This window comes from Trichosurus vulpecula, chromosome 2 (genome assembly GCF_011100635.1).
Source record: "Trichosurus vulpecula isolate mTriVul1 chromosome 2, mTriVul1.pri, whole genome shotgun sequence".
In the NCBI taxonomy this organism is placed as follows: Eukaryota; Metazoa; Chordata; class Mammalia; order Diprotodontia; family Phalangeridae; genus Trichosurus; species Trichosurus vulpecula.
In genome coordinates, this window is record NC_050574.1 from 101,186,431 (window position 1) to 101,258,519 (window position 72,089).

A 72,089-nucleotide genomic window follows, 5' to 3' on the forward strand; every position below is an offset into this window, starting at 1 on the left:
CATCAAAAAAGAATATTGAACATATATTCCCATATGTATGTATATATTTATGTATGTACTTATTTCTAAATTATGTATGTGTAATATGATGTTAATAATTATGTGTATTATAAAGTTTACACAAACATAGAAATTAAAAAATAATTATAAAATAATATTTGATTCTAGAGTCACTACCGGAGTTTACTGAATTGGAGAGCGACACGGTTTATGCCTGTGAGTTTCCTAAAAAGCACTTTTGCAACAATTTGTGAAGAACTTTATAGAAATTGCTTCATTTAATCCCTCTTAAGCCCTGTTAGGGGATTTTACAGAGGAGGAAACTGTAATTGAGATAAATTAAGTGACAGGGCCACCATCCCACTGGTAGAAGAGGCAGAATTCAAATTCGGGTCTTTCCATGCTGTCTTTCTTTGAAGAGAAATAAGAAATCTTAAAGGCAGAGATAAGAGAATATAGTCCAGGCATGGAGAATAGACATCCAAATACATTGGGTGGAGATGGATCTCTTAGTTGAGGAATAGCAAGTGGTCCAGTTTGGCTGAAATGAGATGTGGAGTGCATGAAGGAGCAACATGTGAGATAAGGCTAGAAAGATAGACCGGAGTGAGACAGTGGAGGGACTTGGATGCCAAACTCAGGACTTTGTATTCTATTCTAATGGCAATAGGGAGCCACAAAAATGACTCGGTCAGATATATGACTTAGTATGATTATTTAAGATCATGTGATCATAGACTTGGAGCTAGAAAGGACCTTTTATACTATATAATCTAATCCCCCCAATTTCAGATGGAAAAAAATTGAGGTTTAAAGGTTGTGATTTGACTAAGTTAACAAAAGGTAAATCCGGCAGTCTCAGGATATGAAGCCTGGTCTTCTGATTTCAGAGGACTTTCCAATGTACCACAATTTTTGCCTTATGACAGTTATGTCAAGAATGGATTGGAGAAAAGAAATTGTGGAGGCAGGGAGACCAATTAGGAGGCCATTATAAATAACCCTGGGCAGTTAGATGGCATGGTAGATAGAGTGCCTGCCTTGGAGTCAGGATAATCTGAGTTCAAATCCAGCCTCAGACACTTACTAGCTATGTGACCCTGGGCAAGTCACTTAATCATTTTTGGTTCAGTTTCCTCATTTGTAAAATGAGTTGGAGAAGGAAATAGTAAACCACTCCAGTATCTTTGCAAAGAAAACCCTAAATGGAGTCACAAAAGGTTGGATAGAACAAAACAACAACAACCAATAAATAGCCCAGGCTAGAGATGATGTTGACCTAAATTTAAGTGATTGCAATACCATGCAGAGGAGATGGGTGCCAAAAATTTAGGTTGGATTGAATGTACTTGATAACTGAATGAGTTGGGGGTGGGGAGACAGGTGTCTCACCCTGGTTAGCTTTTTTATGAGCTAGTGGCACATTTCATTTCTGTGACTCATCTTACAGTTTAAGTTGCTTCTGTTGTGTGAATTCCCTGTGCCCCCTACTCCCTACCCCTTCAAATGTGAAGTCCGGGAGGGCAGGAGCTATTTCAGTTTTTCTTTTCCCAGCATTTAGCTCAGTGCCTGAGGCATAGCAGGCCCTTAATAAATGTCACTTTGATTGAGTGACTGCTGCCTGTATGACAAAACCACAAATGCAATCTCTTATTTTAGGAGATTCCTTTCCTAATTAGAATAAACATTTGTATTAAGGATAGCATAGTCTAATCCTTTTTCCTTGTCTATTAAGAATTAGTGGTTTTCTTTGAAGCCTAGGCAGCTACATACAACCTCATAGTTTGTATACTTAAAGCCCAGCAGTGATTTCTCCCTTTTGTAATTTTTTTACAAGAAGCCTAATTGATCCAGTTTTGCCAACCCCCCCGCACCCCTCCCCCTAACTCAAGATAATGTGGTTTCTTCAAGGTCATGGGCAAAATAATTATTTGTATCTGAATTGGACAGGCCACTCATCCTGAGATGACAGCAGGTAGGTAGTAGGTTAGATCATCTACAGAAGTTTATAATCTAGTAAAGAAGATATTACACAAACAGAATATCATGGGTGTCTAAGAGAGGTACCAATAGTGTCTTATTAGCTCTATTTAGCACTTTTATAGTAGTGATTTCACATATATTATTTCATGTGAGCTTTACAATAGCACCTAAGAGGGCAGATATTTATCCCCCTTTTACAGATGAGAAAACTGAGGCTGAGAGTGATTAAGTGATTTGTCCAAATGTATATGGCTACTTAGTGGCAGAGCCTGGTCTTCTATACCAAGTCAAGTTCTAGTCCACTACCACATTCTTTTCTTTTTTTTTAAAGTTTTATTTGTTTTATTTTTTATTCATGAAATAAAACAAGCATTTCCATAACATAACAGAATAATAAAAAGATGATTACCAATGAAACTGCAATTCTATTATGTATAATTTGCTATTACTTTTAAATATGTAATAATCTTGTAAATTTCTTTTTTTCTTTCCTCTCCCCAAGAGATGGCCACCATTAGACACAAATATATATACATATGTAAAACCATTCTATACATACTTCAATTTGTCAGTTTTTTCTCTGGATACAGATAGTGTCTTCCTCCATATGTCATTTGTAGTTAATTTAGGTATTATGTAATAGTCAAAATGACAGTTGCTGAAAGTTGTTCTTAAAACAATATTGTTGTTACCGTATACAACACTCTTCAATTGACTCATCAACAAATGGCATGATTGAAGAGCATTACAAGATCAAGCTACATTTCTTGAAAATGTGATGTGTCTTTGCAGGTAGAACTGAAGGTAGAATTACTCTTTACTCCTTCCTTCCTTCCTTCCTTCCTTCCTTCCTTCCTTCCTTCCTTCCTTCCTTCCTTCCTTCCTTCCCTCTTTCCTTCCTTCCTTCCGTCCCTGCTTCGTTCCGTCCTTCCTTCCTTCCTTCATTCCTTCCTTCCTTCCTTCCTTCCTTCCTTCCTTCCTTCCTTCTGTACATATAAATAAATATACACACAGCGTTCAATTGGTAAAATGAAGAGGAAAAAGACTAGAAGTGGGTAGTTATAAGTTAGTTATAAGGCTTTTCCCTTTAGAAGTTTCAGTTAGTAAAGGGGAGAAAACTTTTATTCTGTAAATGGTCTTAGGCATGTCAGTCTCCACACCTACTAAGCCTCCTATTGGACATGAGAACTGTAGGTTAATGAGCTAAGTGAAAGCTTTGGATTGTGTCTCAGTAACTTCTGTATGTAGACATGGAATTCTTTACCCTATGGTTTCAAATGTAAGACAGCCGAGCAAGTTCATGTTCTCAGCTTAGAAATGTATTAGCTTCATTGGAATAGAACGTTTGCCATGCATGAACAATGAAGCAAAGATTAGGACTCAGTGTATAGACCCATGGGCTTGCTCAGTGAAATGCATTCCTTAATCAGACTTGTTTTGCAATGTTTGCCCATCTTCTGCTCATCGCAGATTTATTTCTAATGTGTGTATCTGTTAAAGGGCAACATTTCTAGAATAAATGTGGTATGATCCTATCTAAGGAAAGAGTAAAATAAAAAAAAAGATAGTAACCTCTTTTAAAGTAAATAAGCAAATAAAGCAAAAGTTAATGGATTCTTCCCTGTCAAAGATGATGGAAGTTGGGCTCAGTTCTTTTTTTCAAACACTTGCCCATCAAACATTTTGCTAGGGCCTGGGAAAACCCTTGAGAAGAGTAACTGCATTTACAGATTCATTTTTCTCATCATTTACTTTCCACCCTCCCCCACCCAATTTTGAGGAAGAAATAAATTATTTTTTTCCCCTGAGTAATTTCCCCATTTTTACTCTAATGCAACTGAGACTATCCCTAGAGCAATTTCACAGCTGAAGCTGTTGATTCCATGGCAGGAGAGCAAACTACTTTTCTGTCTTCTCCCTCTGGTCTTGCTCTGCTATTTCCGCTTCCCCCAACCTTACTGATTCTCCTTCAAGGCAATGAATGACATTATCTTCTCTACCTCCACCTCTCTCCACCTTAAAGTTTTAAATTATTTAAAAAAATGGACTAAGCCATGCAAGTAAATAGTGATATCTCAGACTGCACCTTTAACAGAAATTGCATAATTCTGATTTCAAGCAGGGTTGTGATTCACGGAATCTGTTTTGAATTTAATGCTTTATAAGTTCATAGGTCCACTCTTGATGGAGACCAAATGGAGGGAGAGAATAAAAGGTAGAAATTGAAGACTTTTATAAAATGGCCTCTTTAGATTATTGTAAATCTATCAAACATATATGTCTTCTTATAATGTAGAGTGCATGCTTGCAGGGAATTTACCATTACATATGCTAACTGGTGCCATGGAAAGACTAATTAGACTTATGATTCTTATCACATGCCATCAAACTGTGTTAATCAGTAGTGCAATTAATACAAGCAATTAGCCCTTCTAAAAACAAAGTGGGGAGGGGCGGTAAGGGAGGAAATATTTACTGTTTGCTATGTGCCAGGCATTGTGCCAAGCACTTTACAAATGTCTCATTTGATTCTCACAACAACCCTGGGAGATAAGTGAGGTTATTATCTCCATTTTTATATTTGAGGAAACTGAGACAGGAACGAGATTAAGTGACTTGTGCAAGGTCACACAGCCAGCAAGTGTCTGAAGCTGGATATGAAATCAGGTTTTCCTTACTCTAAGTCTGGCACTCTATCTACAGCACCATCTAGCTACCACACACCTCCATACTGCCTTCTAGAGGTCCTGGTAAGCACAGGTGCTGGTGACAAGCTTCTCTCTCTATTCAGTTATAGGCCATATATCTTCCTTCTCACTAATCATCTGACAATTTTCAGTGAAGTGGCACTTACCCCAAGTGAACAACAGAGACTGTATGAGTCCCAAGTGTAGGGAACACAGGAACCTGTCCTAGACTAAATCTGGGAACAGGCCACTAGCTAGGGCCTCTGGTGGATTTCTTATAGTTCTAGCTATGGGTATCCTTAATTTATTTGTTTGGCAGTTGATTACATTAGCTGATGATAAAATTATTTATAGTATTTTTTTATTCTAGTCTATTCCAGGGGTGGGGAACCTGCAGCCTCAAGGTCAAATGTGGCCTTCTAGGTCCTCAGGTGGGGCCCTTTGAATCCAAACTTCATAGAACAAATCCCTTTAAGAAAAGGGTTTTTTATGTAAAACTTGGACTCAGTCAAAAGGCCTTACCCAAGGACTTCGGAGGATATGTGGCCTTGAGGCTGCAGGTTCCCCACCCCTGGATTCTATCAGAGCATTCACATATACTTTTTTAATTGTTTATGAAAACATGCATGTTTTTACTAGATCACACCATACAAATCCTTATCTTAGTTTTGAAAGCAAACTTAAGCAAAACAACTCAACAACAAAATGGAGGCCTAAAGCAAAATGGAGTCAGTTGTGCTAAATTGGCCTATTCACTTCTGCATTTGATCTTCTTCTACTGTGAAAAATATATCAAGTGGCAAGAGTAACACAGGAAAATTCTTAGGGCTAATTTAGTCCAATGATCATTTATTAAACAGGTACTCAGGAAACAATTTATTCTAATGGCCATGAAGTGGCTGAAGCAGGTGCTATGGAGTGCTTAGAGCTTGGTCAGATATTGAAGATGCCAAGGTCATCCACTGCACCCTGGGCCATCACCAGTCTTCTTGACCTTTGTCCTTCTGCTGGACTTTGATGACTCTGGAAGAGAAAGTGAGCTGATGACTTTGTGTAACTCTACCTCACTTAAATCCAATTTATGCTCAAGTCAAGACATTACCTGGTGATGTCACTGGTCTTCTTCAAAAATAAAGGACAAGCAACCATAACCGCCAGGACAATCATAACAACAACTAAGTGCAAGGCCCTCGAGATATAAAGATAAGACAAAAATAGATTCTCCCCTCAAGGAGTTTATATTTTGTTGCAGGGATATACCATCTAAATAGCTAAGTATGATCATGATAATTAGAAGAAAGACAAAGCATTTAAAAACTAGGGGAACAGGAAAGCCATCTTGTAGGAGATGGCATATGACCTGACCCTTGAGGAAATCTTGTGTTCTAAGAGGCAGACTTAAAGGGGAAATATATTCCAAACATGGTAATATCTGTGAAAGGCACATGAACGGGAGATAGGATGTAATGGAGAACTGCAATTGGGCCAATATAAATGGAATATACAATGCATACAAGGGAACGATTTGCAATAAGCCTAGAAAGAAAGGTTGTACCTCCTCTTTCAACCCCCTTTTTTAGCTCTCCTTTTATAGTTTGTCTTCCTCCATTGGAATATATACTCCTCTCTCTATAATATAATATAGCATAATAAATATAATATAACATAATAAATATAATATAACATAACACAACATAACACAACATAACACAATATAATATAATATAATCAATATAATATATACATATGTGTGTGTATATAAACAACTATTGCCTAGCATAGCATGGTCAAATGAATGAAATAGAAAGTTTTGGGGATTATGGAGGTAAAGGTGTCCCCAGGAAGGTGTCTGATGATATTTCCCTCTCCCCTCACCCCATTACTTCACTAATGGAGCCTCTCTCCATTGTGGAGGAGGATGGGCTACTTCTCAATATGACTCTATTTCTGGGGGCTTCTCTGGGAAGTCAGGTGTATTTCCCTGAAGGTCTGTCTACATTAAGGAGACTGGTTTATCAATGAGTCTCACCTCCCTCAGCACCCCTAGGCTGGCCCAGAGTTTGGGTCCTACCAGCTGTGCCAACTAAGCAAGGCCTTTGCCCAGGGAACTCAGGAGACAATTCAGCTCCCTTAGATGTAGCCTAATCCTATTATACTCTCATCATGTGGTCTCAAGCTTCCTCCACCATAGCTCTATTCCTGTTCCACTAAAAGACCCTGTCCCCACCTTCTATTCCTTAGAAGAATATAAAGGCTTGTCAATGGTCCTTTAAATTTCCCTTCTTAAGGAAAACTTTTTGTCCTTCGGTAATTGCTCCACTCTAGTGCAAAACCTTTTTCCCTGACTTAGTTATATTTCTAGCAGCAGTGGTGGGGTAATTGGAGATCATCGCGAGGACAAAGAAAAAGTTAAGAGAGCTGAGGTACCAAAAGAGATAGATAAGTACAACCGAGTGACCTTTTCCTTTTTTTAAAAAATATGAACTTATATATAAAATATTACTGAACCAGTGCTCATAGAATTAATTAGATATAAAACAAGTTTGAAAGAGAGAAGGCTCTATACCAAGAAATGTTTATAGATTGAGTTCCATAATGAAAAATGCTTTTTTTTCAAAAGAGGGGGTTCTATATTCCCATTTCAATTAATGTAATCGCAGAAGCCCCACATACCTCAACTGAATCAATAAATCAACAATATAAATTAGATATTAAGGAATTTTTGTACAATCTACCAAATGCATGATTAAGTAATTAATCAATTTGAGAGGATTTAGGGTTTTGGTTATTGGATGAAGACAGATGATACCACATAGGAAGTAAAATGTAATTGCCTGAAAGAATCAGACACACCTCTAGGTCTATATATTTAAAAAAAAACAGCTAGTCCAGCGGTGGAGAACACCAAGTTCAGGAGAGGAGTTTTCCATTACCAAAGTCACAGCCCAGGCTCTACAGGAAATTGCTTTGGAAACCTTCCTCTGTCACAGACCCTGTCATCAGAGAAATTGGACCACTAACAAATAGTTTATTCAGCTGAGATAGTGAAATTAGACTAGCACAGGGGTGGGGAACCTGTGGCCTTGAGACTACATGTGGCCCTCTAGGTCCTTAAGTTCTCAACTGTGGCCCTTTGGCTGAATCCAAACTTCATAGAACAAATCCAAAGGATTTGTTTGGATTCAGTCAAAGGGCCACACTTGAGGACCTAGAGCATGGATGGGGAACCTGTTGCCTTGAGGTCACTCTTGGCCTTCTAGATTCTTGGGTGTTGCCTTTTGACTGAGTTCAAATTTTATGGAGGCCACATGTGGCCTCCAGGCCACAAGTTCCCCACCCCTGGAGCAGGAGAATACACGCAGAGGAGCTGAGTAACACACTGAAGACAAATAGATGTGGGTAGATAGTCCCCTGGGGAGAAAAGATGTTTCAAGGAGTCTGAACTCTTGTAACAGATTAGAATGCAGGGCATGGACTCCAGAAAGGACTTCCAGGCCACAAAGCACCAGGAATTGTCAGTTATCTTTTCACCATATGCATATGCTACATATATGCCCTACTAGCATTGAGTTCTGAATTTTAGCTCAGTCTGCCCATGGACTTGCATGTTTTTGTGGGAAGAGTATGCCTCAGGATTTTGGAGTGAATGTTTTATACCATTTTTTTCTTACTATACCACTTCAGTAAATAAGTTTTCTAAGAAATAATTGAGTCAACTAGCTAATCGTTAATGGGGAATATACTGGTAGGGCTCATAAATGACATAGAAACCCAGTCTTTTGGGGTTACCTCTAGGACCCTGAGAGTAAGTAGTATTCTCCTTTCTTGATACACAGTTTATGAGTTTAAGTGTGACTATTAGTGCATGTTGGGGGAATGGCCTCAGGGTGGGTTGCTATACTGTGTTTACATGAATGTCTACAAAACTGAGATCTTGAAGCTCCTTCTGGTGACATGCTCTTTTCTCTCATCAACATTTTGTTGCAGTTCACAGGGGTACAGACAGAATTTTTGTATGTATGGGGTCTTTCCAAATAGGACTGAAGCTCCTACAAATACACGGAAAGAAGTCTATCCTCTCTCCTCTCCACTAATGTTATTGGAAAGCTGAGCCGTCAGTCAACATCAGATCAGCCAGCAACGGTTTTAATAGGTTGCTTATTGATAGTGCAATCTGCCAGTAACAAGGGATACAGGAAAGAGTGTTAGACCCATACTTCTCTTCTGTCTCCACTTCCTCACTGCTAATTCAAAACTTACAAGAATAAAGTCTCAGGCACAAAATAATGTGCTCCTCTGGAAATTCTGATATCTTTTCTCTCTAGGCACATCATCATCAAATTTTAAGTAACTGGAGGTGGGAGGATGGGATTCTAGTTAGGATCCCTGTCTTTCTAAGTGCCCTAAGGTAGTTACAGTTTACATACATATATATACATATACATATATATATACACACACACACCTATCTGGGCTAAGCCTTGGAATACATTATAACAAATTTGATTTCTATTAGGGAAAATGAATCCATCCTTATCTTACAGAAATAGCAGTATGTAAGCTCCTCGAGGGCAGGTACAATTTCAGGTTTGCATTTGTTTCCTTAGTGCCTAGAATGGTTCCAAGTATATGTTACTAAAAACCTGTTGATTGATTAAAGCCAAGGGTCATTTGGAATGAATCTCCTACAGTTAGGCATATAGGTGCCATAGTGGATAGAGCACTGTACCCAGAATTAGGAAGACCTGAGTTCAAATCTAACTTTAGACACTAGCTGTGTGAAACTGGGCAAGTCACTCAATTTCTGTCTGCTTCAGTTTGCTTAGCTATAAAATGGGAAGGAAAAACAGCTCCAGCTTTGCAGGGTTGTTGTGAGGGTTAAATAAGATAATATTTTTAAAGTGTTTAGCACAGTCCCTGGCATGTAGTAGGTGCTATAAAAATGCTTATCCTCTCCCTGCTCTGTTTTTCCTATCTACCACATGCTCCGATCTTTTTAATTTATTTTTCAATGGGCCTTTTGAGAGAAAAAAATTTGAGAGGTCCTGAAGCTCTACACAATGAACTTAAAGAGATCAAAGGATTCTTTTGGCATCTTCCAAATCTGTTTCTGGATTATGCAATTAAAAGAAAAAGGTAGCCCATGGATGAGGCCAAAGATCCAGCAAGAATCAAGCTACTAAATGGTAAATGAGTCATGGTACTTGGAGGCTAACATATTAAAGAGTAGATATCGGGTGGTTTCCCAGGATAGCACAGTGAAAGGTCAGTCTAAAATTCCATTAATAAACACCAATTTTATGGGTTTAATAATCTCACTTGACAAAACTTGTAGATACCAGTTAAACCACTGCCAGATTTGTGTTGACTAAATATTTGTTGTTTTACAGAATTGGAATAGGAAATGAATATGTCTTGAAGTTTGTGCCTTAAAAGTAAATCTTTGCTGGGTTGAGTAGGAAGGAACACTGAAAGGTAAGCATGACTACTTTAGGCATGGGTGTGTTGGGAAGGGCTGAATAAGCAGGATGGAGATGATAGCTATACCACCAGTTAGTTTTCCGGCAGAATAGAAGAAAAGAAGAGAGAAAAGAAAAGAGGAGACGGAATGGATGAACTAAAGGGACTTTGGGAGTAAATGAAACAATCACTAAAATGCAATTGTAGAAGTCAACATAGAATAATAATAGCTTACATATTATACTTTAAGATTTGATCCCTAAGCACTCTGAGATGTAGGTTCTAGAGATATTCTGTGGTATCTGAAATTACTTCTAGTTCTAATTTCGTGATTCTCTAAATTCTAAAGTCTATACTCTTTCGGAAGAGGTTGACCTGGTTAGAAATAGATGCTAATTGAGTTAGAACTAAATACTAATCAATTTCTGAAATATTAATTAATTGAGCATTGCAGATAATCAATATTCTAGCTCTCCTGTTACTTTGGATTAAACTGGGTCTGTAGGCAGAAGTAAATTAATGAAAATCAGAATTTGAAAAATTAAATTTAACACATATGAGCAGATTTTTTGTAACATTACCATTTTTAATACCTGCATCACTAGAGTGAGCCTGATTTATAAGTTAACTTCTTTCCATGTATACAACATACATACATGCATGCATACATACATAGTATTTGTATCTTTAAATTCTAGAATTAACATAGAACCTTAGAACACTAGAACTCCAAAGAAACTTAAAGATAACCCAGCTTCTAATTTTATGGTTGTGGAAACTGAGGCTGCATAGGTTAGTAATGATAGAACTCTGTGCCTGGAATCAGGAAGATCTGAGTTCAAATATGACCTCTGATACTTACTAGCTGTGTGCCCCTAGGCGAGTCACTTAATTTCTGACTGTAACAGTTTTTTCAACTGTAAAATGAGGATAATAAGAGCACCTACCTTATAGGGTTGTTGTAAAGATCAAATGAAGTAATATATTTGTAAAGTACTTACCACAGTTCCTGGTATATAGTAGGTGCTTAGCATAAGCTTGTTTCCCTTCCCCCAATATCAGCATCTTTGTGTCATAGATTGTCACAAGACACTTTCTGCACTCAGCTAGGAGAATCCTTGGACAAGAGATGTAGTCTATTGCTGGGACTATACTGGAGACCCTTCCACCTTGGTGGAATCTTCCAATACTCATATTCCAGATGAGATAAACTTTTAATAATCCAGGCTCACCTCCACACCACAATGAGGCATCAGAGTGCATCAAGACTTTCATAGAAGCCCTTGGTATGTTGGGTAGATCACAGGATGAGATAATGTAGACAGGTTGCAATCTTAAACTTTGGAGAAAGGACCTACATTGATGAAAAGATGGACCTATGGAGGGATTGAGGGCATCAATCCCTTTGGGGCTACCACAAGTAATAAATAAGAAGGAGATTAGAAGCTTCACTGATGCAAGATAACCATTTCTTATATCACTGTCTATCATTTTGGAGTTCTTAACCTGGGGTCAGTGAATTTACATATAAACACATATATACATGCATATATTTCAATATAATTTATTTCCTTTGTAACTTTATATGTTTATGTATGTATTTAAAAACATTATTCTGAGAAGGGGTCTTTAGGTTTCACCAGATTGCCTCCGCACCTCTGTTGGCCTTGACTATTTACTTATTTGTATATATTTTTATAACCGCCTATATGTATGCCTGTTGTTTCCTTAACACAGTTCAAATTTCATCTGTGGAAAGAATTGCTTTATCATTGTCCTTGTATCCCTACCGCCTAACATAGAACCTAGCACAAAAGAGGGGCTTACTTAATGCTTATTGGTTAATTAATTGATTATACACACCCTGGCAACAGGGCCTATGTCTTCTGTTCCCTCTATTAAATGTCCTTTCAAGTTCTGGTATAATAGTTTTTTATATGGTAGACAATGTATTTTGGTGATTTTAGCTCAAGTTATTTTGAGAAATTTTGTGATATAATCCAAATTCAAAGTGGTACAAATGCTGAGGATAGGATTTTAAGTAATGCACTATAAATCCTTATCATTTTCATTTCAGCTCTGTTGATAATTTGCCTGTTAATGGGGCAATCTTGAAAATAATCATTGCATTTCATCTGTTTAATGAGGCTCTCATAAGAGTCAATATGAGTTTGAATAAAAAGGCCCGCAAAGGGGATAATCCAGCCATGATGTTTGGAATTAGGGAGAAGGCTTTTTGTGAATCCCATGGCAGACTTTTTCAGACTTCATTTGGCATTCTGTATGATTCACACCAAAGTACTGTCAGACCCTACTGGCAATCTGGCCAAAAGTACCATCTGATCTCCTATTCTCTAAAAAGGCTTTGGTCACATTAGACCATAGAGTGGCCAACCTTCAAAGACAAATGAAAACTTCTGGAAATTCTTTTGTTGTATCTTGAAGATGATAGTGACCTCTAATGTAGGTGAGAAGACAAAGTTGATTGTTATGAAGGTGAAAGCTTGGAGCACAGCAACTCTCTCTTGCTTGGATGTCAGGTTTGTGGAAGCTAGAAACGTATCTTTCATGTACTCTTGTAGACAATGAATCTGGAGGATCGGCTTCTATAATTTGGAGGCTCAGTCACTTTTCTTTATGACTAGTGCAAGATATATATGGTGGCTAGGAATCTTCTTGCAGAATATAACACAGATGCTGCCTTGGTTTGGGGAACTTCCGGTACCTGAATCTAATCAGTCTATGAAAGCATTCTATCATACAAGCAGATCCCAGATACAGGAGTCTGACTGAAAGAAAATTCAGAGAACATCCCTGTTTAGAAGTTATGGGCTCTTAGTCAAACCCCAAGCGGTTTTTAAGTGATGTGACAACTATCTTGGGAGAACAGCAGCTGAAAGATTCCCCCACCACATATTTCTTGATCATCTGTGCTCTTATGGGAGCATAGTCAAGATAAAAAATTTAGAACATTAAAATCTATGTAAAATGAAGAATTTAGTGTTTAGAATAAATGATTTTCCTATAAAATACAAGTTTACATAGATTAATATTTTAAGGGAACCTCTACCATATCAGCTTATCAGCTGGAATTCACTTGGAACAGACTTCCTACAGGACTGAACATTAATTAAAGAGAAAGAAATTTACTAGCAGCCCCAAATATATCCATTGACACTTTTTGTCTTTGCTAGAAAGTACCTAAAAGTTTGTTAAATACTGCACTCTTTAGCTTCTGTACCAGTTTTAACTACTTTTGTAATTATTTTCATTATTTGCTAAAAGTAAATGAGTCTACAAGTCATTCTTCTATTATCTTTTTTTCCTTTTTACTGTATGCCTAGGTGCTCCCTTTGTAGAATCTCTATATCCCATTTCTCCCTTCACCTGCCTCCTTTTTGCTCTTTTTTACCCCCCTCAGTTATGGAATCAAATCAATATTGCCACTGCTACTGGAAAGGCTTTGACAATCTACTTCCCTATAATTCCATTCTCTAACTCTATAACTTTCCAGACAAAAATACCAATCTCTGACCACTACTCCTCTATGTGTTGTCTTCTCCTGTTATTAGAATGCAAGTCCCTGGTGAATAGGGAATGTCTTAATTTTATATTCATATCCTCAGGTCTTAGTTCTCTGCTTGGTAGATAATAAGTGCTTAATAAATTATTTTTCATTCATTCTCCATTAATTTTTTGTTCTTTTCCTCTCTCCCTCTTTACCACCCTCTTTCCTTCCATACTTCCTCCTTCCCTTCTTTCCTTCTTTCTCTTCCTCTCTTCTTCTCCCTTTCTTTCTTTCTTTTTCTTTCTTTCTTTCTTTCTTTCTTTTCAAGTTGTAACAAAGAATTACAACCAATGGAATGAACCATGAGAAAGAAGAAACAAAAACATAAAAGAAGAAAAAAAGAGCAAATAGTTTGCCTCAATCTTCATTTAGACTCTGTAGTTCTTTCTCTGGATGTGGATAGCTTTTTCCATCATGGGTCTTTTGGAGCTGTCTTAGAACCTTGTATTGCTGAGAAGAGCCAAGTCTATCAAAGTTAGTCATCACAGATACTGTGTTTCTGTAATCACATATGATGTTCTCCTGGTTCTGCTCCCCTTACTCAGCATCAGATCACATATGTCTTTTCAGGTTATTATGAAGTCCATCTGCTCCTCATTTCTTATAGCACAATAGTATTCCATTTCATTCATATACCACATCTCGTTTAGCCATTCCTCAATTGATGGGCATCCCCTTGATTTCCAATTATTTGTCACCACAAAAAGAAATTAATGAAAAGAAATGCTAGGGAAGGTGGCCTAGTCATGCCAGATTTTAAACTGTATTATAAAACAGCAGTCATCAAAACTACTTGGTACTGGCTAAGAAATAGAATGGTTGATCAGTGGAATAAGTTAGGTACACAAGATGCAGTAGTCAATGACTATAGCAATCTACTCTTTGGTTAAGAATTCTCTATTTCACAAAACCTGCTGGGAAAATTGGAAAATAGTATGGCAGAAACTGGGCATAGACCAATATCATACACCGTATATGAAAATAAAGTCAAAATGGGTTCACGATTCAGATATAAAGACTGATACTATAAACAATTTGGGAGAGCAAACAATAGTTTACCTGTCAGATTTATGGAGAAGGGAAGAATTTATGACCATACAAGAGATAAAGAGCATTACAAAATGCAAAATGGATAATTTTGATTACATTAAATTGAAAAGTTTTTGTACAAACAAAACCTATGTTTTTTGTTTGTTTTTGCAGGGGGGAAGGCAGGGCAATTGGGGTTAAGTGACTTGCCCAAGGTCACACAACTAGTAAATGTGTCAAGTGTCCGAGGCCAGATTTGAACTCAGGTACTCCTGACTCCAGGGCCGGTGCTCTACTCACTGTGCCACCAGCTGCCCCAAAACCTATGTTTCTTAAAGGAAAAACTCAATTTAAGAGTTACCTTTTGCAAAGCACTTTTTGTAGTCTTCTAGCTACTAATGCCTTCCCAACCAAGGTTAACCTGTGTCTGCTTTGTATGGTTCTTATACATAGCTTGATTTGTATATGTCTCCTAGTTAGAAAGGAAATACCTTGATGGCAAACACTTGTTCACTGTTGTCCTTATATCTCTCATTTGTATCACAGAGCTTAGCATATAGTAAGTACTTAAGAAAGTTCTTGTTGATTGGTGAAAACATTTTCATTTCCCACCAAACTCTTCTCCCATATTATCTAATGAGTAATGTACAGAATTGAGTTTTATTCTTTGTTTCTTTACCAATATGAGGTTTGTGGAAAAAATGGTTAGTAAGCAGAAAGCAGGCCAGGAAAAAAAAATCTTGAAGAACTCACCAAAATGGACCATCAACCCCTGAATAATTGAGAGACAAATATAGATTGGCTAAAGACAAAGTGATTTTCTTTTTTTTAAATTAAATTAAAATTTTGGGGGGTTACATTTTAAGTTCTGAACTGTCTCCTTCCCTCCCTCTTTCACTAGAGAAGGCCACCATTTAATGCAGATTTATAAATATATGTAAAACTGTACTAGGTGTGCTTCTATTTATTAGTTCTTTCTCTGGATGAAGAAAGAGTCTTCCTTCATAGGTCCTTTATATTTGATTTGAGTATTTATAATACTTGGAATAACTTGGTTGTTCAAAATTTGGGTCTTTTCTGGTGTCTTCCCAAAATGTCTTAGGTGGACAACTGCTTTACCCCAACTTTTAATTCTTTCTGCCACTCAAATTTCACTCTGAGGCTTTATTTTATATTGTTAGTGGAGGAATTTAGAAGAGCCAGGTAATTTTCTGCCTTATTCCACCATCTTCCCCAACAAAGGGATTTCTCTGAATGTCATAGATAATTGGTGGTGAGGTGTTTATTTCATAGTAATAACCTATTACAGAATGGGGAAAGACATGAATCCCCTACATAACACCTGCAAAATCAGAAACTTATACCAGACCACTTTTAAGGTCTCTTCTAGCTCTATATCTGTCTTGTGAGATAATATTTGTAAACCCCTTCACATACTACCTAGTACATAGTAAGTTCTTAATAAATGCTTATTCTCTTCTCTCTTATTATCCATGACAGGGAATATCCTCTGCTTAAAGATCTCCTGGGACAGGAAACTCAGGGCATCATAGGGTGGCCTACTTCATGTTCTAATAACTCAAGATATAAGGAAATAATTCCCTATATGGAGCCCAAATGTGCCTTCCTGAAACTGCCAAACATCGCTCCTAGTTCTCCCCATTGCAGCCACTCCACAGAAGCTCCTTATTTGGAGGCAATTATCATGTTCCAAGACTTTTTTTAGCTAAAAGTTCCAATTCTTTCAATAATTCTTCATGACAGAGTTTTACGGCCATAGCCTTCCTGTTGTTCCACTAACTTATCACTTATCCACTAAATTACCTAACATATCACTTGAATATCTTAATTTTCATGATCTATTGCACAAAAGTACTTGTCTTCCTTACAGTATATACACATAGTCCTTTTTAGTTCTGTTTTACAGTTATACAGTCAATTTGATGTAATAAATAGAGTGTTGTGCAAAGAGGCATGAGAACCTGGTTTTAAATCTCACCCATGATAATTACTAGCTCTGTGATTCTAAGCAAGTTGTCTAATCTCCATGTGCCTTAGATGACTCCATAGGACTTATCTACTAAGTTTTAAAAGAGTTTCCTATCTATATTAGTAGAAGGAAATTTTCCATAGGGAGCTAACCAACCAATGAAATCATTGATCTGGACTAACAACCCTTTCCTCCTACCTTCATTCCCCTCCCCACAAAAAATCAAAGAGTAGAGATGTTAAGGCTGTTTTTATGTGTGAGCACAAGAGCTGTTGAATTTGCTTGATTTTCCCCACAAGTACAGGCAAGATCCTTCAAAACCTACAGCCACAATCCTGGAAAGCCTTTGAAGTCTGACCTCTATTATCATTCTTTTTACTTAGTCTTTTTTGGACTATGACTCCAAAACTGAATTTTCTTCAGAAAAAGTACAAAAAACAACAAAATTTAACAAATTTTTAAAAATACACCAGTTAAGATAATCGTTATCCTAATGTTATGCCACATTGTGGCATAGACAAGCCCTTTCTGGGTCTCAGTTTCACCATTTGTCAAATGAAAGGGATGAACCAGGTGAGCACCATGGTCTCTTCACACTTTGACATTCTTTGACATTGATGATTTATAGAATTTAAGAATAATTGCATTTGAAAGGACCCCAGAGGTTATCTAGTCTAACCCTGTTATTAGACCATGAATCTCTGCCATGACCTACAATGCATCAGTTATTTGGACTTCTAATGAAGGCCATTTCATTACTTAGCAATCCATTATTCTATACATATCTTGTTTGTATAGATTTGTTGGTATGTTATCTCTTTCATTAGACTGTAAAATCCTGCAGGATGGGGACTGCTTTTGCCTTTTGATATATAACACAGAAAAATGCCTAGCACATAGTGGGTGGTTAATAAATGTTCATTGATATGAGCTATCAAGATATTCCATTCTTTTTTGAATATCTCTAATTTCTTGAAAGTTCCCCCTCACATTGAACTGAAATCTGTCTCCCTGTCATTTCCACCTAGTGGTCTTACCAAACATTATTAGTAAAGATTACAGCAATAATATTCACAGAATCATGGAATCCCAGAGATGGAAAGGATCTCAGATGTCATCTAATTAAATCCATACCTGAGTAGGAATGTCCTCTACAATATTCCTAAGAAGTGGCCATTCAGCCTCCATTTGAAGATTGCCAGTAAGAAAGAATTCAATTTCTTCTGAGAAATCCCACTCCAGGTTTTAGAGTGTTTTTTTGACTACTGTTTCCCTTTATATTGACCCCAAATTTGCTTCTCTGCAATATTTACCTATTTTTCATAGTTTAGTTTGTAGTGCCAAACAGAGCAAATCTACTACTTCTTCCACATAAAAGCCCTTCAAAATTTAAAGAAGACTTGGGCTTGAGCCAGAATCCAAAGCACTTAATAAATACTTGTTGACTGACTGACTAATGATTCTCTGGGCTAAACATCCCATTTCCTTCAATTGGTTCACATAAAGCATGGTTCCCTTCAGTCCATTTACCATACTGATCACTATTTCAGGTATGCTTGAGTTAATCAATGTCCTTCCCAAGACATGCCATCAGAACTAGGCAGAGCAATGAATGTGATCTGAGTAGGGCAGTGGGACTGTCACTTTCCTTATTCTGTACATTGTGCAGCCCAAGTGTGTATCAGCTATTTTTGGCTTCCATTACACATTTTTTCAGGTATTGAGATTATAGTCCACTGAAGCTTCCACATTTTAAAAACTGAATTCTTTCCTGTCATAACTATACCTGCCCCCCCTTTCCATATTTAGAACATTTAAAAAAATCTTATTTGGTTAGCAAAGTAATAGAAGATGAATACAAAATCATGGCTTGCTGCTATAAGAATACTATGAAGAGTACTAACTCTCAGAATGAGAGGTGGTTCTCCAAACAAGTTAAAGACAACAGCATTTAAAAAAAAAAGAATTTAGTTGGGCCCACCAGTGCTGCAAATCCTTCACCCTCAAAAGTCTTTACATAAGAATAACTGCTGCTTTCTTACAAGATGCAAATGCAAAAACTAACAGCTTGTGTCAACCAACCTGCCTTAACATGTAGGTGTCCAAATCCCATCAGAATCTAAATTTCCTTAATGTTGAAGCCTCCTTGGGTCTGAGAGCTTCATGAATCACCTTTGACAGTTCTCTGAGCACAAACATCTTGCTGATTTCCTGGCAAGATTGCTCCCCATTATAAGAATCCCAGACACTAGCAGCTGGGAGGCTTATGCACTTAGCTGAGTGATGGTATGCTATCTATTCCTACTAGAATAGATTAGAGTAGGGCAAACCTGAAGACAATAGTATGGGAACAATGAACAGCTACACTAAATTCCAGAGTCCCACTCCCCCGATTCCTGACAGAGTAGCAGTCTGCCTATTAAATAAAAAATCCAGACTTAAGTAAAATCATGTTTTGTCATATCATTCTTATTTCTTTCCTTTTAAAAACAAACATAGGGGTAGCTAGGTGGTGCAGCGAGTAGAGCACTGGCCCTGGAGTCAGGAGGACCTGAGTTTAAATCCAGCCTCAGACACTTGACACACTTACCAGCTGTGTGACCTTAGGCAAGTCACTTACCTCCGATTGCCCCTCCTTTCCCCCTCAAAAAACACAACAAAAAGCCAAAGCTACTAAGTCCTAGCCTACATGGTTTCTGGACTTCTCCTCTCACCTGCCACCTTGCCACCCTGGAGAATCCTCTATCCTGAGACTCTGTTCTCTGTATTAGTGATGCTCTCCCTAGGACTCATCTTTCCTCATGAGAAGTAAGATATATGAGAGTAGGGACTTTCTTATTTGCTTGTATTTGTATGTCTAGTGCTTAGCACAAAGTGTGGCACATGGTAAGTACTTAACAAATGCTCCATCCATCCATCTACTATACTTGTAGATCAGAAGAAGGCTGTAAAATGCATATATTGTACAGTTAGATTTTTAGGAAAACATTTGCTAAGGTTTCTCATGTTCTCTTCTTGTAGAAAAGCTGAAGCAAAACAGGGTAGACAATGGTATATTTATAATAGCCTGATCCCAAGAGTAGCCTTTAGTGGTCTGATATCAACTTAGAAGGAGATTTTTAGTAGAATGCAACAAAATTTTGTGCATGGCCCTGTTTTATTTAACTTTCTTATCAGTGAAGTTTTTTTAAATTAGTCTTTTATAGAACAGACTGCTTACCTTTTATATAACATAAAATGTAAAATCTATCTAACATTCTTATTAATAATTGTCAAACTTACAAGAAAGAGGGGGATAAACCTGACTATGACATGAATTTAAAAGTAAAGCCATTTAGAAACAGCTAAAAAGAGTAACTATTTTATACAAGAGAGGTGAAAGAAGAAGAAAGGATACAGAGGATTTGGATGGGGGAGGAGGGCTGGTAGTTCCATTCATCAGGAATGGGTTCAAGAGGGAACAATACATATATGTATTTAGAACAGTATAAAAGTCTTCTAAATTTAGAAGAAATAAAATGGTAGGGGTTTAGTGAGGGGGGAGAGGACAAGGGAGGGATTTTTAGAGGGGAGAATGAGGTAACAGGTAAAGGGAGTTTAGATTAAGGGAAATGGGAGGATGGGGAAGGGATCCTTAGAGTGGGGAAGGCAAGCAATAGGAGGGCAGGGCAGTTGGTGGAGGAGCGGGGTAGACAAGTCATATGAATGTGGTGTAGTGGGTAGAAGTAAAGTAGAGGAGGCAGGAAGAATAGGAAACAAAAGATATGTACAAACATAAAAAACAAAGATCAGCAGTAGATTGTGTTTGGGAAAGTATATGTCTATATACATATGTATATATCTGTATGTGTATGTCTATATCAAGAAATATCTAAATTATATTGTAACCTTCTGAGGGGGTGGGGGAAGGTGAAAAAGGACAAAGTTAAAAAGTGCACAGCAGAGAACAAAAGAAAACACACCGAAGCAAAGAAAAGATGGACAATTCTCAACACAAGGTTTATTATTTATAATAGAGGAAATGAAAATTTATTGTTAGCTATTTGAATCCTCTCCTATATTCTGCTATACATGTGACATGCTTGCTTTTCTTTCTTACTTTATATTTAAGTTTATGATATGTTTTTGTTTCTTTTCTTTACATTGTATTGGTGTTCTGGTAAAATAAAATTTAAAAAAGTTAGTCTTTTATTAGAAACATAAAAAGGATTAAGAGACAGTATTTCAATTAACCAAGAAAGATCAAAGGGATAATATATGAAATGCTTACTTTTATGTATAGTTTGGTTTAGTTTTTTCTACAATCTATAGTCTTTTGGGGTGTATATAATTCAAAATGAAAATGGTAACTCCAATATTTCTCTGTTTGTCTCTTTCTCTTTCTGAACTTTGTGTTCTTCAGTTTTTTTTAAAGATTAATTGGTTAGGTCCTACAGCCAAGATCATGGAGTACATGCTGGGACCCAGCCTAACACTCTCCTAATATTCCCTTCCAAACAACTTAAAATAATGCCACAAATCACATTTTAGAGTTGTAGAGCCAACAAAAGGTCATTTTTTCCAGTCTAAGGCAAGCGAAGAGGTCTGAAGGAGAGTTCTGTAACACTGGAGTGGCCTGGAACTCAGCAGGAGCACCAATAGTGGGCCTTGGAGGTGGACATAACAGCAGTAGCAGCACCTGCTGTGGCAGCTTCAGGAACTCTCAGCTCAGAGATGGTAAGAGGGTTGGAGAACTGGTCAGAAAGAAATTGCACTGGGTACAATTGGTGCTGATTAGCAACTCTATTGCTTATAAGTAGTTCTGGGTCACAGTTCTAGGTTGGAGATGAGTGCATGTGATTGGTCAAAAGGGAGCAGGGACCCTGGTCACAGTTCCAGGGCCAAGAGGAACACAAGTATTTGTGGCTTCTGGGGAGCAGGGGCCCTTCCTGGGTGAGGACCAGAGCATAGACGAGGAGAGCATTGACCATACCTCTCCCAGGAGAAAGCCACCTTGGAAGCACTGAGAACTTGCAGACTCCACCCTCCACTCCCAGAACTAGTTCTGAAAACAGCAGCATGAAAAAGCTTAAAATTTGGCACAGTGCCCCCCAGGGGAGCAGAGCCCAACTTTAACATAAAGTTCAAAGTGAAGAAGTAGGTTGGGGAATTGAGAAAACAAGAACAACAACAGCAAAAAACTTGATCATAAAAATTTACTAGGGTGGCCGAGAAGACCAAGACATAAGCTTAGAGGAAACAAAAATGTGAAAACAGCGAAAAACAAAGCCTCAAAAATGCCAATGGCACCGAAGCCCAGCAAGGATTCCTGGTAGACAAAAAACTGGGAAGAGAAATGAGAGTGATATGAGAAAGCTAGGAGAGAAGAGTCAACAACTTGTTAAAAGAGGCACAAAGAAATACTGAAGAAAATAAAACCTTAAAAATCAGAACTGGCCTAATAGTTAAGGAGGCACAAAAATTAACTGAAGAACAGATCTCCATTAAAAGCAAAACCAGGTAAATGGAAAAGGGGGTACAAACATTCACTGAAAAAAAGAACCCCTTAAAAAGCAGAATTTGCCAAGTGCAAAAAGAGATACAAAAGCTCACTGAAGAAAATAATTCATTAAAAACTGGAATTGGGCAAGTGAAAATTAATGGTTCCATGAGAAATTAAGAAAAATGAAATCAAAAGAATGAAAAAAATTGAATACAATGTGATATATCCCACCAGATAAACAGCTCATCTAGAAAATAGATTGAGAAGAAATAATTTAAGAATTATTTGACCATCAGAAAGCCATGATCAAAAACATAACCTACACATCGCATTTCAAGCAATTATCAAGAAAAACTGCTCAGATATCAGAACTAGAGGGTAAAATAGAAATTGAAAGATCCGCAAATTGCCTCATGAAGGAAACCTGAAAATGAAAACTCTCAGCAATATTATAGACAAATTTCACAGCTCCCAAGTCAAGGAGAAAATATTTCAAGTAGCCAGAAAGACACAATTCAAATATAATGGAGCCACAATCTAGGTAATGCAAGATATAGCAGCTTCCATGTTGAAGAAAGAAAGGGCTTGGAATACATTTTGAAAGGCCAGTGATCTAGGATTAAAAACAAGAATCACCAACAATAAAAAAGTTCTGCCCTTTCCCCCAGATGTCACTGAAGGTGAAGAAGGAAGCCGCTGTCCTCCCCAAGACAGAGGCCATGTCTAAGGCGGTGTTGAAGGGTGTCCACAGCCACAAAAAGAAGACCTGAACATCCCCCACTTTTCAGCGACCCAAGACACTAAGACTTCGAAGGCAGCCCAAAATCTCTCGGAAAAGTGCCCCTCGGAGAAACAAGCTGGATCACTATGCCATCATTAAGTTCCCCTTGACCACTGAGTCTGCTATGAAGAAGATTGAGGACAACAACACCCTAGTCTTCATTGTGGATGTCAAAGCCAACAAGCATCAGATAAAGCAGGCGGTAAAGAAGCTGTATGACATCAATGTGGCCAAGGTCAATGCGCTGATCCGGCCAGGTGGAGAGAAGAAGGCCTATGTCCGACTTGCTCCAGACCACGATGCGTTAGATGTTGCCAATAAAATTGGAATCATCTCAACTGTGTCCAGCTATCCCTCTCCACCTACAATAAAAAGTTTTCCAGTATAAAAAAAAACAATAAAAAGGTTCTTACAAATATTTTTGTGCATATGCATCCTTTCCTTGTTTCTTTTATCTTTTAATGATATCAGCCTGGTAGATGTAATGCTAAAATAGAGAGTATTCATAGTATACACACGGCAACTTTTGGGGTTTAATTCCAAATTGCTTTCCAGAACTGTTGGATTATTTCATAATTTTACTAATAGACTTTGGAGGCCAGTACACCTGTCTTTTGAAATCCCCTCCAATGATAATCAGTTTCCATTTTTGTCATTTTTGTCATGCTGACAGATAAAAGACAATACAATACTTCACCATTGTTTTAATTTGCATTTCCCTTACTATTAGTGTTTTGGAGCATTTTTCATATAATTGTTGATGATAACTTGCTTTTTGCTTTATTTTTAAAATAAATTTTACAAATTTTTTTCCACACCCTGTAATTTTCTCCCTTCTCATTCCTCTTTACCAAAGAATCATTTCATGTGACACAGAATATTTTTTTAAGAAAAAAATAAGGAAGAGGAAAAAATCAGCAAAACTGATGAATACGTATGAAAAATCCATATATGTGGGCAATGTTCCATGACTACGGACCTCTCCTTTGCATAGGTGTAGGGAAAGGGAGGAAGAATTTCTTCTCATATCTCTCTTTATGGAGGGGGAGGGCATGCTTATTCTTTGTAATTTGGTATCATTAGCCATTGATTGCTTTGTGACTGTTCTTTCCAGTTTTTCTTGGTGGTGGTGATGTTGCTTAGTCATTTCAATAATGTCTGACTCTTTGTTACCCCATTTGGGATTATCTTGGCAAAGATACTGGAGTGGTTTGCCATTTCATTCTCCAGCTAAGTTGAAAGACGAGGAAACTGAGGCAAACAGGGGCAAGTGACTTGCACAGGGTCACATAGCTAGTAAGTGTCTGAGGCTGGATTTAAATTCAGGAAAATAAGTCTTCCTGATTTCAGGCCCAGCACTCTGTCTACTATGCCACCTAGGTACTAGGCAAGTCATTTAAGTGCCATTTGCCTCAGTTACTTTAACTATAAAACGAGAATAATAATAGTACCTACCTTCTAGGATTGTTGTGAGGTTCAAATAAGATATTATTTGTAAAAGAGTTTAGCATAGGGCCTGACCCATAATACGCATTATAAAAATTCTAATATTATTAGCCCTGATTCCCTTTGATGGGTAAGGTAGCTGTTATTTAGCTCTGTAGTTTGGACACCACTGCTGGTTCCAGTCTTGATGAAGCAGTTGGAATTACGTTCCAGTATTTGTCTGTTCCAAGGTTTTTGTCTCAAGGCCTTGGTAATGCACTGTTGATTATTGCCTTGGTAGGATTCTGTGCTTTCTTGCTTATATGATGCTCATTCAATAGTTGTTTCTGTCCCATTATGACTCTGATAAGTCCCATAGGTATCCTGGGGATCAGGCTGGATCCAGGCATCCTGAATAGTTCCCGTGACACTAGCACCAACTTGCTGAGTTGGTTGTGTCTCATGCTTTAGCACCCAATGCTCCAAGAAATATGTGGTTGGTCCTTGTACAGTGATGTATGGGTGTTCTATTTTGACAGTCCAGGGTCAAGGTTAGGTTTCAGATCCCTAATTATTGGAGCTACAGATCATTCATAAGCCTGCTACTAAAAGCTCTGGCTAGGAGATCTCAGGTCCTTCTGCAGGTGCTTATGTGTTAGATTCCCAGATGAAGTTCATCTCCCTGGCTTTGTCAGTTTCTGACTGGTTTAACTGGGTTTGTGTTGTGTTCTATGTTATAACCTCTTTCCCCAACTCCACAGGTTTACTTTTTTACCTGCCCTTTTGCTGACTTTCCTGGTGGGAAACCTCTTTCTGACTTCACTGACTATATGTTTTTGTACAGTTATGAACTATGTGGAGGACCTTACTTCTAATTTTTATTTTGCAAGACAAACTTTAGTATAGCTAAGAAAGTATGCTTTAGTCTCCCGATCACTTATCCTCAAGCACAGATCGTCCTGAGTGTTGGTGCTCCTACACTATTCTTGCAGAATGATGTTATTCTTCATCACTCGTCTTTACTTATCCTTCTTTGCTTCCATCTCCTCTAAATGTCTTAAAATCCAACTTGATTGATGAGCTATCTATAGGCTTCTTTAAACAATACCTTCCTTATAAAACTATACATTTGTTTAGAATTTCATTCTTGACAGATTCCTTCTTGGGTCAGTTTTCCTTGTGGAATTTTTGGCCATAGGGTCCTACATATCCTGTCTCTGAATCCTTTGAAGTTTGTTCTCATGAAGTCTGGGATGTGTGTTAGATCATGCCTAGTGATTCCCTCTTCTTTTAAAAAAAGAATTTAAGTTTTTTAAAAATCTGATTTCCAAATTCTTTCCCTCCCTCTTCTCCTTTCCACATCCATTAAGGAAAGAATCATGGTACTATATATATATATATATATATATATATATATATATATGTATATATATATATATATGTATATATACACATATATGTAAGCATGCTAATATGTGCGTGTGTAGTCATGCAAAACATATTTCTGCATTAGTCATGTTCCAAATGGAAAAAAAGAAAGAGAAAAAAATGTGTGCTTCATTTTGCACTTTTGAGTCCACCAGTCCTCTATATGGAGATGGACAGCATTTTTTCAGCATGAGTCATTTGGAATTATGGTAGATCATTGTATTGATTAGAGTTACTAAGTCTTTCACAGTTGCTTATCTTTACAATATTGCTTTTACTGTTTAAACTGTTCCCCTGGTTTTGCTCACTTCATTTTGTGTCAATGCTAGTCTTCCTAGTATTTTTTTTCTTTTCTAAGCCATCATTCCCTTCTTCTCTAACAAAACTTCTGAGATGAGGTAGCCATTTCCTCTTATCGCCTCTATCAATACTATTTAAGCTGCCATTTCCTGTTTTTGAGACCAAAGAACCAATTCAGCTTCAAAATAGCATTTTTAATTGTTGACTCTTCCACATTTTGAAGAATGTAATTGTGTTGTCAATAAGGCATGTTGGCATATCAATAATTTGTTAACACCTCTGTTTTTGGCATGGGAGGGGGAGAGAAAGAGAGTTGAGAGAGAGAGAGAGAGAGAGAGAGAGAGAGAGATCTCCAAAACTGGATACTCTCATCCATAACATAACTCCATGCCAGAATTTCATCCATTTTCCCAGGTGGTCTATATTATATTCACAACAGTGTCCACAATTCTTCTCTCCTCTGTTTCCCGAATCCCTTTACACAAATACACCTTTTTAATATATAATGTGCCTCTACTCCTTCATTACTTATCCTATTCTTTTTGAATGAGATGTGCTATTTTATACTTTATATTATTGGATTTTATTCTCATTGTCCTATTTTTATTCCTGCATTGTTACTTGTTCCTTTCTACGGTATCTGCCTTGACAGAAATATGTGGGAAGTTTATCCTACCACTACCACTTTTTGCCCAGGCATATACTTTTTAGTTGTAAACTCTTTTGACCAGATTTACAAGAATCTAGGCAATTGTATTTTTACCAGCCATCATTACCAGCACTCTATTCCTGATAAATGGCCAGTCACTTCTGTATTTTAAGATTTTGGTTTAAAAAAATCCAAATTCTAGTCTCAGACACCATCTTCTTAATAAATTGCATATTACCTAAATTCCTAAGTATCTTTATCTTCTAAAGCTTTGTCATCACTTGGTGGTAATAATTTTCAATAACCTGCCATATATTTGCTGCTAAAGGTCTTTGGTGTCTTGCTCAGACTATCATAATCCTTACCAATGCTTCCTATGTCTTTTCCCACTGCAACATTTGGCCCATATAAATCTTCAGGCATGGGTAATGGTCCTTAAGCATGACATATTTTGATAGGTTTCTGACAATGATTGCATTAGCTTATTTGCCTGTCATGATAACACTTAACTCTTATTGAGATTTAATTTCTTTGTGTGTCTTACCATTTTTATAAGAATTAATGTTGCATTCGCATCCCCCCCCTTTATAAACCTACCTTTCTTTTAAACTTCCATGTAAGAATTTACATTTACTCCTATTCTATTTCATCTTACTGGTTTTTGCCCATTGGTCCAGCCTATTGAGGTAATTTTCTATTCTGAATCTGTGATAACAATAATAATATGCACATATTTATATAACATGTTATGGCTTAATTAGAATACCGAAAGACCTTTAAAGGCTAGAATGTTAGGTAGATTTTAACAAAATGAAAATCACTAAGAAAAGTTTAACATCTTAACACTTGAGTTTACAAAGTAATTTCCAAAATGGGGCATATATGATTAGATAGCAGTTCATCTTAATTCAATGCAATTCGATAAATATTTATTAAGCATCTATTACATTAAAGACACTGTGCTAGGCATTGAGGATACAATGATAAGCAGAAAAGCCTTTACCCATGCTTACATCCTACTGGGGGATACAATATGTATACAGATAAGAAAACATAGTGTATATACTACACAGCCACAGTCGGACACACTGCTCCTGACCCCAGCATAGTGATGTCATTTTGGTCCTCTTCAAGAATGGAGGAGAACAACCAACCAAACGATGTGAATTAATATTATTGGCTGAAGTAACTAACGATACCATTATGTGCAGAAAAAACACAACTAATGCAATCTTAGAAAGCATGAAGAAAGGCATGGTGTACTGGGTTAGGAAGGTAATAGATACACTGTACCTTACCCTGGTTAGGTCGCCCTAGAAATAGTGTACCCAATTCTGGGCATTACAGTTTAATAATGGAAGAAGGTATTTAGGATGGTCAAAGACTTAGTGATCATGCCATGTGAAATTCAGTTGAAGAAAGGAACCGTGGATGTTTTGCCAGGAATAGAGTAGACTGGGGAGTGGGGTGGGCATGATATCTGTATCCAAATATTCCAAGGGCTAAGTGGAAGAGAGATTATAGAGTTTTTCCACTTGACCCAAGAAGGCATAATTAGAAGCAACGAATGGAAGATATAGAGAAACAGATTTTGGCTTTATGAAAGGAAAAATCCCCTCATACTTGTCCAAAAATGGAATAGGATTCTTTGAGTGGTAGTGGTTTACCCCTCAGTAAGTTCTTCAAGCAAAGGCTGGATGACCATCTCTTTGTTATATTGTAGAGCAAATTCATATTCAGGACTTCTTGGTGAGGTCTATTCTAACTTTGAGAGTCTGTAGAATCTGTGAAATAATTTATAGATTTATTTGTCCCTCATCTAGAGAATTCAATTCCTACCTTCTAGCTTCACATTACTCGAAGATTTGACCAGCACTATATGGATGCCTTCATCAGTTAACAAGCATTTATGAAACATTTACTATGTGATAAACACTAGGATAGGTGCAGGGCATACAATGACAAAAAGAAAACCATCCCTGTTCTCAAGGAGCTCACACTCAAGGAATTCATTGATAACTATGAGGGTCAAGGACAGGACAGAAAGAGGCTGAGAACATAAATAAGGCTAAAGGGAATGGCTCACTATTTGTAATAGTGAATGTGCCAGTGGGTCAGTAGTGAATAAATTCTGAATGAATACCATTGGGTGCATACATTATTTTATTAATTTTTCTCTATCTATATACACGCAATCCTAAATACCTACTTGCTTCTTCACTCTACTGGGTAATGTACAGTATGAATTTAACTGGGTCTATCCTGGAATTTATAGCATAACACAGCTAGGTGGAGCAGTAAATAAAGTGGTAGGCTTGGGAGACAGGAAAATTTGAGTTCATATCCTTTCTCAGGCACTTACCTGTTGTGTGACACTAGGTAAGTCACTTAATTTCTCTCTTCCTGGTGATTAATAATCATAATAATAATAATAATAATAATAATAATATAGCCCCTACTGCCAAGGGTTGTCATAAAGATCAAATGAGATAACACATGTAAAACACTTTGTAAATCATAAAGCGCTGAGTAAAAGCTAGCTATTTAGAAGGAGAAACAGGCAACTGAACTATCCCTGAACAACTACGTGAGCTAAATATATTAATTATCAACACTGGCACAGTCTCGTCTAGGCATGTCCACACAATGATGGATAGAGCCATTCATTGTCTTTTACTTGGAAAGTCTCCATTATTCTTCTTCCTTAACATCAGGATTATAAAAGGGCCCCACAGTAAGAACATAATGCATTCATGTTGTATGTTAAGCATTAGGGTAAGTGCATACTGAACAATAGTGAGTGGAGAGCTGAACTGTCCCAGAGGGGTCTTTGGGCTTTCGCCCAGTCAGGAGTATGTGGGATTGCCTATACTTTAATGTCAGAGGAGGAGCAGCTGCTACTTTTGGAATCTATCTGTTGGCCAGGAGTCACAGAAATTTTTCAGGCCTGCATTGCAAAAGTTCTTCTAACCTGATGGTGTCAGTATTTTTATTTTATTTTTACTTGTTGGGGGTTGGATGGTTCTCAGGGGTTCTCAAGGGAAGGTACAGGGTGGTGGATGGAATCAAAAGGACTTCCTAGTTGTGCTGCAGAGGTGATCCCAATTACCAAAGCCCTGGGGAGCATTCAGAGGAGACACTGGGTATCCGTAGTTGCTGGGGGAACCTGCGTATCTACCAGTTAAAGAAAAGCTCCAAACTTAGAGCCTTTGAAATGCCAATGCTCTGTGAACCTGGCAAAACATTTTTTTTTGTTAATGTGGCAGAAATTACACTTAAGTTTTCATATGGAGGGTAAACTGATTGTCTTAAGACTTTCTACCAAAGTTGCAAGTGAAATCTTACTAGTGTTAAGGAAGTCATTTACAAATTGAAGGACATTTACCAAAAAACCTTAAACTTAATCATTTCACACCGTCTTACTTCTGACACAGAAAAAAGTTTTAATCACAGATATTCAGTCAATAGACTTAGAGGTCTGAGGGACAGACTTCTTAATAGTTTCAGACTCTTCCATAAATTTCCAGCCACATCTCTCTTGCTTTCTCTGTCTTTGTGCACTCGAGGTGCTGGGCAGTGAGTTAGTGTAGTTAGCAATTCAAATTTGGAGATCTTTCCCACCTGTTAATAGGCCATGTGACCTTCTTGAGTCACAGGATGCCTAAGTTACATGTGGTGGGAGGAGCTTCCTGACAGGAAAAGGAAGTTATGTCACAGGAAATGCTGAGAGAAAGAGAGAGAGAGAGAGAGAGAGAGAGAGAGAGAGAGAGAGAGAGAGAGAGAGAGAGAGAGAGAGAAAGCAGTTATGGCTGCTAATGGCTGCCCTTGTGATTGTTAGAACTGAACAGGCTGACTTAGCTGTACTATGAGTTAGTTTTTGGGAAGACCCCAGCAGGGGGTCAGAGAGGTTTTGGGATGACGAGGCTCCATGTTGTGATATTATGTATGGAATGTTTTACTGCTGTGATAGATTGGATAAATGGCTTTTGGGATCTGTTTCTCTGGTGTCTGAATAAATGGTTTACTTCTTCTACCTTCTATGTGGAGAGTCTCATATACTTTGCAATACAGAACCCCATGGGCATTTTGACAATTATCATCTACATTGTTATTATTGCCTTACTGTTACAGTTAGTTAAACATCAGAGAAGATTGGACATTATAAAAGCACCAGATACAAGAAACTATATCCATGTATACGCTGAAGGGTTTCAGCTACTTCCAATTCCAGCTGCCTACTGGTAATATGATTTCTTCTGCCATGATTCCATAATACAATTATGCCTTAGAAGGATTTTGCTTCAAACATCTGAGCTTACTTTCCTTCCTCAGCTCCTACCCCTGGCTCAAACATGTAAGTGTCCCCAGTCCTTGATTTATCAAACACTTAACAGTCCCAGCATAGGATCACACCATAATGCATGTAATAAGGGGGCATAAGACATTAGAAAGGTAGATATTAATTTCTAGAAGAGAGGATTTTGGTGCCTTTTGATTATTTATCATGGATAGGATCACAGGTCATAGAGATATACTTCCAAATCAGAAGTGGGATAAATGATTAGCACCCCTGCCACCATCTGAGAGTGGCAAAGAGGTCAATTTTGGTTTGATTTAAGGAAAAACATTCTAGCCCCTAAAAGGAGTTGCTTAACTTGGGTTTTGTGAATTTGCTTTGAAAAAATATTTTGATAACTATCGGTAAACTATATACATTTTTTGTAATCCTATATATTGTAGTCATTTAAAACATTATTCTCAGAGGGGATCCATAAGCTTCTCTAGATTGCCAAAGGAGTCCATAAAACTGAAAAATTAAGAACTCCTGCTCTAGAGAAATCCCAAAGTGGAATAGAATATCTTGGAAAGTGGTGGATTCACTTTCCTTGAAGGACTTCAAGCAAAGGTTGAAATACTAGTTTTGGAAATGCTGGAATAAAGAGTCCTATTTAGGTGGGTATTAAACTAGATGGATTCTAAATACTCTTTCCTGCCCTGAAATTCTGTGTTTCTATATATAGGAGGTAGAGAGCAAATGTTAATTGCACTGTGCTACCTGATTCCAGGAGAGGCAGATGAAAGATAGGTGCCACTATCAGTGCTTCTCTGTAGCGACAAGGGATGGCATGTGAATATGGAGGAGGGGGAACTGTCCATAGTAATGACATTTTGTCTGTTACCTCTTCTATCCCTTTGGGAGGTTTTAAGGTAATAGTGGCCATGTATTCAGAGGATGTTGATAGCTATATATGGCTATATATGTATTCAGAGGATGTTGATAACCATAGCTTACTCATCCCTCCTGAGTAGAGGGAAATGTCTAGGGGAGTGAAACTGCCAACCAAAGATAACTTGCCACCTTTCACTTGGAAGTAAATCATCTTGACCATGATCAGTGGAACATGAACCTTACTTAGTCAAAGGCAATGTACAGGGCCTAGAGACTTTTTAGGTAAACCAGAAGCATAGCATGTTTTATTGGGAAGTACCCTGATCGCAGAACCACAAGAAATGAGTTTGAATTGCTAGCTTTGATGTTCATTATGTGATTCCAGATAAGTCACTTAATTTTACTGAGTTTTTCTTTTCTCATTTGTAAAACAGATACAAATACTTATGCCGCCTACTTTAAAAGGTTGTTGTAAGAAAACATTTTTTAACCTTTGTACTGGGTACTTCGATGGACATTTTATGTGGATGTTCTCTTCAGTGGTGCAGATAATGCCTATCCATACATTCTCGCCATTTATAGTTCTTATGTGTTTCTTCCTTTAAATCTCCCATAGGGCAGGCGCTCAGTTTACTGGATGCCTTCCTCTATATCTGTTAACATGGTCTAGATATCAAGTGATCATACAGACTGACCATCTGTTTTCCTTTACTTTTGTTATATTAAATTCATCTCCATTTGTAGTCATTCATTTCTTTGATTATATATTTATACTAATTCTGCCACGCAGTTCATCCTTGGTAATATGCTGGAGCCATCTAATTCCCCAACTATAATTCTTTGCTGAAAAAAAATATTGTTGTTAAAAAATTTTGGCCTCTTTCTTGCTGGATATACTTAAGTCTTCCCCTGCCCTCTATTCTTTTGGGCATTTGTTTCAGGGAGAAGTTTGAAATTATGAAAGGATGAAAATTCCCCCAAGGCAACCCCCATTGCTCTCTTCCTGCTATTCAATTCTATGCTAAATCTGTCACCTATTATCTTTTCCAGATTTATGGACTAGTGGAACAGGTCTATGGGTTGCCCATCCAACTGCACACAACAGTTTGGCTCTGGGCAGTAGGAATTCTTCATCTGCCTGGGTCTCCCTCCTGTGAATCTTTAGGTTAAGCTCTTTTTAGTGACCATGGATATTATTCATAAAAGTCTATGATGTTCTGGGGCTTAGTGCAATCAGCATAATGTCATCTGTAACATGAAGAATCTGGAGAACTCCTGCATCTATAGGGAATCCCTTTTCCATTTCACCTTTGCTCTGGAAACACTCCAGGATGGCGGCAAACACTTTTGTGAGCATATATCTCCTTTTTATTTTTTGCTTGTTGTTAATAACTAGAGAATTAAGATATCTCTTATATCATGTATTTCAAGAACCTCAAAATGTAAGGTAAATGTGAATCTTAGATGACAGAGGGGAACCTCAGAGGAATTTTAAGGTATTCATCACAGTCTTCCAGAATAGGAGTTAATTGGTCCTTGAAAGGTGGTTGTGGGAAATGAGAACCTAACAAAACATTTTGGTCCACTTCAGCCTGTGCTCCAGTCTATTGTGGTTCCTCCCAATAGAAGCTGCTCCTTGGCAATGGCCCTCCTTCTGCTACCCTGGCAGAATAGGAGCAATGAGAGCAAGGGACTTAGAACAAGTCAGACTTTAGCTTTTCCTGATGTATAGTAAAGATTGGCCATTGTGAACCCTAGTGAAATTCTTTCTCAGAGATATAAAGATGAATTTAAGTTTTAAAATAATTCTTAGGAGCACTGCCTACAAAGGAAAGAAAATGGGCAAATTGTGTTGTCATAGGCAGGGCAATGTTTTAATAACTATAAATAGACAGAGATGGGAAAATTTGTGTTCCATGGCATGTCTGGCAGACCTGGGGCCTGATTTCCTTTTAATGATAGTGGCACATAGTAGGCAGACAATATATTTTTGCAGACAGAGTGAATTAACAGCATATGGAACCATATTGGCATTATGAGTTATATTATTCAGAAATGAAAATGGGCTACAGAGGAAACAGTTAAGTCATCTTGATGGAAACAGTGAAAGAAGAGATGTATTAGGAATGCGTTGAAGTTTTGCAATTATACTTTATCTTAAATAGTGTATTTGGCAACTCCCAGGAGGCGATCTCATTTCAGCATGGAGGAAGAAAATGAATTCCCCTGTCTAGATTAAATTTTAATCCTGTAAAACCTTATGATATTCATAATACCAGTACTGCAAAGCATTACATATTTATTTACCTTGGAGAAAATAGCCCATGTGATTTTTTAAATTCTTATTTTGTGCCCCATGCACTAAGTATCAAAGGCACTATCTGAAATAACATTCAGGAAAAGAAATCCTACTTCACTGGCACTGTTTTGGCACTGCCAGAAGCATCGCCCTTTAGGATTGAAATGGATGCATGGTAGATGATGTTTTTGCTCTGAATGATTGACAAGAGGAGAGGTTCTTTTAATGACTACATCTTTATTAGATGTATAAATGCCACTGAAATATTATTCTGGGAGCTTTTTTTTCAGCCAGATGAAAATGAAGTCTGTAGACTCATTTGAAACAACCTGTTACATGTGGAATTATGAACTGCATAAATGCACCATGAATATTTATTTTGTGAACATCTGCTTGAATACAAAATACATGGCTTAAGAAAATCCAATGAGAGAAATATTGTGATTAAAACCAACAACATTTAAGGAACAGAATATCTTGAAAGCAAGAGGTTTCATTTGAAAACAAATGATAAAGTTATTAAACCCCATGAATAATAAATAATAAAGAAAAACAAAAGTGTACTCCAATTAAAAAGTAAAAAAGTACTGATGAAAAAACAGCACAAAGAATTCTCTGTCCATTTCAGAAGAGTCCTTCAGCCAACATTCTATAATATTTAAAGCTAGGAAGAATTTTAAAGAGTGGAATCTTTCAAAAATATACTGCAACAAAAATTATAGTGATTGAGAAATTGCTTCCCAGAGTGACTTTTCAGTTTGAAAGGATTATTAAATAAGCAAATATTGGGGAGATCTAGGTTTTTTTCCCTTCCTAGATTCTTATTCTCTAGTAGGCCAAGCCAGCATCTGAAGGACATTGCTAATGCATGATATTGCCAAAATCTGCTGGGTACCTACCTTTTGATCCTGGGTGAGATTCCTTACCGTACCCAATTGGAGAACCTTAATCTAAATCCATTGAGTTCCACTCAGCAGGTCTGAGCCCTTGATTAGAATAAGCTTACTTCCCATTATAATGTTCATTCTCATTAATTATTAACCAATCAGAGTTGACTGCCATCCTCAAGAATTCCCACTCTTTCAAGGGCATATGTGTTGAGTGGGTTCCATGAGGAGTCTTTGGCGTTCAGGAGTGCCACTGATCTCTTTTATTAATTATTGCTAACATGATCAATAAAATGATTAATTACTCAGAAACTGTCTCTCAGACTTTTTATATGTCACAAGTTCAATTTGAATAATTGATCTGACTTTCAAAATGTCCTTTAGAAGCACAGACTATTAGAGCTGGAAGAAACTTTAGAGAAGCTTTCAAATCACAAATTTCCATGTGAGGAAATCAAGGACCAGAGAAATAAATTAACTTGCAAAATTTGTACAACTCACTTTTTCCTCCAATCATCTTTCTCCAAATCTTCCCAAACTTTCCAAAAGATTGGAATTGTCTCCTTTTAATGCTTCTTGGTAGAAACTTTTCTGATTGAGACTGAATCTCAACCTCTACTGTAGTTGGCTACACAATTCTATTCTCTTATCTTTTAGGTTGGGTGGGAAGGACACCAGAACAGAGTCCTATTTCAATGGAAACTGTAACATATGAGAAGTTGGACAGAAACCATCTTATTCAATACATAGTGCACTGATGTCAAGCTTTAAGCCAGGATTATGCAATGTAAGGAATTTTATATTACTGTATTTCTGTCTCTCTGTCTTTTTTTCTTCCTCTGTCTGCCTCTATTTCCACCTCTGACTGTTTTTCTGTTTCTTTTTTCTTTCTCTACAAGAGTTATTGCTAAATACCCATAAACATAGACCGACATCAAAGCTTAGCTACAATTACATTCAACCCATTAAGCAATGTGTTGACTCTGTTCAAGATACACAAAACAAGGACATGCTGTCATGTCACCAAAGGAGTGTTGTCAAGGAGTGTGTTTGGTGAAAAGTCCACAAGGAAGGAAGAAACTCTATAGAAGGTGAGAAGACATGAAGGAAGCTTAAATAAAAATAATTCTAGATTCTGAGCAAGTGTTGAATTGTACCTAGAAAGCTCCTTTTCAGGCAAAACATCACCATTTCTCTCACATGACATAGGTTCATGTCCCCTCAATATATTGATTGTTTTCCTCTGGAAATTGTCTTCCACTTTGTAAATTAGGCAGCTAGGTGGCTCAGAGCACAAAGAGCTAGGCTTGGACTCTAAAAGACCCAAGTTAAAATCCTGCCTTGTACTTTTCCTAGCTGTGTTACCCTGGGAAAATAACTTAACTTTCTCAACCTCAGATTCTGTGAGAGGTTTGGCCTTGATGCCTTTTAATGTTTCTTCTAGCTTTAAGTCTATGATCCCATGAGCCCTTTTAAAATGTGGGACTAAGAAATAAACACAATGCTACCCAATGCTTCTATGCCAAAGCAGAGGACAGTGGATTTGTTATCCTGCTTGAGGTTGGCACTCCTGTTAACACAGCCTAGGTTAACATAAGATAGAGAACTGGCCTTGGAGTCAGGACAGTCTGCATTATTGTGCAACATCTGGCACATATAGGTGACTTTGCTTAGGTCATTTTACTTCTCAGTGCCCTTGGTAACTTGACAAGACTGTAAATTGGATAATGGTTGCAGATATGCATTGGTAGCAGGATTTTACTCAAAACCACAGGTCCAGATCATAAAACAATGAAAAAAATTAACAATGTTTTTGAAAGCCACAGCACATTATAAAGCTTGCAGGCAATTGAAACACTCAAGTCTTTTTTTTCCACACAAACTGTTGTCTAGCATTATCTTCCCCACATCGTATTTGTGTAGTCGATTTTTTTTGAGCCTCAGTACGGAACTTTATAATTAATGTCTACTGAATTTCGTCTTATTAAATTTGCTCAGTTCTCTTTTTGGATCCTGTTTTATCATGCAGGGTATTAGCTTTCCTTCCCAGCTTCTGCAATTTTGATTCATATTCTATTTATGTCTTAAGCCACGTATTGATGCTAATGTTGAACAAAACAGGATGGAGGACAGAGAGCTCCCTCCAGGTTGACACTGATCCCATGAACAGCAGTACTTAGGTATTACCACTCAACTAGAAATCCTCCTAACTATATTGTTACACACCCATGTTTCTCTACTTCTATTCTCTACAATATTGTGGACTTTGTCAAATGCTTTCCTGGGAGCCCTACTGTGGTCTATTTATTGTTTCTGATTTCACTGTCCATAAAACAAAGAAAGGAACATTTCATAATCATGGTGATGTCCACTAGCCAACTTCCCTCTTCTGTGGAGCAGCCCCTTCTTCAATTCCAGGTTGGTTTTCCTACCCATTATTTTGTTTTGTTTTTTTTTCACTATTGACTTAATTCATAGTTTTTTCTCTCTTGGGTTTTTAAAGGCTGAGTTTCCTTTACCTAATCCTAAAAAACACCAAACCAGGTGACATCTGACATACTGTGCATGTCCTAAAACATCCCATTCCACTTTGAGGAAGTTCTAACCATTAGGAAATTGTTTCTCATATTGAAACAGAATCTGCCTCTCCATCCCTTTGCCTTTGGCGTCCCTTCAAATATTGAAATAATAGTAATAATAATAACCTCCCTTTATATAGCACTTTAAGGTTTTCAATGTGTTTTACGCATATTATCTCACATGACCATGTTTCCTCTTTATATTCATCCAAAGTACCAGATAACAAATCTGGGTAAGACATCTCTCCTGGAGTTTATTTTCCAGGAATAGTTTTAACACTTGACGACTTGCAAACATTTGTCACTTAGGTTTTTTTTTCTCTTTCTTTTCCCCTGGATCTCAAAAATCATCTGCTCTGGCACATACTACCTACAACGTTCCTCTAAAGCTTCTCTGCTTGAGTTGCTCTCAACTTCACTGACACACATACTGCCTGTGAGGGTCAATTCACTGTCTGTCCCTTGATTAGATTTCTCTGTATTTATATTCTCATAGGCCAGAAGAATTTTGACTCCTTCAAGGCTGTATGCGTGAACTGGGCCATTTAGAGTCTGGCTGCCTCATTCATTTTAGCCTTTTCTATGATCAGTAAGAGTGGCTTCAGCCATTTCCATTTTATAGAGTCTCCCAGTGGTGGTTAAGAGGGCATGAACAAACAGATTGGCAACACCACAGGACATTAGTTTTGCATGAGCAGGCAGTTACTGGGTTCACAGGGGTCTTAGCTTACCCTCCTCTTCTTCCTTCCCCAAATTTTCTGTCCAATTGACCTGAGTGATTCACTTCCCAGGTCACTGCTATAATTCATTCTACCTAGACCTTTATGGAAGAGGCATGCTGGGTCATCCAGCTTATTCCTCTACCTCTAACATTTATAAACAGTGCATTACAGATGTATTTGATTGCCCTTGTATTGCTCCTTTCTTTTTATCTACCCTGACAATATTCCTATTTTATGATTCTCTTGCTCTTTTGAAGGAAGAACATTTTGCCTAAAAGATAAATATTTGTTCAGAGAAAATAGAACACAACATTGATTGGAGTGAAATATCACATTTGTCCCACAAGAAATAGGAACCTGACAATCAAACATGACTATAAAACTTCAAGCTCAGCAGGCTGTAAATCCCTTCCCTTAGTCATCTCTCCTTGACATTTTTAGAGAAAGCTATGGTTGGAGCAAGAATGGGAAGATTAGTTGGAGGAAGATAACATTTTTGACATTTGAATCCTGGGTCCATTTTTGGATAAAATTATGAGCTCTGGATTCTGGAGGCCAAAACAGAATAGGGACCTTGCACTGTGGTGTCTGCCTCAGTGCAAATGTATTATGGCCCGGCTTTCAATGGTTCGGTTCCTTTGGCTGTAAACAAAAAGAGGGCAAGTGCCCAGCATCTGACTATGTTTGGTAATTGCTCTTCCCAGAAAATGGCAAAGACCAAACATGGTCTTTCATCCATTCAGTAGGGATTTACGAACATAAGCTAAGTGGTAAAAGCAAGGGGCTTGGGTTCCCCTTTTAATCCCTGCCCCCTTGACAAGACATTTGTTAATTTTTTGATATGATCAAGTTAAGTCATGCCAAGTCAAAAAGCATTTATTAAGCACCTGCTATGTGCCAGTTACTGTGTTAAGAAAGGCAAAACACAGTCCCTGCACTCAAGTGGCTCACAGTATAATGGGAGGGACAGCCTGAGAATATCTATGTACAAACAAGATATTTGCAGAAAAAGGGAGAAAATCCACATGGATATACTACTAATATTGAGGAGAATTGGTATAGGCTTCTTATAGAAGGTGGAATTTTAGTTAGGACTTGAAGGAAGTCAGGGAAGCCAAGTGACAGAGGTGAAGAGGGAGAGATTTCCAGGCATGGGGGACAGCCAGTGAAAATGCATTGCTTTGGGAGATGGAGTGTTTTGTTTCTGTTGACTGTAAGAGGTAAAGATATTGCATGATTGCTATCAGTAGGGTCAGGAGGAAATAGGGCATGATAGATTTTGTTTTTAGGTAGTTGGTCAGTCAATAAGCATTTATTAAGCACCTACTATGTGCCAGGAACTGTAGTAAGTGCTGGGGATACAAAGAAAGACAAAAGAAGGTGGTCCTTGCTCTCGTGAAGCTCACAGGATAATGGAAGAGACAGCATGCAAATCAGTGCATACAAACAAGCTATATACAACATAGATTGGAAATAACCATCACAAGGGAAGGCACTAGCATTAAGGGAGATTGGGAAAGGTTTACTGTAAAAAGTGGGATTTTGCCTGGGACTTGTAAATACAATTGAATTCATCTATCTCTGGGTAAGGTTGTCTCATCCCAAGGGCAAGTGGGTCACTGAGACAATTTTTCCATGCCCGGGGTGGCCTTGTTGTCAGGCTTAGTGGAAATGTGTGTCGATTCACTGAAGCAACATGGAACAAACTGAAAGGACATTGAATTAGGAGTAAGGAGACCCTGTTGTTAGCCCTAAGTTATCAACTCTGTGTTACCTTGGATAATGGTTTTCATCTCTTGGGCATGCATCTCTTACCTTATCTGTAAAATGAGAAAATGAGGCTAGAAGTTACTGTGATATGAGAACAACAGACATAAAGAAGACTGGTTTTTTTTAAAATGGTGCCTTGGGGAAAAGTCCTAGTTGTTTCACCCTACTTACTGCTGTGACATCTGCAAGCTCATTCAGATTGCTCTTATAATGTTCTTTAGGCTTAACTCACAAAGGTCATGGATTTATTTACAGCTAAGGTGGCACAACCATTGAATCTTGAATTTAGATTCAGGCAGATCTGGGTTCAAATCTTGCCTCAGATGTTTACTAGCTGTATGACCTTGGACAAATCCCTTATCATCTCTTTTAGCCTCAGTTTTCCAATCTGTAAAATGGGGATAATAATAGTACCTTCCTCATATGGTTGTGAGGATCAGCTGAGATTATATATATATATATATACATATATATATATACATATATATATATACATATATTTATATATAAATGTTTTGCAAGACTGTAAGTCCTATCTAAATGTTAGCTACTGTTATTATTGAGAGACAATTCCTGAAGTCAAAGCCCTGTCTAGATCCCTCTCTGTACTTGCTAATATTTCCAAGTGTGCTCTAATAGACATTCACAGCATTAATTATTCCAGGGCATTCTAATGAAAGGACAAAGCCTTTTAATCAGTTTGTCGCTAGAGACTTATCTATGCTCCCCTGGAATTTCCAATAGATGCAGTATTTTCCCCTACTGGTTTAGGCTTCTGAAAAGTCTTACTGTGGGTTGAAAGGCTGCACCTGATACCCTTAAGGTATTTGGAGTTAAGTGGTCAAGCGATTCCTTCAGGACAAAGTGGGTGCAGGTGAAATAAAATTAAACGTGTAGCTCTTCCTAGGGAGGTCTGTATGTGGCACATAAGAAAAATGACATAGGCCATTTCAAAAGGAGCTGCAAAGGTTTGTAAGATGCGTACAGATGCACAGCCCTGACCTTTTTTTTCTCCACTGGAAAGGAAGAGAGGAAGGATGGGATGCTGAGAAGAGTCACAGTTGGGCTACAAGTCAGCCAGGCTCAAGCAGCTGTTTATCATCATTTTCATTTAGAGTAAAAAGGAACATCTGTATGTGCCATGCTGATTTTTATTTTTCCTGCTGAAGCCGCATACATTTTGGGGAGGCAGTGTGAATAGATCTATCTGATGGCTGACTGACTTAGCTAAAAATATACATCTGCCTTGTTTTCCTGACCAACAAAACCCAAAATGAAACAAAACAAACAAACAGATATGAGAGTAGTGGACATATGGGTATGTTGATGAAGGGGGATGATGGTAGAGAAGGGAACATGTAGTCTTTTTACAAATGGATTTGGGATACCTGGAAAGAGTTTCTTTCTTTTTTTGACAGAATATGAAAGCTGGAACCCTGGAGATCATTTAATCCAACTCTCCCACCTTAAAGCTGATGAAACAGACTTCCATGAGGTAAAGTGATTTGCATTTCATGGGGAGTTAAATCACACAACCAGTACTAGGCTCCAGGTCTCCTCACCACCACACCCCTCCATAACAGTTGCGTCTCTACCCTAGAAGGAGACATAAAAGTTCCAAAGGGTCTTCTAAGTCAAACAGTGTGTGAGAAAGCTAGAGAGGAATAGGATTGCATTTGCCTCCATCAAGTGCTGCGTGTGAGGTCCCCTGGTATAAACAACTTGTTTTGTAATTCCTGGAACAGTTTGGAAGACTGAACCCTTCAAAGTGGTAAGGGTTTAACATCCTTGGAAGTAACATTTCTTTTATAACCCCCTAGAGGAAATTACCCTGTCTTGAGAATGAGTGTTTCAGCATCAATCAGTCACTCAACTAGCATTTATTAAGTGCTTACTCCGTGTGCCAGGCATCTTCTAAGCCTTAGAGGCAGAAATATAAGCAAACAATATGGTCAAGTGTCCCACTTGCATGTCTCTTCCTAGCTCACTTTCCCTCCTCCCCTCCCCGCAAGGGGACAATTCTTATAAATATAGGCAGTCCACCACTGGTGTGATGATAAAGAGGTTGAAGAAGGCTCTTTGCCATAGTGGCTGGCACATAGCAGGCCCTTAATAAATCCTTGACTGAATGACTGACTGACAAAATTCACTCACTGCTATATGAAATTCCCTATCAGAGAATCATTCCTTTGGGTCTTGAAGGCTTTGGGTCTTGAGACATCCCCTATAATAGGCAAAAACTCCACGGAGATGTTTTTCAGTTACAAATGATCAAGAATGATCTTTTAACATGACAGTTGGCAGAACAAAGAATTAGAGAAATGAGATATAGGAGAGACCCTTAGGATGGAAAGGAGCATACCATAAAGGAAAAAGGGAATATTGGAGGGATTTAAAACAAACAGAAAACCTCTACTCTCAAAACTTATCTGGTGAAGAAACCTTATTGGTAGAGAACAGAGTCCCTGTGTCCTATAGGCTTTACCTCTAATGCTTTGTTTTCCTTCCTGTCCCAAATCCTGTAGCAGGCTTTGTAGATATTCTTTGAAACTTCTGACATCTTTGTATTATTCCAGAACTGCTTTAAACTCTCATACCCTGCTGCTCTATCTTAGCGCTGGTGATGCAGCAAAACACAAAGAGGTCCCAGGAAGAGGATTAGTGAGGTCTTTTCACAGAGCCAAAGAATCAGAGTGGGGGAAGGGTGGTGGTCTTTAGAGGCCATTTGGTGCAACCTGTGCCTGGACAAGAGATACAGTAACCCTGGCAAGTAGACAGCTAGCCTTCATTTGAAAGCTTCTAGTGAGGGGAGGCAACTCATTGCTTTCCAAAGTAATTTATTCAATTGTCTTAGAGAGTAATCACCTTCTAAGGATATGTTAAAAAAAAAAAAGCAAAGAACTAGTAACTACATATATATATATAAAATACATATATTTTCCCCTAAAAATTCCTATAACATTCCAAACCCTATTTGTTCAAACTTCTGATTTGTATGTTGATTATTGTGCTTTCTAAGTCTCATGGCACCAACCCATTCCAGTGGCTTATTTCAGTACCAACTGGAGAACAGCTCATAGTTTTTCTGGTTGACCTGCATTTCTAGAAAGACTTTCATTCTCTGTGGGCTTCTGGCACTTGGTGTATTAACCTCACCAGGATGATGTATGCCCAAGTAAGGATTCAGGGCAGGACAAATTATTGCTTCTTAGGAGAGGTGATAGTAGAATGTTTTTTGTTGTTGTTCAGTTGTTTCAGTCATGTCTGACTTTATGATCCCACCTGGGGTTTTCTTGGCAAGGATACTGGTGTGGTTTGCCATTTCCTTCTCCAGCTGATTTTACAAATGAGGAAACTGAACCAAAAAGGATTAAGTGACTTGCCCAGGGTCACAAAGCTAGTAAGTCTTTGAGGCCAGATTTGAACTCAGGAAGATGAATCTTCCTAGCTCCAGGCCTGCTGCTCTATCCACTGTGCCACCTAGGTGCCCTCTGATTGTAGAACATCTAAGGTCACAAATGAAATGGCTAAGGTAGTTGTGGACTGATTAATCTTTGTGTGATAATGAGCATGACCAAACTAAATATTTTGGAAAGAGAGATGGTGGCCAGCGATTTGTGCAAGAGCCTTGGGAGTGGCAGCACCCTGTATACCATTAGTCTTGCTTCCAGCTCAGCCCAGCCCTTATAGGTATCATCTAGGTAGAAGGCTCCAGTGGAAAATAAGCCAGGTACTTCAATCAGCTGCCAACAAACTACCACCCACAGGGGAAGAAAACCAGACTTGCTGAAGCTACTGGGCACGCTTAGGGAAGAAACAGGAGACAATGTGTCCTGGGAGATTCAAATCACCACAACAATCTTGGCTACTATCTCCTGAGACCCTGATGAAGATAGGGGCAGAACTCTTAACCCAGGAGCCTTGGAAATAGTGTTGTCTCCTAGGCTTTCTGACTTGCTTTTAGTCTAGTCCTCAGAGGCATCATTGAATGGATAAGTCATTGTAGGAAAAGGATCCATCTTCCTCATTACTGCCAGCAACAGCTGCTGGCCAGCTGCTGCCAATGGGCTGATAAGCACAGGAGCCCTGTGTAGAATTAGTGTGGAGGAGGGGGGATAGGTTAAGCCTTAGCTGCTAAGGAGTGGTTGTGGTGCTGGAGACAGCACCCTCCAGGCTACTGGTCCTGATTCTGGTCTGACCCTTATAGTCATCATTCAGGGACACAACTCTATGGAGAAGGGGCTGGTTTTTCCCAAGAACTGCCACTCACAAGGCAGGCAAGCCAGACTAGATGAAACTGAAATGTACCCTGAGAAGGAGATGGGAGGCAACATGTGCCAGGCAAGTTGACCACCTCCACCAACACTTTGACCACTATATCTCCTGGCTTATGGAATTAGCTCAGGACACTGGCCACAAAAGCCCCAGGAGTAGCAATGTTTCCAGCCCTGTGCTCTCATTCATTGTCCTTATTCAGGGAAACAACCCCTGTGGAGATGCAGCCTGGGAAATGCCCCTGCAGGTGCTATAGCCACATCTATTGAAGACACAGAATATTCTTGTCCACACATTCCTTAGCATTGTCAAATGCTTTACATCAGAAATTGATATAATTTTATCTGTGGAAATGTAATCGAAGAGGAGGCATTACTATCTACTTTGCTGCTGGACCATAATGTTCCAGCTTATAGCTGAAACTAACTTATAGCTGAAACCTTCCATATGTGCTGTCTCCCCCACTGGAGTGTGAGCTCCATGGGAACAGGGGCCAATTTTTATATTTGCTTAATACAATGCTTTGTATATAGTAAGTGCATAATAAATGTTTTTATTCATCCTTTGGGACAAGTTGGGCTGGACTACTTGATGTTATGCTGAATCCAGAGTCAGGAAGACCTGAATTCAAATTCTTCCTCAGATGCTTACTAGGTGTATGAGTGAGGATGTCACTTAACATCTAAACCTCAGTTTCTCCATGTATAAAATAATAATGATAATAATAGCTCTTACCTCATAGGGTTTTAAGGATCATTGAACTAGTATATGTATAATGCTTTACAAACCTTTATGTGAAATATAAATGTTAGCCCCCACTAGTGTGCTTCTACTTGTACAAATTCACCCACTTAAAATGGTGCTACTTAAGCTCTTACACATGACCAATTACTTAACAATAGGGTGAAAGCAATAATAATAATAATCATAGTACTCATAAAAGGTAAGTGTAGGAATAATCAATATATAAAAATTCACACACAAAACTGGAACACATTTTCCACTAATGCTTTTAATATCTCTGGGGAAGAATGGACACATACTTACATAAACTGGGCAGGAAAGAACACGAGTGAGGAAGGCCTATATGTTCAGGGTAACTCACAACTCAAAAAGCATAAATTTTGTGGCCCCTTTATATTTGAGGAACTATCCATAATGATTCTTTCGTTAATGCACTTGATGTATTGAACAGATGCTTTCTTTGCCAAGTTGAATTGGTCTATGTTGTGCTTGACTAGCAGCACACTAGGGACAAGGTCTCAGGCAAATTATTCAATTTGCTGGGTGATTTTTTTGGTTCTATGCTTTCAAATTGGTCTTCTGTTAAGCTAGATATATTCCTCAACTAAAACTCTAGCATGCATCACTTATAGCTTTAAGTTTAATATATTATCTTCTCCATTCACTCTAATGTGCTATAGCTTGTCACATTCCAATGAACAACTATTGTCTCAGAGCTGTGAATCAGTTTTAACTTTAATGACTCCTTCTCTTAGAACTCAGGATAGCTATTCTCCAGAGAAATAAGCCATCAATGTAGACCACTCAACAAGCAGATCTGTTTCTAAGAGGCTTAAAGTTTCACTCACTTTCTTAAATAACAGGAAAAAGTCAATAATCAATGCCTTGAGTACCTTGCTTTGCATTACTGCAATAATTTTAATCAGCTTCAATCATTTTAAGAAGATAAGAAGTAAATATGTGATCTATAATAAGAATGTAATCTGGGGTGAAAACCTGTGTGTAACTGAAACTATGATGCAGTCCTGGGGAAATTCCTGTGTTAAAAGCTAATTTTAGGAACATGACTATAGCTATAATAAAAAGTGTAATTATATTAATCATCTTTATATCAAAACATACTAAGTTAGATAGACCTGACCTATGATATAAAAGATACCTACAAATGTAATGAGCTGTCCTGCATATTGAGTCATAGAATGACCTACTTGAGTCACTAGGATTGAGCCATAGAATGGCTGATCCATTTTCATCATTGATTGGCCAGCTTAAGCCATACATAAATCAAAAGAACTATAAATAAGTGTGAACTCTGTGTCTTGGAGTCTCAGACCATATTGGGCAGAGTGCTGGCCACCACCACCTTTGATTCTTTTAATAAAGGTTGGTTTCTTTGCCCATAAAGTCTTCCCAGTTTCTTTATTTCACTTCTATGATGATGGTGGTGGTGGTGGTGATGATAATAATCACAATGACAGTGAGAATGTAGATTAAGTCCTCTATGCCTGGGATCTTCTTCCTTCTCATCTCTGCCTTTTGGCTTCATTGGCTGCCTTCAAGTCTAAGTTAAAATCCCACCTTCTATAAGAACCCTTTATAAAACCCCTCCACGTTATTTCCTTCTTTTGGATGACTCTCTTCTACTTGTCCAGGACATATTTTGTGTTACATGTTTACTCTTCCATTAGACAGTGAGCTCCTTGACAGCAGGTACTGTCTTTTCCCCTTCTTTTATCCCTTACTCTTAGTACAGTGCCTGGCATACAGTAAGTGCATAACAAATGCTCATTACTGATCGATGATGATGATGAAGAGGATGACTTCCACATTAATCGATTTCAGAAAAATAAGAGGCACCGTATTTCAAGGGAAAGAGTACAGGATTCAATGTTACAGATACTAGGTTCAGATCCTGGCTCTGCTCCCTATAACCTATGTGATCTTGGGAACAGATTGTCTTGTTTTCTTAGCACCATTTACAGCCCGAGAGAGAGGAAACCCTCAGAGGTTTATCTACATTGCCTTTTACTACCCTCTCTGTCTCAAGAGGAAGAAACACTTAGAAACCCAGATAGCAAAACAACTTTGCAGATACTAGGTTTAAGGAAACTGCTATTCTCTGAAAGGATGTAATGCTGTCTTAGTGCCTAGTCAAGGGAGCAGACTTGGGAAGCTCTGAAGATTGTAGGCTTAAGATTTCTCAACGTCTAAAGATAGCTGAGTAGTAGCTCTCTTCTGCTCTGACAAGCAGATTAAGGGAGAGGCAAAGAAGGGGAGCAGTTCTGCCTAGCACGTGACTTGCATTACAGACCATTCCCTACAGACACCAAGGAAAAAAGGCCTGGAGCCCAGATTTATGAGCTACCTCAACCATATGGATTTCCTTACTTTGCTAATTTTTTTTTTGTAAGTTTCAACCCACTTTCCTTTACCTTGTACATTGATGGGAGAGTGTGATCCAAGTTTATGGGTGTGTCATAATGTTTTAACTATTATTGTTTTATCTTCTGTTATTAAATGTTTCAAAAAGAAGAGTTAATGTTATTATCTTGGCTGATTTATTTAAGAGAAGCATACTGGTGGGATTTCACGACTTATAGTTTTGAGTAGTAAAGACAATGGTGTGCTGGAGAAAGTTGATACAAGCTCTAGAGAGTTGATTGTTAAGTTTTTAATATGAGCATTTATCTCTCAGAAATTGCCAAATGCTACAAACCAGGGCTAGATTTATTGTTTTGCTGATTGTCTAGAGACTCAGTCTAGACCCAAGAATGTGATGGAGAAAATGTTAATAATGAAGATTCAAATTTTTAAAAAAATGTGCTATGTGTGCATTTTTTGGTAAAGCCAGTTGTTAAATATTTACCAGCACACTTCTAACTAATGGTATGCCTCTCCCCACTTGAGGGTTACTCCTGTGAGAGTGCATGGTAGCAACAAGGTTACTCCTTTGGGGAATCACCTCAATCTGTCATAGTGGGTATAGGTGAGAGTGAACAAGCCAACCTCCATGCAGAAAGAAGGAATAGGGAGTGGTGGTAGTCAATGCTGGACTTTGAACTATAGAGGGAAAAACTTCATAACAATTAGAACTATCCTAAGCGAAATGGGCTCTATCAGGAAATAGTGAACTCATTACTGGGCATATTCATGGGAATGTTGGGCAATCACTTTTGGGAAATGCTTTATTGGGGGTTGTTCAAGGATGGATTAAAATAAGAGGCAGCATGGTGTAGCGAATAGAGAGCTATTTCAATCATGAAGACTTGACATCAAGACCCACCTCTCACAAATATTTGTGGTGTGATCTTGGGTAAGTCATGTAGCTTCTTAGTAACCAAGGAAACTCCATAAAACTGGGAGTTATAAAATAATTTCTGGCCAGGATTGGTAAACAGAGTTTTCCCCATGGAAGATCCCTATGGCAATGAAATCATGAGGTAGTGTGTATAGTGAATAGAATACTGCACATGGAGTCAGGAAGACCTAGATTCAAATCCCTGCTCAGACTCCAACTAGCTGTGTGACCCTGGTTAAGTCATCTTAACCTCTCTTGATCTCAGCTCTTCAATGGCCAAAATGGGAGAATGGTGAGTCAGTGACTTCTACGTTCCCTTCCAGATCTAAGTCCGTGAATCTATGAAATCCACATCTACTCCTGTCCAATCCAAACAATTAGAATAGATGACTTCTGAGGATTGTTCTTAGATTCTTTAGTTCTACAACATGACAAAGTAGGACTATGACTTCCTGAAAATATACCCTTCTCAGATGTCTTTTTCTTCCTTTCCCACCACCCCAGTAGATAGTAGGTGGGAGGGAGAGAAAAGTAAATGCTTATTGATTTAAAAAACAAAAACATTAATAAAAATAAAATAAACCCATGAGACACTCCATTTGCCAGAGTCAAAAATCTCTTAAAAATTAAAGTTGAGGAAGAGTGAAAATTTTAAGAATGCTTATACTTCTGAACTTTGCTAAAAATTAAATATACATATATACAAGCATACATTATTACATCAGTTATTATCTCTTAAAACAAAACTAAAGCTAAACAACCAACCTACAATCTATGTTTTATTTTAAGAAAAGGAATCTCAGTAATTAGTTCTTTAGCTTCCTAAGCTTTAACAAACAATATTGTCTTTCACTTTTGCAAGTATATGAAGAAAAGATTCAACAACTGGGGCAGGTTTTCTTGCAGTAAATTTCATCATGGGATATAGAAAGAATATGTCTTCTCTAGTTTCCTTCAGAGGTGTGTGGTAAGAGAAATCTATGGTTAAAAATTCTCTATTATATAAGCATGTTTGTTTACATCTACACATATATTTTAGAAGAGGGAGGGGTATTCTAGAAGTTCCCTTAGTATTTATGAATAAAATACACATTATGTCTACATACCTATTTGTGTGTTTATATTATAACTTTATTATAAACTTATTATAAACTTTAAAAACATGGTAACCACAACAAAAATATAAAACAGCAAGTGAAATATACTGTGGCACACTTAACAAGGCTCAAATCAGGGATATCTTACCCTTTCTTTTTTAGTGTCATGGATTCATTTGGCAACCTGGTAAAATCTATGAACCCTGCTTAGAATAAGGTTTTTAAATCTATAAAATAAAACATAGGATCATAAAAATCAATGATATCCAATTATTAAAATATTTTTAAACAAGTTTGCAGATACCTGGTATGAGCAAATGGATTACTAAACAACAAACAAGGAAGAAAATTTATATTTATCACTTTTGTGACACCATAACATTCCATTCTTTTAATATGCAATAATTTGTCCCTGCCCTTAAGGAACTTACAATCTGACTGAAGAGACAACAAGCAAACAACTATATACAAATCAAGCTTTATATAGAATAAGTAGGAAATAATTAACAGAGGGGAGGTACTAGAATTAAGAGGGGTTGAGAAAGGGTTCCTGTAAAATATGAGATTATAAAGGGACATCAAGGAAATCAGGGAATTCAGTAGGTAAGTTGAAGAGGGAAAGCATTCCAGGCTTGGGGGAAAGCCAGAGAAAATGCCCAGAGCCTAGAGATGGAGTGAATCACTGGTGAAGTAGTTCCTCTTTCCCTTGGGAGGGTCAAAATTCTTCAGATAACATTCCTCAACTTTATAAATCAGAACAAAAGTTGTTAATTTTTAATTTTTTTTCTCGTGTCTGCTGGCTTTATGGGATACAGAGAAGTAACTCTTGGTTGGTGGAGGTGGAGCAGGCAGGAGATACGGTAGAATAGGGAGGCATTAAAGTCCAAGCTACTACACTAAATTTATATATACTGCAAGTTTGGTTATATCAGCATTATAACTGCCAGGTGGTTATGTGAACAGCTGTTCATGAAGGCCAGAGGAGAGAACAATGAAAGAAAAGCAGAGCAATTTAACATGACAAAGCAAAAATAACAAATGTGCTTTGAACACTGGGAATTGGTACACAGGGGGAGCTGTCAAATCGTTTGAGGATGACACTAACACAATAAGGCCACTGTTTAGAATATGCATCATTAAGAAATAGATTTTAAAAAGTTTTTAATTCTAATTGGTTAGTTCTTGGGTGTAATATGCACATATACACATATACACATGTGCATACTCATATGTACATGAACACATACATGTTACATATTACATATACATGCACGTATACATGGTAGCCAGGTGATGCAGTAAATAGAGTGCTGGGCCTGAAATCAGGAAGACCTGAGTTCCGATCCAGCCTCAGACACTTACTATCTGTGTGACCCTAAGCAAATCAATTGACCTTTGTTTGCCTCAGTTTCTTCATCTGTAAAATGGAGATAGTAGTCACACCTACATCCCAGGGTTGTTATGAGGATCAAACGAGCTAATAATTGTAAAATGTTTAGCACAGTGTCTAGCACATAGTAAGTGCTATGTAAATGATATCTATTTTTATTATCATATCGTGATGGTAATCAAGGCAGGACTTTTTTGTTTTCTCTTTTGGAATGCTAAGGTAAGCAAATACCTTTGATGAGATTCGCCTTTCCAATGTAATGGCAAGCAAAGTGGACTTTTTGTTGTCTGTTTCCTTGATTGATTCAAGAGTCTTTGACCTGCTTAAAAAAGAAGAAAGCCTAGTTCGCATAGGTTAAGTCCCATGGTTGTGACACCTGAAGAAGAGTCACATGGTTGTGACGCCCTTTGACCCTGAAGAAATGTATATAAAGTCAGAGGTCAGTGGTTTGCCTTTGGGGGCACACTCATTGAAAGAGTGTTGGTGATGAGACTCTGGATAAGCCGTTGAAGCAGCCCCCCCTGGCTTTGAAAACCCAGATGTTGCTGCTTCTCTCTCTGGTAACTGTTGGTGTATTGCTTGAACGGACAGCTAGAAGCCTGTCTGCCGATTTGTGTTTATTTGCTCTGTTTACATAATGTATGCTTGTAATTTCTGTTTGTATCCTCTCTGAAGTTCAGGGTTCTGGCTTTCCCCCCTGAACTAAGTGAATGGTATATGTATGTTTAATTAAAGTAAGATTATTAACCCCTCAAAGTTGTTTTCTTTAGAAAAGCAGATCAAAGAACCTCTGCTGGCAGCCCTTCTGTGTGCTGTTGTTGGTCTTTCACTTCCACAACAGCTGCTAGCAACATTGTTGTTACATATACATATATACAAATAAAATATACCCCCAAAATAAAACCTTATATTCAAATATTTAGAATCCAGAAACATAAAGAAGGGATAAATGGATACTTCTCTAAATGAAGAAGTATAAATATTAACATCATTAGGCAATTTCATTAGCAGCTTTCTTACTGAAATTGACATGTTGGAACAAATACAGAAGTATGTATCAGGAATTTGAGAGCAACAGAGACATGCCAGGATAGGATCATTTGAAGAAAACAAGACAGTTAAATCAGAAAAGAGAATGTATTATATGAGAGCTATCTTCAAATGTCTGAAGGGCTGTCACAAAGAAGAGGGATTCAATTTATGTCCCAACTCTGGAGGACCAAATTAGGAGTCATGGACTGTGGTGGAGCCATATGCAGAGAGAGAGAGAGAGATGCAGAGAGGCAGACTGGGAGAGTATAAGGAAAAACTCCCCAAACAGAAAAACTCTCCAAGGATGAAATGAGCTGCCACAATAGTTAGAAGGTATTCAAGAAAGACTGGGATTACTACTTGATGATGTTATAAAGGGGATTTTTGGCTAGGTACAGGTTAGTCTCTGAGAGTCTATGATTCTGGAATTAAAAAAAATGACCTGGAGCTAGCTCAGCATGAATCTTCCAGATTTTCAAATGACATTAAGCTCTTCCAAGTATGCTAATGCAAATCTCATGGGTATAAGCTTCCAGAAGATCTTTTAAGTCTGAATGAGTTAAGAACAACAAAACTTCTAATGAATTTCAACGTAGGCAAGCATAAGAGTATGTATTTATGGAAAAACATTAAAAATTCTGGTTATGGAATGATAGACTCCAAGTGGTCATGAAGGACACAGGAAGAGACTTAAGAGTTACTTAGGAGTGACTGCTCCCTGAAGTCATCTGTGTGCTATGAAACAGCAAGCTGGGAGACTGGCAAAATTCTTGGAATGATCTGGAATGGTCTTGGAAATACAACGGAAAACACTCATCTAGCCTCGTGCAGGCTTATCATTTGTTTGATGTAGAATAGAACACTGTATTTGCATTTACAAAGGGCAACAGTCAATGTTGAAATCTTTATTTAAATGAAATAGCTTTGGGAATAAAAGGTAAGCAAAAACAGTTTTTTTTTTAAATTTCTGGTTGTTTTTTTTTCCTAGTGTGGATATTGCACAGCATTTAGAATAGTGATGCCACATAAATTTTTCCTCCAAATATGGATCTCACACACATACCTTAGTATCCATCTGGGTGGTAATCTGACTAGCTATACTCAATTCACCTACATTGTTAAGGGATTGCATTAACATTATAGTTGCCAGCTGGTCATGAAATGTAAGTGTTCCTGGAGGCAGTAGGAAAGAAAACAGAAAGAAAAGCAGAATAATTTAAGATGACACAGTAAAATTAACAAGTACAGAAATATGGACCATCAGTTCTGTCTGTCTCATACACACATATATGCAGGAGAAAATAATGAAACACCAACAAGGCCTACCATACATGGAGGTGCTATTTCTGGCTTCAAAACTGGGATCTTGGGCAAGTTATTTAATCTTCTTCATTAGTTCAAAGAGTGATGTAGTAACTTTTCTACGTTTCTTCTGGTGTGAGAAGAAGTGTGGAAAATTGTTGATAGAGGATGAGGAAGTTCTAGAATTCAATCTATACTCCTATGCTTGATAGCTAAGTGACCATAGGCAAAGTGTTTAAGCTCACTAAGTCTCAGTTTCCTCATCTATAAAATGCGGATAATAATAGCACCTATCTATCAAGGTTGTTTTGGGATCAAATGAGATATATCTATGTCTACATCCATATCTATCTATATCTATCTAAAGTACTTTCCAAACCTTAAAATGCTATATTAAAGTTAATTAATAAAATTCCAATACCAGAACATTAAAACAAAATAATCATAACAAGGAAAATAAAGGTCCTTGCTATATAAAAGTATTAATTGCTGCTCTATTTATAATAGCCCCCAAAGGGGAAATTATGTGTGTCCAACAATTGGAGAATGGCTGAATAAATTATGACATATTAAAAGAATACAATGTAATGGTGTCATAAAAGTGATAAATATGAATCATACAAGGAAATATGGAAATACCTACGTGAAGTGAAAAAAATGAGATCAGCAGAACCGTAACTCATAACTGCATACAAGAAGCAAGAAAACAAGGCCAGAGGGAGTGATCATCAGATATACCTATAAGGGGCACAGAAGAAAATAATGTTCTTCCTTGTTTGTTGTTCAGTAATTTATTTGCTCATACCAAATGTGAACTTGTTTGAAAAAATATTTTAATAACTATTTCAATCTAACTGATATTTTTGGTAATCATATGTGTTTTATTTTATAGATTTAAAACCCTTATTCTGCAAAAGGGCCCACAGATTTTATCAGACTTCCAAAGGGGTCTATGACACTAAAAAAGGGTAAAAACTCCTGATTTAAACCTTGGTAGATGTGATACTGAGGCAGGTAGATGGCACAGTGATAGAGTGCTGGACCCGAAATCAGAAAGACTCATCTTTCTGAGTTCAAATCTGGCCTCAGACACTTAGGAGCTGTGTGACCCTTGGCAAGTCATTTAACCCTATTTGCCTCAGTTCTTCATCTGTAAAATGAGCAGGAGAAGGAAATGGCAACCCACACTAGTATCCTTGTCAAGAAAACCCCAAACGGGTTCACAAAGAGTTATGACTGAAAAGTGAATGAAAATGTGACAGTTTTTGTATTTCATTTGCTATTTTGTATTTTTGTTGTGGTTACTATGCTTTTAAAGTTTATAATGAACTTTCAACACCCTCACAAATGAATATGTAATGTATATTTTATTGATAAATACAGGGGGGAACTCTAGAATATTTCCTCTCCCTATATATGTATACACATACATACATATATTTATGTTTATATATATATACATATATATACACATATATATATATATACATATATATATATATATATATACACATGTATGTTTACTACTAGCTCTTATGCTTGTAAGTTCATTATGATACTGAGGGATGGAATAAAGTCTTTTATTGTACAAATAGATTGAAAAATTAAATTACACATCCCCTGGGAGGTGTGACTCATGGACTGACATGCTTCTGAGAGCAGGTTTTGATAGAGAGATGAGGGGACAGAGCAGGAAGATGATGAGTTATTGAAGCCTGAATATAGTGAGGAAAGTGTTAAGAAAAGAGTGGGAAGGGATATATAAAGCTGAGCCAATGTTATTGAATAGAAAGAATCCTGAGTTTGGATTAGGAAAGCTTCAGTAATGAATGTCATTTTTTTTTGGAATTTGCCATGCCTACAACCTTGAATAAATATTTTAAAGTGATTTTTTTAAATTTCAAATTATTTTATTTTTACTTAATGAAATAAAGCAAGAATTTTCATAATAGTACAATTACCTGCAATCTACTATACACAATTTTCTATTCCTTTCAAGTTTCAAATATACAACAAAATTATCATGTATTTTAATTTTTTTCTTCCCTCCCCATCTCCCTCTACCCATGGCTACCATTAGAAACAAATAGGTATCTATATAGCTATATCAATATATTTATATATGTAAATGTATATGTGTGTATATATGTGTATGTGTGTGTGAAATTATTCTATATATATATTTATCAGTTCTTTCTCCAGATTTTATCAGACTTCAGATAGATGCAGATAGCATCTTTCTTCATATGGCCTTTCATTAATTTGGGTTTTTGTAATAGACAAAATAACTTATTCACTCAAAGTAGTTCTTAAAACAATATTACTGTTACTGTATACAGTGTTCTCTTGGTTCTGCTCATTTTGTTTTTCCATTATTTTGTGCATCTTTCCATATTTTTCTAAAATCATCGTGCTCATTCTTATGCCACAGTAGTATTCCATCACAATCATATACCACAACTTGTTCATCCACTGTTCAACTGGTGGGCATCTCCACAATTTCTAGTTTTTTTGCCACCACAAACAGAGCTGCTATAAAGATTTTAGAATATAGAGGTTCTCTTCCTTTTTTCCTAATCATCTTTGAATATAGACCATCTTTGGATATAGACCTAGTCATCTTTGGATATAGTGGTGTTGCTGGGTCAAAGACGGTTTAATCACTCTTTGGGCATAATTCTAGATTGTTCTCCAAAATGGTTGGGTCATTTTACAATTCCACCAACAATGAATTAGTGTCCCACTTTTTCACATCCTCTCCAATATTTGTCAATTTCCCCTTCTATCATTTTAGCCAATTTGGTAGGTGTAAAATGATATCTCAAGGTTGTTTTAATCTGTTTCTCTAATCAATAACAACTTAGAGAATTTTGTATGACTATAAATTATTTAGATTTCTTAATTGGAAAAGTGACTGTTCATATCCTTTGGCCATTTATCGGTTGGAGAATGACTTGTATTCTTATCAATTTGACAAAGTTCTAATTACTATTTGGGGATTTCCCTCCATCTTATTTTTACTCACTATTTTCCTTCTAAGCCTCTCTATTTACCCTATTCCTGCTTTCTTTTTTCTTTTTTTTAAATTTAATTTATTTAATATATTTAGTTTTCAGCATTGATTTTCACAAGAGTTTGAATTACAAATTTTCTCCCCATTTCTACCCTCCTGCCCACTCCAAGACGGCTTATATTCTGGTTGCCCTGTTTCCCAGTCAGCCCTCCCTTCTGTCACCCCACTCCCCTCCCATCCCCTTTTCCCTTCCTTTCTTGTAGGGCCAGATAAATTTCTACACCCCATTGCCTCTGTATCTTATTTTCTAGTTGCATGCAAAACTTTTTTTTTTGTTTTTGAACATCTGTTTTTAAAACTTTGAGTTCCAAATTCTCTCCCCTCTTCCCTTCCCTTCCTCCCTAAGAAGTCAAGCAATTCAACATAGGCCACATATGTATCATTATGTAAAACCCTTCCACAATACTCATGTTGTGAAAGACTAACTATATTTTGCTCCTTCCTAATCTATCCCCCTTTATCCAATTTTCTCCCTTGACCCTGTCCCTTTTCAAAAGTGTTTGTTTTTGATTACCTCCTCCCCCATCTGCCCTCCGTTCTTATTCCTGCTTTCTTATCTTTTCCCCTTACCCTCTTTTCCTTTTTTACTCAACTCTCTAAAATCCCTTCTCTTATCTTCTCCCCCTACCATCCACATCTTATTCAATATACCCTTTTAAAAGTCCCTCCCCTCCTCTATCCCACAGTTTTCTCATCTCTTTAGAAGTTCAAAAGACTTCCAAACTTCTTCTGATGCACATTTTGTTTCCTCTTCAACCTGGATGAAAGGTTCCAAAATTACTAGCCCTCCATTCCCACCTGTTTCCTCTGTATTAATTCTTCTTTTCATGCCCCATTTTATGAGATAATTGCTCCTTTTTACCTTTTCCTACCAAATTTTGTTTTTTTAGAATCATCCCATCATATACAACTCAGCCACAACCTTCCTTTCAAACTACCTTAGTAATTATAAGTTTTAGGAATACTGATAACACTTTCATATGTCATAAATAAGCAGTTTAACCTTTATTAGTACCTTGTAATTGACCTTTAATGATTTCCCTATATTCCTTCTGGATCTTTTATATAGGATTTCACATTGAGTTCTGGTCTTTTTTTTTTTTTTTTACAAATACTTGAAAGTCTTTCAGTTCATCAAATGTCATTTTTCATTCAAGTTTATACTCACCTTTTCTGGGTAAGTTATTCTTGGATGCAACTCCAGAAATAAATCTTTAAAAATGGTGTCTATAATATGAAAGGGTTAATGAGTCTATAGCTCCAAGCAAGTCAAAGACAGAGGGTCCTTTATGTATTCTTCTCTTTCATCATCATCAAGACATTCCTTAATTCTTCTTCACTTTTTGCCATCAGAGTTGTATGGTCTGAATATCTGAGATTTTTGATATTTCTCCCAGCAACCTTAATTTCAGCTTTTGATTCATCCAGCTTGGCATTTCTCATGATGTGCTCTGCATATAAGTAAAGTCCACATTTATATATGCCCATATGCTACTAGATATGGACTCCACTTTAGAGATCATATAATCCAGCCTCCCTTTTTTATAACTAAAAAAACTGAGGCCCAGAGAAGGGGATGGTGATGAAAATGACATATTGAATGTCACACAGATGTATCAGATCTGGGACTTGAATCCAGGTTTCCTGACTTCAAGTTCTATTGACTGTTCCCCCTGTACAAAGCTGCCTATTTAAGTAACATGTCCAAGACTGGAGCCCAAGGTTTCTGACTCTAGGGCTTTTCCCACTAACTCTGCTTGAAGCTTCTGGAGCAGAGAGAGCTGTGATGATAAAAGCTGTGTCTACCTCTGGGTTGGGAGATAGGATGGAAGGAGGAAAGGAAACAAATATTTATTAAGTGCCTACCCTGTATCAAAGCATAGTACTGAGCACTTTATAAACATTTCTCATTCGATCTTTACAACCCTGGAAAGTAGGTCCTAGGAGCTAGTGGAGGATTAGGCAGACAAAATCAGGAAAAAAAGTGTCAAGCACTTATATATCGGTCCTTGTATGGAATAAGGATTTTTTTTTCTTTTTATTGTTGGATTATCATTTAGTCATGATTAGATGGCCAACTCACAAAAAAGTCTAAACAACAAATATAAATACACACAAACACATACACAGAGAAAGAGAGAGAGACAGAGACAGAGAGAGAGACAGAGAGACAGAGACAGAGATACAGAGACAGAGAGAGAGAAAGAGAGAGAGTATTCTGCAGTTTATAGAACACTTCCTTCATAGCAACTCTGTTCCAAGTTTAAGTAGGTTGGGGATAATTTGATCATGGCAAAGTTATAGGGTGACATTTTGGTCAGTAGCTTTACCCTTCCTCCTCTATTCTATTAAGTGTGCTCTACAGATTTAAGGCAATTTGCATAGCTAAAGCCCCAGCTACCAGACAGGAGTTCAAAGGGCAAAGGAAAAGTGGTACTTGTGTTTATGCCCAGCCTCAGAAAGACTTACTGGAAATTGCAGACTTTTCCAAGGAAATGCAACCTGAACTATTAAGCAGGGAAATTTCTTGCACTAATTCAGATAGATATATGATGCAAGTTTCCATGAAGGGGGCACAAAATAAGTTTTAAGGGCTGCCTAAGAAATAGTTTTGCATGTCATCCAGGTGCTGTGCACACTCTCTGGCCCAAATCCTTATAATGGGGGAATTTAAATCCACATAGATACTCACTTACACTTCCTAACTTCACATATCTCAGCTTCCTTAAGTTTCATGATTTACTTGCTAATTCGCACCACATCAGCCACATATGGGATTAGTTAGTTATACAATAGATATTGCCATTACCCACCAGTGTTCCATTTCTCTAATTAGTAATTCTTTTATTCCCAAATCTGACCCTAATAACCTTCTATTATTTCACTTCTTCCTATGTTTCATCTGTCCTAGATCTTTTATTTTCATTTTTCTAGTACTATGTTTAGTTACTTTTTTAAAAAATTCATTTTTAACATTCTTATTTTTTAATTTTTGAGTTCTAAATTCTCTCCCTCTTTTCAGCCCCACCCCATGCACTGTGAAGGCAAGCAATATGATAACAATAATACATGTGAAGCCATGCAAAACATATTTTTATATTAGCTATGTCATGAAAAGGAAGAAAAATCTAAAAAGAAAAGAGGCTTCAATTTTTATTCAGAGTTCATCAGTTCTCACTCTGGAGGTAGATAGCATTTTCCATCATGAGTCTTTTAGAATTGACTTGGATCATTGCATTGATCAGAGTAGCTAAGTCTTTCACAGCTCACAATCATTACAATATTGATGTAATTGTGTACAATGATCTCCTGGTTCAGATCATTTCCCTTTGAATTAGTTCGTATAGTTCTCTCCAGCTTTTTCTGAAACCATCCCCCTCATCATTTCTTCTAGCACAAGAGTATTCCATCACAATAATATACTAAAGTTTCTTTAGCCATTCCTCAAATGATGGGCATCCTCTCAATTTCTAGTACTTTGCTACCACAAAAGAGCTGCTTTCAATGTTTTTGTAAATATAAGTCCTTTTTCTTTGATCTCTTCGGGATATTGGTCTAGTGGTGGCATTACTGGGTTGAAGGACATGAACAGTTTTATCACCCTTTGGGTGTAGTTCCAAATTGTTCTACAGAGTGGTTGGACCAGTTCACAACTCTACCAACAGTTTATTAGTCTACCCATCATCTCTAGCATTTGTCATTCCTGATAAGTGTGAGTTAGTACATCAGAGTTGTTTTACTTTCATTTCTGTAGTCAATGTGATTTAGAATTTTTTACATGACTATAGATAGCTTTGATTTCTTCTTCTGAAAACTGCGTGTTCATATCCTTTGACCATTTAACAATTGGGAAAAGGCTCTCATTTTTTTGTAAATTTGACTTGGTTCCATATATATTTGAGAAGTGAGGCTTTCATTAGAAACACTTGCTGTTAAATTTTTGATGTTTCTTCATTCTCTATGGTAACTTTTAAAGCAAAATGTAGTTTTCCTGATTATCTCTTTTAATTAGGTCTATTTTTGCTTTTACCATGTCTAAGATCATGATTGCTTCCCCTGATTTTTTTTAACTTCAGCTAAAGCACAATAGATTTTGTTCCAGGTCCTTAACTCTGTTGTGTCTTTCTGTTGCAAGTGTGTTCCTTGTATGCGGCATATTGCTAGATTCTGTTTTCTAATTAATTTTGCTATCTGCTTCCATTTTATGGATGAGTTAATCACATTTGCATTTGCAGTTGTGATTACTGTCCATTTCTATCTATTTTTTTCTGTTTATCCTTCTCTCTTATCTTTTTATCCTGTCCCTCTTCAAAGGTATATTTTGCTTCTGACCACTGCCATCCTACCTTTTATCACTTCCTCTTTCTCTTATCCCTTTTCCCTCCTACTTCCCTGTTGGGTAAGATAGATTTTCATACCCAATTTAATGTGTGTGTGTATATGTATATATGCGGACACACACAAACATATATATATATTTGTATATATTTATATATACAAATATATATATATATATACATATATATATATATATTTCCCCTGTTTGAACCAATTCTAATGAGAATGAGGTTACGCACATTTCCCTCCTTTGCCCTTTTCTCCTCCATTGTGAAGCTCTTCCTTGTGTGACTCTTTCGGGTAAAATAATTTTCTCCATTTTTTCCTCACATTTTCCCCTTACCCCAGTCCATTCCTCTTTCTCATCTCTTCATTTTTTTGAGATCATTCATCATAATTATCTCATATCCATACCTTCTGTCTATGTAGACTCCTTTTATCTGCCCTAATAATGATAAGGTTCTTAGGAGTTACATGTAAACAGTTTATACCTATTGAATGTCTTATGGTTTATCTTTAATGTTTACGTTTTATGCTTTTTTTAATTAATTTTTTATTTTTAGTTTACAACACTTAGTTTTACATGTTTTGAATTTCAAATTTTCTTCCCTTCCCTTCCCCCTCCGCAAGATGGCGTGCAGTCCGATATAGATTCTACATAAACCTTTGCATTAAACTTATTTACACAATAGTCAAGTTGTTTTTTTTATGCTTCTCTTGAGTCTTGTGTTTGAATGTTAGATTATATATTCGGCTCTCCTCTTTTTCAACAGGAATGGTTGAAAGTCATCTATTTCATTAAATATCCATTTATTCTCTGAAGAATTATACTCAGTTTTGCTTGGTAGTTATTCTTGGTTGTAATCCTAGCTCCTTTGCCTTCCTGAATATCATATTCCAAACCCCTGATCCGTTAATGTAGAAGTTGTTAAAACTGTATAATCTTGACTCTGGCTCCACGATATTTGAATTGTTTCTTTCTGGCTGCTTGCAATATTTTCTCCTTGGCCTGCAGGGTCTGAAATCTGGCTATAAGAATCCTGGAAGTTTTCATTTTGGGATTTCTTTCAAGAGTTGATTAGTGGATTCTTTCAATTTCTATTTTACCCTGGTTCTAAGGTATCAGGGCAGTTTTTCTTGATAATTTCTTGAAGTATAATGTCTAGGTTCTTTTTTAGGACATAACCTTCAAGTAGTCCAATAACTATCTTTCCTTGATCCATTTTTTTTTGTTTTTTTTAAATTTCTTTATTTATTTTTAGTTTACCACACACGGTTCTACATAGTTTTGAGTTCCAGATTTTCTCCCCTCCCTCCCCCCTCCCTCCCCAAGACGGCATGGAATCTCATATAACTGTCATGTATAACTTTGCATTGAATTAATTTATGCACTAGTCAAATTGTGGAGAAGAATTTTGACCAATGGAATGAATCATGAGAAAGAAGAAACAGAACCAAAAAAAACAAAAACAACCCAAAAACAAAAACAAAAGAGAAGCAAAAAAGGCGAGCATGTAGTGCGCCTCAATCTGTATTCAAACTTCACAGTTCTTTCTCTGGATGAAGACAGCATTCTCCATCTTGAGTCCCCTGGAGTTGTCCTTGCCCCTTGGGCTGCTGAGAAGAGCGCAGTATGTCAGAGTTGGTCCTCACGGGATCCATATATCTGTGGCTGTGCACAACGTTCTCCTGGCTCTGCTCCGCTCACTCAGCATTATGTCGTGTAGGTTTTTCCAGGTTGTTACGAAGTCTGCATCATCCCCATTTCTTATGGCACAATAGTATTCCATCACCTTCATATACCACAGCTTGTTCAGCCATTCCCCAATTGATGGGCATCCCTTTGATTTCCAATTCTTGGCTACCACAAAAAGAGCTGCTATAAATAGCCTTGTACATATGGGTCCTTTTCCCTCTTGCGTGATTTCTTTGAGATACAACCCTAGAAGTGGTGTTGCTGGGTCAAAGGTTATGAAAATTTCTATAGCCCTTTGGGCATAGTTCCAAACTGCTCTCCAAAATGGCTGGATCAGCTCACAACTCCACCAGCAATGCAACAATGTTCCAATTTCCCCACATCCTTTCTAGCATTTATCATTTTCCTGTTTTGTTATTTTAGCCAATCTGACAGGAGAGATGTGGTATCTAAAAGTTGTTTTGATTTGCATTTCTCTAATCAGTAGTGATCCAGAGCATTTTTTCATATGCCTACAGATAGCTTTAATTTCTTCCTCTGAAAACTGCCTGTTCATATCCTTTGACCATTTCTCAATTGGGGAATGGCTTGTATTCCTATATATTTGGTCCAGTTCCCTGTATATTTTAGAAATGAGGCCTTTATCAGAGATACTAGTTGCAAAGATTTTCTCCCAATTTTCTGCTTCCCTCCTAATTCTTGTTGTATTGGCTTTTTTTTGAACAAAAACATTTCAATTTGACATAATCAAAATTATCCATTTTGCATTTTGTAATGCTCTCTATCTCTTGTTGGGTCATGAATTCTTTACTTTTCCATAAATCTGATAAGTAAACTATTCCTTGCTGTCCCAAATTACTTGTAGTATCAGCTTTTACTCCTAAATCATGAACCCATTTTGACTTTATTTTGGTATATGGTGTAAGATATTGGTCTATGCCCAGTTTTTGCCCTACCATTTTCCAATTTTCCCAACAGTTTTTGTGAAATAGTGAATTATTAGCCCAGAAGCTGGCCTCTTTGGGTTTATCAAAGAGTAGATTGCTAAACTTGTTGATTTCTCCTACTTGTGTACCTATCCTATTCCACTGATCCACACCCCTGTTTCTTAACCAGTACCAGGCAGTTTTGATGACTGCTGGTCTGTAGTACAGTTTAATATCTGGTGTGGCTAAGCCATCTTCTCTAGCATGTCTTCTCATTAATACCATAGATACTCTAGACCTCTTGTTTTTCCAAATGAATTTTGTTATTATTTTGTCCAGCTCAGTAAAATAATTTTTTGGTAGTTCAATTGGTATGGCACTGAATAGATAGATTGATTTAGGTAAAATTGTCATTTTTATTATATTAGCTCAGCCTAACCATGAGCAACTGATATTTTTCCATTTATTTAGATCTGATCTTATTCGTGTGAAAAGTGTTTCATAGTTATGTTCATATAGGCCCTGGGTTTGTCTTGGCAAATAGACTCCCAAATATTTTATAGTGCCATCAGTAACTTTGAATGGAATTTCTCTTTCTATCTCTTGCTGTTGGGCTTTGTCAGTAATGTATAGGAATGCTGAGGATTTATGTGGGTTTATTTTATATCCTGCAACTTTGCTAAAGTTGTTTATTATTTCAAGTAGTTTTTTACTTGATTCTCTAGGATTCTCTAGATAAATCATCATATCATCTGCAAAAAGTTATAATTTAGTTTCTTCTTTTCCTATTCTAATCCCTTCAATTTCCTTTTCTTCTCTTATTGCTACAGCTAACGTTTCTAGTACCAAATTGAATAATAGGGGTGATAATGGACATCCTTGTTTCACCCCTGATCTTATTGGGAATGCATCTAGCTTATCCCCATTACAAATAATGCTTGTCGATGGTTTTAGGTAGATGCTGTTTATAATTTTGAGGAAGGTTCCACTTATTCCTATGCTTTCTAGTGTTTTTAATAGGAATGGGTGTTATACTTTGTCAAAGGCTTTTTCTGCGTCTATTGAGATGATCATATGGTTTCTGCTAGTTTTGTTGTTGATATGGTCAATTATGCTAATAGTTTTCCTAATATTGAACCAGCCTTGCATTCCTGGAATAAATCCTACCTGGTCATAGTGTATTATTCTCGTAATGAGTTGCTGCAATCTTTTTGCTAATATTTTATTTAAAATTTTTGCATCAATATTCATTAGAGAAATTGGTCTATAATTTTCTTTCTCTTTTTTGACTCTACCTGGTTTGGGTATTAGTACCATATTTGTGTCATAAAAAGAATTTGGTAGGATTCCTTCTTCACCTATTTTCCCAAATAGTCTACAAAGTATTGGAATTAGTTGTTCTTTAAATGTTTGATAGAATTCACATGTAAAACCATCTGGCCCTGGAGATTTTTTCCTAGGGAGTTCATTGATGGCATGCTCAATTTCTTTTTCTGATATGGGGTTATTAAGAAATTTCACTTCCTTCTCTGTTAGCCTGGGCAGTTTATGTTTTTGTAGATATTCATCCATATCTCTAAGGTTGTCAAATTTATGGGCATACAGTTGGGCAAAATAATTCCTAATTATTGTTTTGATTTCCTCTTCATTAGAGGTGACCTCACCCTTTTCATTTTTGATACTGGTAATTTGATTTTCTTCTTTCTTTTTTTTAATCAAATTGGCCAAAGGTTTATCAATTTTATTGGTTTTTTCATAAAACCAGCTCTTTGTTTTATTTATTAATTCAATAGTTTTTTTGGTTTCAATTTTATTAATCTCTCCTTTGATTTTCAGTATTTCTAATTTGGTATTTAAATGGGGATTTTCAATTTGCTTTTTTTCTAGCTTTTTCAGTTGTATGCCCAGATCATTGATCTCCTCTTTCCCTATTTTATTCATGTAGGCATTTAGAGATATAAAACTTCCCCTAAGAACTGCTTTTGCTGCATCCCATAAGTTTTGGTATGTTGTTTCATTATTGTCATTCTCTTGAATGAAATTATTAATTGTTTCTCTGATTTGTTCTTTGGCCCACTCATTCTTTAGAATTAAATTATTTAGTTTCCAATTAGTTTTTAGCTTATTTTTCCATGGTACTTTATTAAAAATGATTCTTATTGCATCATGATCTGAAAAGGATGCATTGACTACTTCTGCTTTTCTGCACTGGATTGTGAGGTTTTTATGCCCTAGTACATGGTCAATTTTTGAGTATGTGCCATGTACTTTTGAGAAGAAAGTATATTCCCTTTTATCCCCATTCATTTTTCTCCAGAGGTCTATCATATGTGCCTTTTCTAAAATTCTGTTTACCTCCTTCACTTTTTTCTTATTTATTTTGAGGTTAGATTTATCAAGTTCAGAAAGGGGGAGGTTGAGCTCTCCCAATATTATAGTTTTGCTGTCTAATTCTTCCTGTAACTCCCTTAGCCTCTCCTCTAAGAATTTGTATGCCTTACCACTTGGTTCATATATGTTAAGCAATGATATTGCTTCATTGTTTATGGTGCCTTTTAGCAGGATATAATGTCCTTCCTTATCTCTTTTAATTGAATCTATCTTTACTTTTGCTTTGTCTGAGATTAGGATTGCTACACCTGCTTTTTTTACTTTAGCTGAGGCACAATATATTTTACTCCAGCCTTTTACCGTTACCCTATGCGTATCCCCCTGTTTCAAATGCATTTCTTGTAAACAGCATATTGTAGGATTATGGTTTTTAATCCATTCTGCTATCTGCTTCTGTTTTGTGAGAATGTTCATCCCCTGCACGTTCAGGGTTATGATTTCTATCTGTGTCTTTTTCTCCATCCTAATTCCCCCTGTTTATGCTTTTATTTCTCCCTTTCCCCTTCTCCTCCTCAACAAAGTTTTGCTTTTGACCGCCGCTTTCCTCAGTTACCCCTCCCTCTTTATTCCCCTCCCTTATCTTACCGTTACCCACTTGCTACTTCTCCTCCCCCTTCTGACCACCCCCCTCCCTTTTTCCCCCCTTACCCTCCCACTTCCCATAGGACAAGTTAGATTTCTAAACTTATCAGAGTATGTTATTCCCTTCTTGATCTAGATCAGATGACAGTAAAGCTCAAATACTGCTCTTCTCCCTCCCTTCTTTCCCTCTACTATAATATGTTTTTGTGCCACTTCATTTGGTGTAATTTACCCTTTTCTACTACCTCCTTACTGCTTCTCATAGCCCTCACTTTATATCTCTTACTTATATTTTATATCTTTACATCAGTTAATTTATACAGGCATTCACAACATATGTATATCCCTTTCAATTGTCATAATAGCTGTACCATTCACATGAATGACTTATATATGTGTATGTGTATATATATATATATACACATACACATACTATATATACATGAATGACTTATATATGTGTGTGTATATATATACACATATATATATATATATATATATATATATATATATATATATATATATATATATATATATACATATAAAACATACATCAGATGATATAATCCCACATAAAGATGTAAACAACCTAACCTTATTGGTTAATAAGGTTTGTGGAGTTTTTCCCCCTGGTTACCTTTTTAAAACTTTTTAAAACTCTTTTGAGTTTTGTATTTGGAGATCAAATTTTCCATTGAGTTCTGGCCTTTCCATCAGGAAGTTCTGGAATTCCCTTATTTCATTGAATGTCCATCGCCTTGCCTGGAAAGTTATGCTTAGTTTTGCTGGGTAGTTGATCCTTGGTTGTAGTCCCAGCTCCTTTGCCCTTTGGAATATCATATTCCAATTTCTCCTGCCTTTTAATGTGGAAGCTGAGAGATCCTGCATGATCCTGACTGTAGTTTCACGATATTTGAATTACTTCTTTTTAGCTGCTTGCAGTATTTTCTCCTTGAGTTTATAGCTCTGAAATTTGGCTATAATATTTCTTGGTGTTTTCAGTTTGGGATCTCTTTCAGGGGGTGATCGGTGAATTCTTTCAATGACTATTTTGCCCTCTGGTTCTAGGACCTCTGGGCAGTTGTCTTTGATAATTTCTTCTAAGATACTGTCAAGGCTCTTTTTTTCATCGTGGATTTCCGGTAGACCAATAACTCTCAAATTGTCTCTCCTGGATCTGTTTTCCAGGTCAGTTGTTTTGCCAATCAGATATTTCACATTTTTTTTCTATTTTTTCATTCTTTATGTTTTGTTTTATTACTTCTTGGTGCCTCATAGATTCATTAGCTTCCACTTGCTCAAGTCTAATTTTTAATGAGTTAGTGTTTACATTTTGCTTTTGAGTCTCCTTTTCCAATTGGTTGATTTTCCCTCTTAGGGTGTGATTTTCTCTCTCTAGATTCTGAATCTCCGTAGCCATTTCGCCAATCTTTTTTTCCATATTTTCTTTTAGCTCCCTAATTTGGTTTTTAAAATCCTTCTTTAGCTCTTCCAGCAGTGCTTTTTGGGCTGGAGACCAGTTCATATTACCTTTTGAGGTATCTGATGTATCTACCATATCATTACTTTCTTCTTCCATATTTGTATTTTGATCCTGCCTGTCTCCATAAAAAGACTCTATTGTCCTCGGTTTTTTTGTGTTCTTCTTCATGTTGGTTTGCCTTTTGCTGGCTTTACAACGAATTTCTATCTGTGGGCCTCAGGGCTTTCTGTCCCAGCTTTCTTATTCTGGGGGTTGTGAGTCTAGAATTATAACCTTCAGTTTCCTGTGGTGTGGCTGGAGGGGTCTGGCTCCCTGGCGTCTCACTCCCTGTGGGTGCTCTCCAGCACTTGTTTTTCAGCAATGGTCTCAGCTGTTTGTTGTTTGAGCTGATGTCTGGCACTTCCCCTGGGGGAGCAAGGTTATGTCTGGGCTCTTGGCGTTGACCCCTGCCGACTCTGCCCCTATGGGACTAATGAACTTCTGCTATTTGATCACTGAAGCCCCACTACTTTCTGCTCAGTTCCAGCGTTCTTTTTTTTTTCCCGAGGGATTCTCTGGGTGGGGAGGGGAGGGATTAGAGCTGTTTACCTGGCCATTAAGGCTCCCGGAAGTTCAAGAAGCCGCGGTTCATACGTGTTGGCTGCAAACTTCTGGAGACGATATTTCATGGCCAGTGGTGTTGCGCTGCCTCTAGTCGCTTCCACAGAGTGCCGTCCTGTGTTGGGAGGTCTGGGGATCTCCGCCAGTTTCGGGCGCCCAGCTTTCTCCCAGCCCATCTCCCACGTGGATTTCCTGGCCAGCTGCTTCCGCCTTGGTCTGGAGCAGCTCCGCACTGAGCACTCTCCGAGCCTACAGGTTCCTGCCTCCGGCCTTTCAAACTCTCCCGGCTCGGAAATTTGCCCCACGCAGACTGCTCGCAGTTTCAGACTCTCTCAAATCTGCTCAAATTCCCTTTTTTATAGGAGTCTGACAGACCTTGTGAGAGAGCTCCGGTAAGACGCTGCCTTCACGAGGCCATCTTGGCTCCGCCCCTCCTTGATCCATTTTTAAGATGAATTCTTTCAGTATTTTTTATGCCTCTTTTACCAAGCTGTTAATTCTCTTTTCATAATTTTGTTTCTCCCATTTCTTTTCCCCTTTTTTCTCTCTACTACTCTTATCTCTTTCTTTAGCTTTTCCCTGAATTTTTGTTGGGCTCGTGTCCATGTAACATTTTTTGAGGCTTTGCTTGTATCTGTTTTGATATTATTGTCAATAATTTGGCAATAGAGTTGCCAAACAGCAGCAGACTTGCATCCTGTGCCAGCAAAGTGTCCCTGTAATCTCATTCTGACCAATTATCAGACCCCCTTACCATTTCTGGACTAAGAGCTCCTGAAGCTGCTGCTCCCACTGTCACAGACACCTCTGAGACTCAAGGCTGGTGTTGCTGCTGCATATACTCCAGGCTAGTCCTCACCCTGGGGTTACAGACCTCATTAATGACCTCCAGATCATCTGACCTCCAAGATCTTGGGCTGGAAAACGTTTCTTCTTGATGGTTAGTTGGCTGTGCCACTCCAGAATTGGATTTGATCCATTATTCTAAAGTTGTTTGGCAGGGAATGTTGGGAGAGTTCCTCTACTCAGCCGTATTGATTCCACCTCCTCCCTAAATCTATTCTCCCTTATAGAAATCTCCAATCCCTCTATTCCTCAGTACTTTCTCAAACTGCTGCCCAGACCTTACTTTCCTCCATCCCTAATCTCAACCCAATAGTTAGCCATTATAACTCCACACTATTCTCTGCTCTTGAATCCCTTTTCCCTTTGCCCTATTAACACCTTCTCTTGCTGTACCTCAGCCTGAGTTACTACCACAATTTTCCACATTGACTTAGAGCCACTGAACACAGCTGGAGAAAGACTGAATTTATAACAAATTCAACCTTAGCTGGGCCCTCAATGTAGCAAGGCAGTTATTTTATTCCTTCCTGATTGATTTCCTATTTTACTCCCCGCAGAAGCTATTCCAAATCTTTTGCTTCTTCAAGCCTCCAATACCCCATCTCCTTTCATGTGAGGATCCTTCCTTACTTCCTCAGAAGACTGAGGCTATTTGACCTGAGTTTCCTCTTCTCTGATGCTCTTAATCTCAAAACTGTTTTACATCATCTCCTACTCTCTTCCTCTCCATCAGTACCTAAAAAAGAAATGGTGCTTTTTCTTGTCAAGGTCAATTAATACATATGCACATATACACACACATATGTATGCATGCAAATGTCCATACACATACTATATGTATATACGTACATATATACATATAGACACACATACATACATATATACATACACACACACACTTAATCACCTCCCTTTCATCTTCTCTAGCAAAATATATCTTCAGTCATCCACTCCTATCTTTTCTCTTCAAACTCTCCATATTTAATTGACTGGCTCCTTTCTTACTATCTATAAGTATGTCCATATCTCTTCATCTTTAGCTTGCTCTTTAACCCATTATATTTTGACTACTGATATCATCAGTTAAATGACACTACTCTACAAAGTTACAACTATATCTTCATTGCCAAATATGATGGTCTTTTTGGGAAATTACCTGAGTAGAGGAGCCAATGGAATATATCAACTATCAACTGGATATGCTGACTAGAGGTCAATAACTTCAGACTGATTGAAAAAAAGCGGTAAGCTTGTTCGAAGCTAGTTTGGAAACCATCCATTGGAAAAAGAATTCCTGAAGAGAGGTTTAGTCTTGCCTTAAGTAGAATGTATTCCCTGATATATGGACGCCTTTGTAAAGGTTCCACAGCTCATAAATAGAATTCTATGGCAATTTAGGTCCAATGGGTATCATCTTTCAAGGGAGAGGGAGGAATATTGAAAGGGGTGTCAAAAGAGGGGAAAAGGTGTTTTCTGGGGGACCATTTGCCATGCACCTGGCAGGAAATGGTTGTCTTGTGGGATAAAGGAGGTAAGCATAGAAAAATCTTTATAATTATTGCCAGAGTCATCTGTTATTCGTGCCATCTACTCAAGGAGACAAAAGAGGAGAATGATTCACAATGGCTTTTAAAATAGTGGTTGAGGCCAGTGTCCTTTTAATGTTTGTCTCCTTTAGTCTTTTCTCTATTTTCTTCCTTTTTGACCTAGCTGCTGCATTTGCCACTGTAGACCACCCTTGCCTCCTGGATACTCTTTTATTTCTGAGTTTTTGTGTCATTACTTTCTCCTGGTTTTTCTATCCGTGTGACTCCTCAGCTTCCTTTGCTGGCTTGTCATCTATATCATGCCCCTAAGAAAAGGTGTTCCCAAAGGTTCTAACATAGGTTCTTTTATATTTTCCTCCACAATTTCTTCTTAGAAACTTGATCAGTTACCATAGGTTTAACTAGCAGATTTATGCATAAAACTCTTGGGCCTATATAACCATCTTCAGGTCCTGAGATTCATTCCTGGATCAATAATTTCTTATTAGACATTTCAAATTGGATGTCCTCAAGACACCTTCGATCTACATGTCCAAACTGAATTTATTATCTTTTCCTACAAAACCTTCTTCTGCTTTTCCTAACTTCCTTTTTAAAATCAAAGACACCGAGGGCAGAGCCAAGATGGTGGCTGGAAAGCAGGGACTTGCTTAAGCTCTGTCCCAGGTCCCTCTAAACACCTGCAAAAATGACTCTGAACAAATTCTAGAGCCGCAGAACTCACAAAATAGCAGATGAAAGCAGGGCTCCAGTCCAGGAAAGCCTGGATGGTGGCTGGGAAGGGTCTATTGCATGGAGCTGGGAGAAGAATGCTGCACAGCCCAGAATGAGACCACACCAGGACTCCAGGCCCACCTGGTGGGAGGAATTAAGTGGGAGTGCAGAGCCTGCTTGGGTCTGGGTCACAGTCTGGGTTGGTGGTTCTTGGGGGAGGAGGAGTGCGGGTGTGGCAGAGCTTGCTGTATAGAAGTAGCTCTGAAAACAGCAGTGCAGCCCCTAAAGCTTGGGACAAAGTACTCTCTACTCTACAAGCAGTCATACCCTGACAAAAAACTCAAGGGCCAAGTAGTTGGCTGGGAACATGAACAGGCAGTAAAAACAGACTCAGATTCAGACTCAGGCTTTGGAATCTTTTTTGGTGACTAAGAAGATCAAAACATACAGCCAGAAGAAGTCAACACAGTCAAAGAGCCTACACCAAAAGCCTCCAAAAATATGAATTGGTCTCAGGCCATGGAAGAGCTCAAAAAGGATTTGGAA

At 37.5% G+C, this 72,089-nt stretch overlaps 1 long non-coding RNA gene across 1 annotated transcript; it reads right to left on the minus strand.

Moving 5' to 3' along the window:
* Positions 1-5,663: 5,663 nt before the first annotated feature.
* LOC118840189 lies at positions 5,664-35,226 on the minus strand. The gene is made up of 3 exons (XR_005009653.1): positions 35,151-35,226; positions 5,773-5,859; positions 5,664-5,693 (listed from the first exon to the last, which is right to left on the minus strand). It is a non-coding gene; the product is annotated as an uncharacterized LOC118840189 (long non-coding RNA).
* Between the last annotated feature and the right edge of the window lie 36,863 nt (positions 35,227-72,089).